We start from the raw sequence: 72,089 nt of genomic DNA, 5'->3' as shown, positions 1-72,089 counted from the left end.
TGTCTGCAGAGGATTTAATTCCTGTGTCAGGCCCAAATGTGTGTTTCTTTCATCCTCTGTCATAACCCACAATCACATTTAAAAAGAATGCTTTGCAACAAACTGATAATGAAAAGTCCAGCAGAAGCTAACTGTCATGCTACTGGATATATATATATATATATATATATATATATATATATATATATGTATGTATATGTGTCTGTGTGTGTATACCCTCAGCTAAATGTTTGGTTTCCATTATTGGCAGCCTATGCTATTATGCTCTATATATAAGACATTAGAAATAAGTAAAAGGTTAAGACACAAGAAGAATACAGTGCACAGTTTATCTGCTCTTACTGGTCAACTATTTCCTAAAATTCATTCTTCAAATGACACATTACTATAAACTTTCACCTCAAGCTGTTATTTCATTTTATACACTTATAATAGGGAGAAAATCTGAAGAGCCTACTCATTTAGGGCTGTACTTCCGAAAATAGGCGAAAATAATAAACTTCCCCTAAATATATAGGCACATAACTGTGGGCAAACACAGTTGTGGAGGCCAAGAAAAATCAAGGCCATTCCACCTAAAATTTAGCATTAGCACAAGTACAGCCATCTTAGGCCCCTGTGAATAAGAGCTGAACTTTACAGGAAAAACTGCAGAATGTCCTCGGCAGAGAATCCCATATCAGAAAGACAACAGAGCCCAAGCCAGTGGCAGAAAGTCCCATATTAGAATGAGAACAGAGCTCAATGCCCTTAAGCCCCATATCAGAATGTAAACAGAACTTGAGAAATTCCTCCACCCCTTCTGAAAATCCCCTAGACCAGCCCATAAAAAAACCCAGCTTAACCCACTTCGGGGTCCAAGTCCCTGCTGTGTTGGGTATACTTGGACCCAAGCTCGAGCTTGCTAATTAACCCTCGTGCCCTTGCATCGGTGTCGGCTCCTTGGTGGTTTCTCAGATTCGCAATCTTGGGCACAACACAGTAAATCAGAAAGATAGTATAGCACACTTGGATGCATAGACTCTACAGCAAACTGGAAAGAAGATATAAACCCAGCTTCGAAATCAAGATAAACATCTCAAGGATTTGAAACCCAACGTTGTGATCAGAGCTAGAGGTACTAATCTGATGAGTTCTAAAGGGCAGTGGGGACCAGGATTTCAGCTCCTCTAATCTACTGAGGAGGAAATGTGCTTCTCAAGAGAAAGGTGATTGGACCAGAAGACAAACTTTGGAAGACAAGCTGAAAAAAAAAAAAAAAAAAAAAAAAAAAAAAAGTTTGCTGCTTCATACAATTAAGAGTTTTGACCTAGAGCAGCTTCTGATTGAGGGAAGTGAGGGGATAAAAGATAGCCTGGAGAATGATATCTTAACTAAGAAATCTCTGTCAGGCTTATCCAGAGAAACAAAACCAGTAGGTGCAAAGACAGTTAAACCTAAAGTATGTGACAGTAGGAGCTGGCAAGTCCAAAGTTAGTAGAAGAGTCCAGAAAGCTTGAAATCTCAGGCAGGACCTGATGATATAGTCTCTTCTTCCCAGAGATACCTAAATTTTGTTCTTAAGATCTTTCAGCTGATTGGGTGATGTCCGCTGACATCAAGAATGATCTCCTTTATTTAAAAAGAATTTAATCACATCTATAAGATACCTCCACAGTGATATCTAGATTAGTGTTTGATTGAATAATGGGTTATGATAGCCTAATCAAGTAGATGCATAAAAGTAAGCATCATAGATATCCTCTGTTTCTTTGCTTAGATTTGTGCTATTCAAACTCTGATCTTGGACAAAGAACCACAAATTCTCAATTAAAAATACTGACTGAAAGATAAATAAAATAATTTAATGGTCTTATAACCATGAAATAAATTGACTAAATGGTGTTTACAAATATTTTAAATGTAAAGATTTCAGACTCAAATATTTATAAGGTAGTTGCATGTAACATTCAAACACATGATTTCAATCTAACACAAACCCATTCAGAGAATAAGAAATTAGAGAATATGGGCACCTGGTGGCTCAGTAAGTTGGGTGTCTGCTTTTGGCTTAGGTCATGATCCTGGAGTCCTGGGATCTAGAATCCCATTGGGCTCACTGCTCAGCAGGGGAGCCAGCTTCTCCCTCTGCTTTTCACACCGCTTGTGTTCTCTTTCTCTCATAAGTAAGTAAAATTAAAAAAAAAAAAAGGTTGACATAAGAAATAAACTTAATAATAGAATCCAAAAGAATTTATAATTAATCTGGGTTTATGCCAGAAAAACAAAATGCAAAGTTGATTTTATTTTATTTATTTTAAAAGATTTTAATTTATTTAATTTTTTGAGAGAAAGAGAGAGCGTGCATGCAATAAGGGATTGAAAGAGAGAGAACTGTGGAGGAGAAGAGAGGGAGGGAGAGAGAGGGAGAGAGAATATAGAGCTGACTCCATGCCCAGCATGGAGCCCACCATGAGGTTTACAACCTGAGCTGAAACAAGAGTCAGATGCTTAACCAAATGAGCCACCCAAGAGCTCCAAAGCAATTTTAAATTAGAAATGCTATCAATGATATTTTCCATACTAGCAAATTAAAAATGAGAGTGCCAAATCCTAACCACTAGACCATTAGGGAACAAATTAAAGTTGAAAAGCTGTATGATCGGGATCCCAGGGTGGATCAGTGGTTTAGTGCCTGCCTTCAGTCCAGGGCGTGATCCTGGAGTCCTGGGATGGAGTCCCACATCAGGCTCCCTGAATGGAGCCTGCTTCTCCCTCTGCCTGTGTCTTGCCCCCCCCCTTCTCTATTTCTCTCATGAATAAATAAATAAAATCTTAAAAAAAAAAGCTGTATGATCTTTCCAAAAATGAAATTAAAAAAGCACTTGAGAAAATTAACAACCCATTATTGATAAATTACCTTAGCTACCCAGGAATTGATGGAAACTATATTAACATTATAAAAGAAAAACATCTAGTAAACATCATATTTAATGTTAAAGTAGTAGAACAATTCCTTCTAAAATCAAGAAAGACACAATATTCTCTAGGTCACTATTTCTATTGAACACTAAACTAGAATCCTAGCTAGTGCTGTAAGACAAGAAAAAGAAATAAATGTAATGGAAAAGACTCATATCATTCAACTATTCCCAGATGATATGTTTCACTACATAAAGAACCCAAAGTGGTAACAAATATTATTCAAACTAAGGGTGTATTTTACAAAAATTTATAGAAATTAACTATATATTCATGTACCAGCAATAAAATGTAAAAAAGCTAATATAAAAAGATGTCATTTATATGCCAGCAAAATGTAAAGTATCTATGAATGGGTCTGGGAGAAACTGGACAAACATACTTTTTGAGAAAATAATAAAATATTTCTTTCTGCATTAAACCAGACATAAGCAAACTTAAGCATGTACCATGAACAGGAAAATTCAATATGGCAAAGATGTGAATGCTAGCAAATTGATCGGTATAGTTAATATAGTTTAACTCAAAATTCATAATAATGTAACTTGATAAGCTATTCTAAAATGTAAATAGAGGGCAGCCCGGATGGCTCAGCTGTTTAGCGTGGCCTTCAGCCCAGGGCCTGATCCTGGAGACCTGGGATCGAGTCCTGCATCAGGCTCCCTGCATGGAGCCTGCTTCTTCCTCTGCCTGTGTGTCTGCCTCTCTCTCTCTCTCTCATGAATAAATAAATAAAATCTTAAAAAAAAATAAAGAGTAAATAGGATAGTTAAAAAGGATAGTTAAGGAAAAAAGGAAAAGGAATAGACCTTGGCAGGGAAAGGTGCAGCTTTTCCAGTTAGATATGAATGCTTATTATAAAGTTCGAGAAATTAAATCTATATGAGAATGGCAAAAGGATAAAAAGTAGAAAAGTACATTGGAATAAAATTCCAGAAACAAAATCAAACATATATGGACACTTGATATATGACAGAGCATTGTAGTTCAAAGGAAAAATAGGTGACCTTTTCAATAATTGGTGCTAGTATAATTGGCTATCCAAAAGCAAATGAATGGAATCAGATGCTTATCATACACCAGACATAAAAACCAATTCCAGATGGTCAGAGGCCTTAAATCTGAAAAGCGAATCTTAAAAAAAAGAAAGAAATTATTCAAAATATTTTCACATATTTAGGGTACAGTTGAAAGTTTTAAACAAGAGACAATCAAAATAAACTATAAACTGTAAAGAAAAAAATATGAATTTGACTTCATTAAAACTGAGTACCGGTCATCAAAAGAAACTTAAAGCAAATTGCAGAATCATACCTATAAGGTGATATAACGTGATATGGTTTTATACAGTTACAACATGCAAATCTCTGCAGTATATTACTTAGGAACAAAGTTATAGGATTATAGATTTATACATATGCTAAAAATATATAAAAGGGAAATATCAACACATTTCAGTGTAATGTCCATTTTGGGGGATAGATGGCATAGTTAAGAACATGTGTAGAACTTGTTTTTTTTTTTTTTAATTTCATTTATTTATTCATGAGAGACACAGAGAGAAAGAGAGAAAAGGCAGAGACACAGGCAGAGGGAGAAGCACGCTCCATGCAGGGAGCCCAACGTGGGACTCGATCCCGGGACTCCAGGATCAGGCCCTGGGCCAGAGGCAGGTGCTAAACCGCTGAGCCACCCAGGCTGCCCTTTGTGTAGAACCTCTTAAATGTCATTGATTTTCAAACAAATATTTATAACTTTGGTGGTTATTATTCCAGGTATTTCATTTTAAAGTTTTTCTTGATAACATATATATGCATATATTGTTTTATTGAATTATAAAATATATGCAGTGAAATGCACACACCTTAAGGTTAGAGTCCTGTGAATTCTGGCCATTGCTTATACCTATAAAATGCAGAACTATATTCACATATAAGACATTTCCATAATTCTAAAAATATTTATTACTGACCCCTCCAGGCAACTGCTGTTCTGATTTCTTTCCTCATAAGTTAGTTATGCTTCTTCTAGAAATTGATATAAATGGAGACATATGATCTCTTTTTGATTCAGGCTTTTTAAATCCAGGATAATGTTTTGAAATTCATTAACGTTGCATATACCAATGGTTTCTTCCTTTTATTTCTGAGTAGCATTCTATTGAATGAATATCCAAACTGTTTATCTAATCTCTTGTTAATGGGTGTTTGGGTTGTTTCCATTTTGAGACTAATATGAGAAAAGCTAATATGAACATATTTAACTTTATAAAATTGCCAGAGCAACTTCCAAAAGAAACTTAAAGCAAATTGCATAATGTATATATATGTATATATACATTATGCAATTTGTCGGTGTAAATATATATGTGTGTGTGTGTGTGTGTGTGTGTGTGTATGAGGGAAAGGGAAAAATCAAAGATGAATTCAAGGTATTAGGTATAACTAAGTAGGAAGATGAAGTTGTCATCTACAACTATATAAGTATATCTGTACTATACTATATAAGTATATATAGTATCTATATATACTATATATATAAGTACTATATACTATATAAGTGTATATATATATATATATATATATATAAGTACATCTATACTATATATCTGTAGAATACTGGGGCAGGAAAGATTTGGAATATTATCTTGAAAATCTTTTTTTTTTTTTTTTTTTTTTTTTTTAATGATAGTCACAGAGAGAGAAAGAGAGAGAGGCAGAGACATAGGCAGAGGGAGAAGCAAGCTCCATGCACCGGGAGCCCGACGTGGGATTCGATCCCGGGTCTCCAGGATCGCGCCCTGGGCCAAAGGCAGGTGCCAAACCGCTGCGCCACCCAGGGATCCCTTAACTTGAAATTCTTAAAAGATATTATGGTAGAACTTTCCAAGGGGTAGTTGGATATGTACCTGGAGTTCAAAGGAGAGGTCAAGGCAGGAGTCTCAAAGTTATCAACATACTGATTAATATTCATTCATCCACAAAAATATATTTTACTAAGTTAGAACATATATGTGCCAAGCTCTTATACATACAAATGGACCATGTTAGTAAATACATACATACATACATACATACATACATAAATAAATAAGTAAATAAGTAAATAAATAAATAAATAAATAATAAATAGAAATCCCTGCTCTATGGAGTATATTTTATCTGATTATTTGTGGCCTCAGAAACTAGATGAGATAACTTTAAGGGTACCTAGAAAAGGGGTTCAAGAACTATGCCCAACAGCAATCCACTGATTAGAGATTTAGGAGATGAGAAAGAATAGCCAAGAATCTGAGGGGGAAAAATGTCCTGAAACACAACAAAAAATGTGGGAATTCTTTGTGTCCTGAAGCCAACTATGGTCAATTGCATCATTGGTCTGTTTCAAGAATCTCCCTGTATTCATAGACTTTTTTTTTTTTTTTTTAATTTTTATTTATTTATGATAGTCACAGAGAGAGAGAGAGAGGCAGAGACACAGGCAGAGGGAGAAGCAGGCTCCACGCACCGGGAGCCTGACGTGGGATTCGATCCCGGGTCTCCAGGATCGCGCCCTGGGCCAAAGGCAGGCGCTAAACCACTGCGCCACCCAGGGATCCCTGTATTCATAGACTTTTAAAAGGAACTTTGAAGTTACTCTGACTAAAGGGATGGGGCATAGTTTTTCCATGTCTTGGGTTTATTTTGGCCAGTAGAATAAAGAAGGAAAGTCAGTGGGTCAGGTCCATCTTTAGCCTTTGAGAAGATTTGCATATTTGTTTGCACTCTCCTAGTCTGCCTTTGCCAGAAGAACATGTTTAGGCTGGCCCGCTTATCCCTAGGTAAGAAAGACGTGAAGTAGGACTTCCTAGTCTCCATCTTTATATGACCTTTTTCTCTCTTTGTGTCTCTGTTTCTGCTCCCCTGTTTATACGGACATTAGTCATGGAATTCAGGACATACTCTAAAGCCAGAGATATCATCTTGAGATCATTAAATTGTTACTGTTGCAAAGACCCTATTTCCAAATAAAATCACATACACTAAAACTTGGATATATATATTTTGGGGGGGATACAACTTTGTCTACTACAATGTGCTAAGGCTATTTTGTTTCTGCCCACTTTAAGATATTTTCTTGAGGAAAGGAAACCATGTTTATCCATGTTTCAGTATCAAGTATCCAGCAAATTTCCTGGAAATCAATAAATTTTTGCTGAGATAATGTTCTAAAATGTTTTATTTAAGTGCATAGTAACTATTTCTCTTATGAGTCATAGTTTATAATTTCATAATCTGGAATGTTATTATTATATCGAATTGACTACTTAACTCCTTTGTCTTAAAATTACTTGGATGGTATCTTCCACCATCTTGTTCTGAAGCAGTTTCCCCCCCTGCCATCTCATCCTCAATCTTTTGAAGCGTGAGCACACACACACACAATCTCATCAAAGTCAGATATGGTCTTCAATATGAAAGGAAATAATAAATCAAAATAATTACCTAAAATTTCTGATAACGATTTGGCCTTTTATCCCAACCGTAATCATCAGTCCATTTAACAAAAAAACAACCATCATGGTGTCTCTTTCATTAAAGTTCCTTTGTCCTGATGCATATTGCTTCGTGTGCTCTGTTGATTTATTTCCTCTCTCTTCTGAAAAGTTCTATTTCTTTTCAGAAAAGATAATAGTGAGTTTTCAGTAACATATTGTTCCTGTTGTTAGGTAATTATTCTGTCTGGAAAAAAATATTATAATAGATTTTTACAAAAGAGCTATTCAACACAATGCATTTTACCATGGAAATCAACCATCTCAGAAAAATGGGAGAATTTGAGGCAGAAATGAACTCTCTCTAGCCACTTAGTTCTTTCTCTGCTACATTTGGGGGATCTAGCCCATAAAAGTAGTTAATAAAAAAAAAGGGACAAAAGTGTATAAGGAAAAATTTTTTTATAATAAATTTATTTTTTATTGGTGTTCAATTTGCCAACATACAGAATAACACCCAGTGCTCATCCCGTCAAGTGCCCCCCTCAGTGCCCCCCTCAGTGCCCGTCACCCATTCACCCCCACCCCCCGCCCTCTTCCCCTTCCACCACCACTAGTTCGTTTCCCAGAGTTAGGAATCTTTATGTTCTGTCTCCCTTTCTGATATTTCCCACACCCTTCTTCTCCCTTCCCTTATATTTCCTTTCACTATTATTTATATTCCCCAAATGAACGAGAACATATAATGTTTGTCCTTCTCCGATTGACTTACTTCACTCAGCATAATACCCTCCAGTTCCATCCCCGTTGAAGCAAATGGTGGGTATTTGTCGTTTCTAATGGCTGAGGAATATTCCATTGTATACATAAACCACAGCTTCTTTATCCATCATCTTTCGATGGACACCGAGGCTCCTTCCACAGTTTGGCTATTGTGGACATTGCTGCTAGAAACATCGGGGTGCAGGTGTCCTGGCGTTTCATTGCATTTGTATCTTTGGGGTAAATCCCCAGCAGTGCAATTGCTGGGTCGTAGGGCAGGTCTATTTTTAACTCTTTGAGGAACTTCCACACAGTTTTCCAGAGTGGCTGCACCAGTTCACATTCCCACCAACAGTGTAAGAGGGTTCCCTTTTCTCCACATCCTCTCCAACATTTGTGGTTTCCTGCCTTGTTAATTTTCCCCATTCTCACTGGTGTGAGGTGGTATCTCATTGTGGTTTTGATTTGTATTTCCCTGATGGCAAGTGATGCGGAGCATTTTCTCATGTGCGTGTTGACCATGTCTAGGTCTTCCTCTGTGAGATTTCTGTTCATGCCTTTTGCCCATTTCATGATTGGATTGTTTGTTTCTTTGGTATTGAGTTTAATAAGTTCTTTATAGATCTTGGAAACTAGCCCTTTATCTGATACGTCATTTGCAAATATCTTCTCCCATTCTGTAGGTTGTCTTTGAGTTTTGTTGACTGTATCCTTTGCTGTGGAAAAGCTTCTTATCTTGATGAAGTCCCAATAGTTCATTTTTGCTTTGGTTTCTTTTGCCTTCGTGGATGTATCTTGCAAGAAGTTACTGTGGCCGAGTTCAAAAAGGGTGTTGCCTGTGTTCTCCTCTAGGAGTTTGATGGAATCTTGTCTCACATTTAGATCTTTCATCCATTTTGAGAAAATTTTTCAGTCTTCTACACGTGAAGCAAAATGAGTAGTGTTTAAATTAATGAATTGCATCCGCTATTATAATGCATATCTTTTGTGGAAGATGAACCTATAGGACAAGAGTTAAGTAGAAATGTGTTTCATCAGCATAAAGTAAGGCAAATGTAAAATAATAATTTTAAAAAACAGTTATTTTTCCATTCTATACTTAATTTTCTTTCAACTCAGTCAAATACCCACTAAATTTCAAACTAAAAGTGTTTCCTAAAATGAGGACAATGGGGACATGAGGACAAAAGTAATATATATACTCATAGTAACTTTAAAGACTGTATATCACTTAAGTTAAAGACTTTTTTAACAGAGGAAAAAAATAAACATTTGGGACAACACTGGCCAGGTCCTCCCTGTTTTAAAAAATATTGTAGATAATAGCTTATAATTTATAATTTGAAGTGCTTAATGTATGAGTTGATAGTAAATAAATACTCTGATTTTAAGAATTATTTTTAAATAAATGTAGACCCATAAGATGTTGCAAAAAATAACACAGCAAGTTTCTGTGTACCCTTCATCTAGTTTCTTCCGATAATATCTCATATAACCACAGTACCTTGCCAAAACCAGGAGACTGGCATTTGTACAATACTACTGATTACACTACAGATCTTATTTTGATTTTACCAATTTTCAAATGAAAACTCACTTTGGTGTATAAATCAGAAATGTTATCATATGTGTGGATTTGCGTAACCACCACTTAATCAGGTTAGGAACCTGCTCCACTACCACAAAGAACTCCCTTCATGCCATTCCTGTATTCCTGTATGTATCTGTATAAGAACCCCCTCCTCTACCCAAACCCTATTAACCACTGATCTAGTCCCTATCACTAAAATTTTATTTTATTTTTTAAAAATTTTTATTTATTTATGATAGTCACACACACACACACACACACACACACACACACACACAGGCAGAGACATAGGCAGAGGGAGAAGCAGGCTCCATGCACCGGGAGCCTGACGTGGGATTCGATCCCGGGTCTCCAGGATCACGCCCTGGGCCAAAGGCAGGCACTAAACTGCTGCGCCACCCAGGGATCCCCCTATCACTAAAATTTTAATTCAAAATTGTCATACAAATGAAATCATGTAGTATGCAACCTTTTGTGAGTGTGTTTCACTCTGAAATTTCTTGAGATCCAATCAAGTCATGGGTATCAATAGCTTATTTCTTTTATTGGTGAGTTCTGTTCCATTGTATGAATGAAAACCCACTGAAGGACATCTGGCTTCTTTTCAGTTTGCAGATATTTATATTTATATTTATATTTATATTTATATTTATATTTATATATAAGATAGTGAAAAGGATTATAGGGGAAAGGAGAGAAAATGAGTGGAAAAAATCATAGAGGGAGACAGAACATGAGAGACTCCTAACTCTGGGAAATGAACAAGGGGTAGTGGAAGGGAGGTGGACAGGGGATGGGGTGACTGGGTGACCGGCACTGAGTGGGGCACGAGACAGGATGAGCACTGGGTGTCATACTATATGTTGGGAATTTGAACTCCAATAAGTAATATAGAAATAAAATATATTAAAGCTTAAAAAAGACATACATTGCCATTTTTCTAGAGTAAATACATACGAGTGTGATTGCTGAGTTGCATATTAGCTTTATGAGAAAACATCAAGCATTTTTCTTATTAAATTGCATGTTTAGCTTTTAAAAAGCTAACAAATAACAGTACCATTTTATATACCTGCTAGCCATGTATGAGATCACATATCCACAACTGCAGTCAATATTATCCATATTTTTAATTTTAGCCCAATAATATACACCTTGTGGTATCTCATCTTGTCTTTAATTTGTATTTCTAGAATGGTCAAAGATTGAAAACGTTGAAATATTTTCATGTGCTTGTTTTTCATTCATGTATCCTCTATGGGTCTTTTTAGGTCTTTTTTTCTTTCTTTTTTCCCCTTATTTTCTTACTGTTGACCCTTTTTATGTATTACAGATAGAAGTACTTTGTCAGATATATGATTTACGAATCTCTCCTCCCACTTTGTAGCTTATATTTTATTACTCTTAAAAATTGTTTGCAGAGCAAAATGTTATTAATTCCCAATTATTTCTACCAAATATATAGGACTCCAATGTAGATACTTGACCTAGAAAATATGTATTTTAGTTGATTGAATTTGCACGTATGTGTTTGTATGCGTGTGTCCATTCAGAAAATACAGATAGCCTAGAAAAACTAAAGAACATTCTTAGGATTTTTTAAATGTTTTGAAAAGTTATTGATTTTTTTTATACAGCATGCTTTCAAGGGATCTTAAGCATATTGGCTTATACTTTGTAGCAGTATCTTTGATGTATGAATGTGACATTTAGCCCTATAATTACTGACTTTTTCAGCTAGCTGGATTTAAGTATTAAAAACATTTAAACCAATTTTTCTCTAAAAGAAAAGGCAATTTTCTTTTGAGAAATTATTTTAAGATACTGCACCATATAACTAATTATAACATAAATCAGCACTGTTTAATTTATGCAGTGTCACCTAACAGAGAGATGTTTTTGAGGACTGAATGAGCAATATAAAAGGCTACCCTTGAAGGGAACATCATCAAACACATTTCACCTTGAGTCAGGCTTCGCTATTAAAACAGTGTACTTAAACAAACTATGCTCTACCTGAAAAAAACCCTCAAATTTTGTGAGGCACTATTATGTTGAAAGGGGGACAACTAAAAAAATAAAGCCAAAAAAAGTTATTGAAGGAAAGATTTAGAATGTGGTTGATTATAGCATGTCCTAATTACAGAAGCAGGACATTTCAAGAGCAATCAATAGCTTCAGAATAATGAAATCATTGTGCCTATATTCACAGTAAGGATTAAATGAGAACAAAATTCCTTCATTTTGTATGCAATCATTTAATTTTTAAAGTGAAAAAAAAAACAAACCTGTAAGAACTACGTAAAAATAACACATAATTATATTGTTGACAGTTAATGAGAAATATTTGAATGTGGTTTACAGCTGATATTTTCTTCTCCAACACTGTATAATTTTAGACATAGAAAGGACCCCAGAGATCTTCTAAATCAAAGCACAGGCAGAAACATTTCATTTATATGAGGATTGAAGATGGATGTCATAGTAAAATGATTAGTGCATCCATAGTAAAGAAGTGGTACAACATTGAGGTTATCAACACATCAGCTGGGCAAATTAGGTCATTTCCCTGTGCCTCAGTTTAGCCATTTGTAAAAACAGGAGAGTCCCGATATCTATTCTCTTAGATACATTGTGGGGATTACATATGTTAGCATTTAGAATAGTGTCTGGCATGAAGAAGTGCTACATAAGAATTAATGGCTATAATTATTATTTTGATCATCATATTAATGTGGCACAGTTATTTGCCAGAATGTTTCATGGTCCTGACCTCTCCTCCATGTCGTTTCTATCAAGAGGATCATAGATAGCATCGTTGGAATCTATTGCATTAGGATGCTTTCACAGAGAATGAGTTTGAGGACAGAAAAAGTATTTTACCAGGATTGCAGGGAAAAAAAGGATTTTAAGAGTAACCCTTTCTCCCTTTATATAATTTTGCATCTAGATCTTACCCAATATTCATGTGCCATGCTAACAAGAGTTAGAATAGACAAGAAAGGCTGGGGATGGAGGACCACAGAACCGGTGGTCAGAGGCCGTGGACCGATGCTGGCACTTGCCTTCATGCACTGCGTGACTTTGCTAAGTGAAGTATCTATAGTGTGCCTCCATGTCCATGTGTTTGCACTTGAAGGAATAATGGAGTGAGGCGGCAAAGAATATCAAAATGAGAATTGAGATCCAGCTCCACCACAGGGATGATATACACCTCCCTAAAGTTGGCTGTTTCTATATCTCTATAATAAATGATAATAAGTGGATCCATGTTTGTGGGGCAATAAACTTATGCAATTTTGGGGACTCTCTTTATAGACATGCAACACATAGACCAATAAATGTACAGATGGTGACGGACATTCAAGAAAAGGAGAGGGAAAAAGCAAAATAAGACTGGATCAGGACTAGGTATCCCAACTCAAAGGTACCTCAAACATTATTGACTATCCCTAACACCAAAAGGAAGACTGCTGGTACATAAAATTACCCAAAGTAGACTGAGTGACAGACTGCTCAGAAATTGTAGTCTTAGAAGATTTGGTAAAGCATAGAAGCTTTGGGCATAAAGAGGGATGCTTAGAGTTCAGAGTAGGAACACACTTCCTTGCATTCCCATCAACAGTGCAAGAATGTTCCCCTTTTACCACATCTTCGCCAATAGTTGTTGTTTCCTGTCTTGTTAATTTTAGCCATTCTCACCGCTGTGAATGGCATCTTATTGTGGTTTTGATTAGTATTTCCCAGATGACAAGTGATGTGGAGGATTTTTTTCATGTACCTGTTGGATGTTTGTAGGTTTTCTTTGGAGAAATGTCTGTTCATGTCTTCTGCCCATTTCCTGACTGGATTGTTTGTTTTTTTTTTTTTTTTTCAGTGTTGAGTTTGATAAGTTCTTTATAGATCTTGGATACTAGCCCTTTATCTGATATGTCATTTGCAAATATTTTCTCCCATTCTGTAGATTGCCTTTTAGTTTTGTTGACTGTTTCCTTTGGTGTGCAGAAGCTTTTTATCTTGATGAAGTCTTAATAAATTTTAAGAAGAGAAGCTACATTTTCATTTTGCACTGGTCTCTGGAAACTATTTAGCTTATTCCATCTTTAGATGTATGAGCTCCTAGACAGGGTTGAAATTTTCATTTATTTTTAGAGACATCCATTGCACCAATTGATGCAAATACAATGATTAAAAAAATCTTTTTTTTTTTAATTTGGCCTATGGTTTTTAATTTGGATACTCTGAGTAAATTTGCTAATTTTGCAATCAGCATAGTAGCCTTGTGTTAATATTTTAGACAACCTCAAATGCAAAACATAAAGTATGATGACAAAATAGGCTTTTTTTTTTTTTTTTTGGCTTCTAAGACATGCAAGTTCTCTACCAGTAACCTCAACTGAAATCCTTCAAGTCGCCCCATTTATTAATAACTTACTTGTAACACAAGCTGGATGGGGCTCGGTGGTGCCATCGTTTATTTCCCCAGTGCATGCTGAGCTTCTGGGATTTCTCTTCCAAGTCATTCATATGATCTCAAGAAAAATATATGTTGCAACTTGTGGATCTTTTAGTTTAATTCAGCCTAGATTGGGGGCAGGGGATGCACTTGCAATGACACTAAAATTTTTTTCAAATAAATCCTTCAGATTTTAAATCCTAGCTACAAACATTAAAGGCAAAACAGCAACATGAGGCAATTGGAAAAAAAAATGAAACACAACGCATGGAGCCTGTAGCCTTGCAGAAGTCACTGAGAGTCTCTGCATCTTGGTTTTTCACCATCTGTATGTTGAAAATGTCTCTGACCTTTGACAGGATTGTCATAAAACTCAGGGATAAATCAATAAAATGCTTGGTCCTTCGTGGTAGATCAATAAAACTTTTTTTTGTTTTGTTTTGTTTTGTTTTACTTTTCTACTGTCATATCAAAATCAGCTGAATTAGGTGTTCACTAATCCTTCCAATTTATTTAGTGATCCCAAATAATTTTATGCCTGCAAATGCCTAGTTAATAGGACAGAAAAGGTGTTGAGAAAATATTTGACACAACTAAGAATAGAAACAGTTTCATACAAATGACATTTTTTAAGTACAGAAAGGAAAATATATACACATTAGACGAGTGTGACAAACATACTTTAAAAATACTTTTCAAAGTGTGAAATATATTTTTCAAATAACTTTTTTGATCTATTCCTCCTTAAAATATTCATTTTTATCTTCCAAATAGATTATTTCCCTAGTTCAAAATTATTATGTTTTAAAATAATTGTACATTTTCCAGTGTTTTTCCTACTATCCTGTTTAATGACAAAACAACCTGATCCCATTACCATTTCCCTTCCTTTGTATGTAAATTATCCTCATGTTTTTCTTCAAGATTTCACTCTATGTAGCCTCAGTTTATAGAACTCCCTTTATGTGTAGGTCTGTCAGTATTCATTCTGTTTGTTCTTCGTTGGGTCCTTTGGATCGGAATATGTTTGCCTTATTTCAGCTCTGTAGCATTTTCTTTTAATATTTCCTTGATTATTTTCTTCCTTTTATTTTCTCCCCCTCACTTTTTTTTTGAAACTCCCTTTTCTAGGGTTTCAACTACCCCATCGTTCCTTTTACTTTCCAGAGAGTTCCTCAATTTCATTTCAGCACATCTATCATTTTCCTGTATTTCTGTCCATCAGAAAACGTTTTTTGTTTTTTTTTTAAGATTTTATTTATTTTTTCATGAGAGACACAGAGAGAGAGGCAGAGACACAGGCAGAGGGAGAAGCAGGCTCCACGCAGGGTGCCCAATGTGGGACTCGATCCCAGGTCTCCAGGATCACGCCCTGGGCTGAAGGCAGATGCTCAACCGCTGAGCCACCCGGGCTGCCCATCAGAAAACTTTTTAATCTCAAATTGCTTCTCTTTCTCATTTGTCAACTTTCTTTCTCTTTCTTTCCTTTTATTTAAAAAAAAATCATTTATTTATTCATGAGAGACACAGAGAGAGAGGCAGAGACACAGGCAGAGGGAGAAGCAGGCTCCCTGCAGGGAGCTTGATGCAGTGACTCAATCCCAGGACCCTGGGATCATGACCTAAACTGAAGGCAGATGCTCAACCACTGAGCCACTCAGATGTCCCTTATTTGCCAAATCTTGTTTTATTGCTTGAATATACTCCTCTGAAGATATTGATCAGAACAAATTTAGTTTTTCTAGCTTTTATTTGTCTTGTTTTCTTCTGTGTTCTGTGGTCCTCTGTGCTAGTTTTCATTTTTTCTTTTGTGCTCTGGATTTTCTTCAAATGGGTATTGCTCCCTGGATGTCCTTCTGTATGTATCTGTGACAGCCCTGGCTGTTTAAGCTGATGCTGGGTATGCTCTGCTACTACATAGTCAAGATCATTTATTTCTGCAGCTCGCCTTTCTCTTATGTGAGGGTTGGCTGCAACAGACCTTGTCCTGAGCAGAAGGTGGTGGCTCTTAAGTATCACTATAGATTGCAAGGTCTGGAAAGAGCTAGAGCCTCTTCGAAGTGCTAGTAGGAGGCAAAGAAACTGGAGAAATCCCAACTATTTCTGGAAAGATAAAATATTTTGATATTTTTATTGTTGTTCAGTCCCTTTCTCAGGTTCTAGGGGTTAAAAGCCAGGTGATCAAGATTCTCATTGTGGAGCAAAGACATACTCAGTATGAAGGAGTGATGTGAGAACTGAGCCATATACAGCTCCCTCAGGCATTGTCTCTGGCCTGTGTTCAGACACCTGCTCCCACTCTTAACAGCAGCCAGTGTTGCCACCAGTGCCTCCTTAAATCAGTGCTACAGAAACATGCCCAACATCCCATATGGATCTTTCCTCTCTTGCAGGGCTTCCTAAGCAATCCTTTATTGATGAATATTCCCCATCACACTTCTTATTTTGCAGAAACCCAGTAAATGCCTCTGACCACCAAAGAGCCCACCATTTCCATAACTGCTCAAAGCAAGCAAGGTTTCCTTACTGTTGCAAGTTATAGTACATAGTCAGCTATCTGACTGCAAACCAGTTGTTGAACTGTGACAATACATGGCTTATTTTCCCTGTTTAACCAGAAGCCTATAAATATTTTTTCCTCATATTCATTACCTTCAAAACCTATAAGTAGACATTATCAGACTATTATTTCACATTTACTGACCTACAATAAAATATACACAAAAATAAATAATTGAATTAAGTATGATATATAGGATCATAGCAGTCAAGAGGTTGAGAAAGTAATGTTCAAGGCATATTTCTTAAAAAAGGAGATGCTTCAACTGTATCTGGAAAGATAGGCTTCTAAAACATACGAGGTGACGGTTGAGGTAAAGGAAGGGAGGTAAACAATATTTGCCAGAGTGGTGGGCTGTTGAAGTATTATAAAATGTCATGGAAATGGTAACAATATACCAAAGTGTTAAGCTTCATCTTTAGTATTTGGCAAAAATCTACTGTGCAATAATTGGCTTCAGGCTTTGGACCAAGAGACTGTCAGATATCTGCATCAATGTCATCCTTGTCATACTTGAACTTGCATTTGATCAATAATGCTATAACTGCATTTTTAAGTTCAAGATAACCAGTCCAAAAACATAAGCAATATAATTTTAGAAATATTTTTGGGTTTAGAATTAACATCCAGAGTCACACCCAAATACATATTAGTATTCTAGATATAATTGGGAGGACACTCTCTTCGGGCATATTTTTACCAAAATGATAACACTTGAAATATGAATGTGTGTTTGTCAATGCAAAAATTAATTGCCCCAACAATGCAAAAATTAATTGCCCCAGCAACTGAAGATTCTTGATTAACTATACAAGTAGTTAAAGAGATACATAGGTTGGTGAATACTATACCAGAAGTTACTCCAATGCAATACATTTTAGATTAGAAACATATCCTTTTGGAGTTAAATACATTTAAATAATTTTAAATTAAAGCAAAGATTGATGGAGATTATGCTATATCAAAATTCTATTCTCCATACAAGTGTTTATTGTTCTAAATTTTGTAACATTAAACATAACCTTTAAATGTTTGGTGATTTAATACCATTGACTCCAAGATTTTTAGGGAAAAAAAAATTGTATTTGAGAATTCCTTCTTTGTTGAGAGGATGAATGAATCAACATTGTATCAATATTGTCACCTAAAAATTTCACGAAGAAGAACTCCAATATCCAAGAGAAATCATTTTTTAGCCAGACATAAAGCATACATAATATAAAAGCTATGAGATAGCATTAGAAATGGATATAATAGAGAATGAGAGAGAAAAAGAAAGAAGTGGTTAGCATGAGTGTGTTACAAAATAATCCAAAATGTGTGGTAACACTCCAAATTGCAATTAAAGTTTATTTCTTGCTCCTGTACTGTTCACAGAGGGTGTTCTTAGCAGATGGCTCACCTCCATATGGTGGTTCAGCTGCCCAGATTTTCCATATTTTGGCTTCCCTGTTTCCCTAGGGGCATGCCATTACCTGCCTCCAGTCAGGGAAAGGAGGAGAACATGGTTAGGGGTGAGGAGATACACTCATTTCTGAAATGCTTGACTTGGAAACGATATACATTGCTCCTGATACATTTTCCCTGTTGTGCATGAAATTGCGTTATTTTAAAATATCCTACCTCTTTATAGCATATGTCAAATATTGATACGTGTTTAGAAAAGAAAACTTTCTTTAGCTTCACAGTTTGGTGGCTTATCAATGGTTTGGACTGCTTGTTTATGGCCTCTCCAAAATTCATAGATTGAAATCCTAACCCCTAATGGGGTGATATTAGGAAGTGGGTCTTTTAGGAAGAATTAGTCTTTGGTGACGTTGTGTGGTGCAGCCTCTTAATGGAATCAGTATTCTTATAGGAAGAGAAATAGATTAGAACTTGCTATCTCCACCATGTAATGAAAAGATGGTAGTCTGCAAACCAGGGGCCAGGGCTCTTACCAGGAACACAAAAACCTGATCTTGACCTTTCTAGCCTTTAGAACTGTGAGAAATAAATTTCTGTTGTTCAAACCACCTACCCTATAGTATTTTGATAGAGCAGCCAGAGCTAAGACAGAAACTGTATTAAGTCAGCCACTGCTACAACAAACGCCATCCATGTGGAAGCAGCTTTGGAATTGGCTAATGGCTTGAAGCTTGTAAGAGTTTTGAAGAGCATGCTAGAAGTGGCTGACATTCAAAAGGGAATTTAAAAGCGATTTCTGGTGAGGATTCAGAAAGCAAAGAGAAGAGCTATAGAAAAAAGTTTCCACCTTTTTAGGGAATATGTAATATAAATAATCACGTATGGAATATTGGTAGAAATAGGGTGGTAAAGGCCATTCTGATGAGGTTTCAGACAGAACTGAGGGACATATTTTTGGACAATGGAATAAAGACAATCTTTGTTCTAAAGTGGCAAGAGCTGAGCTATGTTGTGTTTGTGTTGCAGTGTTTTGTGAAAGGTAGAACTCATGAGCAAAGGCATCGGATATGTTTTTTTGTTGGTTTTGTTGCATTTGTCTTTATTGCATTTTATACGAATTGAAGGTTTGTGGCAACCCTGTGTGTATTGAGCAAATCTATGTGCTTTTCTAACAGCATTTGCTCACTTTGTGTCTCTGGGTTATATTTTGGTAATTCTCACAATATTTCAATTATTTCTATTATTATTATATTTGTTATGGTGATCCGTGATCAGTGATCTTTGATGTTACTATTATTAATTGGTTTGGGTCATTGTGACCATGCCCATATAAGACAGTAAACTCAATGCATAAATGTTGTATTATGTGTCTTCTGACTATTCCATTGACCAGCCATTTCCCCATCTCTCTTACTCTTCCCAGGCCTCCCGAATCTCTGAGGCACAACAATGTTGATTAGGTCAATTAATAACCCTACAATGGCCTCTAAGTGTAGAGGTGAAAAGAAGACTCACTTGTCTTTCACTTTAATTCAAATGCTAGAAATAATTAATCCTAGTGACAAGGCAGGTTAAAAGCTGAGATAGGCCAAAGTTAGGCTTCTTGCACCAAACAGTTACAGCCAAGTTGTGAATGCAAAGGAGAAGTTCTCAAAGAAAATGTAAGTGCTACTTGTAAACACATGGATGATAATAAAACAAAACCGACTTATTGCTAACATGGAGAAAATTCTAGAGGTCTGGATAGGTGATCAAAAGAGCCACACCGTTCCCTCAAACTAAAGTCTAATCCATAGCAAAGCCTTAAACTCTTTTCAATTCTATGAGGCTGAGAGAGGTAAGAAAGCTGCAGAATAGAAGTTTGAAATCAGCAGATTTGAGTCATGAGGTTTAAAGAAAGAAGCCATCTTTATACCTGAAAAGCATACCGTGAACCTGCACATGTGGATGTAAAAGTTGCAGCAAGTTATCCAGAAGATCTAGCTAAGATCATTAATAAAGGTGGCTACACTAAATAGCCAATGTTCAATGTAGATGAAACAGTCTTATATTGGAAAAAATATGCCATCTAGATTATCATATTAGAGAAGAAAAATCAATGCCTGATATCAAAGCTTCATGGACAGGCGTGCTCTCTTGTTAGGGGTTAATGCAGCTGGTGACTTTAAGTTGAAGCCATTGCTCCTTGACCATTCTGAAAATCCTAGAGTCCTTAGATATTTTGCTAAATCTATTCTGTCTGTGTTCTATAAATGGAATAACAAATTTTATGATTTCACATCTGTTTACAGCACGTTTTACTGAATATGTTAAGGCTATTGTTGAGACCTACTGCTCGGGAGAAAAAAAAAAGACTTCTTTCATATTATTGCTAATTGACAATGCACCTGGTTACCCAAGAGCTCTCATGGAGGTGTACGATGAAATTAATATTGTCTTGAAGCCTACTAGCACAATATTTATTCTGTGGCCCATGGATCAAGGAGAAATTTTGACTTTCAAGTCTGATTATTGAAGAAGTACATTTCAAAGGCTATATAGCTGGAGACTTTGGAGGTAATTAGGTTTACATGTAGTCAAGAGGATGCAGTCCCCATGATAGAATTACTGTTTATAAGTAGAGAAAGGACTTACAGTCTCTGCCATGTGAGAATAAAATGAGAAGACAGCTATCTGCAAACCAGGAAGAGGGTTCTCATCAGGAATTGAACAAGCAGGTACCTTGATCTTAGACTTCCAAACTCCAGAAATGTAAGAAATAAATTTCTGTGTTTAAGCCACCCCATCTGTCATTTGTTACAGTAGTCTTAATTTACTAAGTAAATGATGAATTCAGATTTCCTTCTACTTTATTTCCCTGCTGAGAGATAACTGCCTATTGCATCTCCCAGAACTAACAAGAGAGTGAATTAGAGGCAAGGAGCATTTAAATAATAGAAAATCAATACAAAAAGTGTCCTGTAATTGTTATTGGCTATGAATGATTTAGTGATCACTAGTATGTAAAGTTATGTGCATATTTTTCTGTTGAATTTTTACAAAATAATTATAGAACAGCTTATATATAACAGAATTAATGGCCACAAGTAAAAAATGGGTGGCTACTTTCAATTTTTGTTTTTGTTTTGTTTTGTTTCTATAGCCAAAGAACTGTGTGACATTCAGAAAAGGTTAGATCACACTTGTTCTTATTCTATTCTTATATAAGCTTTTTTTAAAAAAAAAGAAGGAAGAGTATTTTTGCTTTTGTTCTTTTGTTGAAGAGGATTCTTGAACAAAAGAAAGGAATAAAATTATACATTGTAAATCTATTTCCCACTCTTGATATTGTTCAATACTAATGTTTACCTGAAAATAATGCAGTTCCTTTCACGTAACCAGAACTGATGTGACCAGGCTGTATATCTTCCTTGATTTCTCTCTAAAGGTGCTGCTATTAATCTGTTACAAAGATGTAAGTGTATGAATTCTGAGGCTGGTAAACATTAATACACTGTTTTGTTACTTTAAAACCAACTACTTCTGAGCCTGAATATTAGGACTATTTTTCTTCAACTTCCATATGGATCAGTGAGATTCATAAAAAACAAACTAACATGAGAAATTAAAACAAGATAACACAAGATGTTGAATGGAGACAATTACATTAGGTGTGCACTTGAAAAATATGTATAAGCATTTTTTCACATAGTGTGTAAAGCTTCATTTTGAGGATCACATTGATAAAAGACATGAGCATCATGAATCATATTTTCCAGTCTAATAGATGAGTGAATAATAAATCTATACCTCAGTTAGTCATCTCAGAGAGAAAGATGACATAATGAGTTTGCCATGTCCATCACTATTATTCCACAGCGGGGAAGCCAGAAAAAATTAAAAATATTTACTCTTACTCCAGCCTCAGAGGAAAGCAAATATCTATGAAACACTGCCAGCAGCCAAAAGTGTTAGGAAATTATTGGTGCTGTATGATAATGTGAAGTATTAAAATTTATCTGCTTTTTTAAAAAAAGATTTTATTTATTTTTCATGAGAGACAGAGAGAGAGAGAGAGAAGCAGAGACACAGGCAGAGGGAGAAGCAGGCTCCCCGTGGGGAGCCTGATGTAGGACTGGATCCCAGGCTCCCCATCTGCAGTGTTTAATAGATATTTGTTTTCCTTTAATATTTTTTCAAGTGCATACCTAATATGCCTAAACAATGGACCCCCAGGATCACATCTTGAGCCAAAGGCAGATGCTCAACCACTCAGCCACTCAGGCATCTCTATCTATTAACTTTTTTGATAAAATTGCTATAATTAATTTTGATAAAATTCCTATTTTATTTTGGTAAACTAGAAATTAATTCTACTTATTATTGTGGTATTTGGTTTCTTTCTTGGTTCTGCCTGAATATGCATATGAATACCTAGGCTTTCATATTTAGCCAAAATGCATGTTGGTTGCATCTCTCTTTACTAAGGAGGGTCTGGTTATAGGAAGAAAGAAAAAGGAGATATTAAGAAAATAGCTTGGAAAAAAAAATTTAAAAAAGAAAATAGCTTGGAGCCAAAATAAGAGGTTCTTACAGGTCATACAAGGAGTTTGGAATTCATATTCTGAATAATAGTGAAGACAAATAAAGAGTTTAAGCATAAAAGAAGAATGGATATACATTTGGAAAACACACATTTTCATTCTTTTGACAATAAGAAACATCAGGTTTTAATTGTGTTGCTTAGAATTTGAATACTTTTGTAAAGACATCTCAGACTCTAGGATTTTGGTCAAAATCCTGTGATAGAATGCAATAAATTGAAATATTATATGTTGGGGCTCAAAAATATTTTGTGTTATTGTATTCTAGATTCACAACTTACTCTAGATCCTTCTGTATTTTCTAATCAATACCAGTGAAGAGCAATAGTCGAACTAGATATTCAAAGGCAGAAATTCTTTTAGGGAAGTCTCTCCCTTATAAGATTTATGCTTTAAAATCCATTGTTTAAAAAAAAAATCCATTGTTTAGCTACACAAATGGGTTTTGCAGAAAGAGAAATACATCTCATATAGTAGTTTGTTCACATGCTCATCATAAACACAAATTTATTATACTATTTAAAAAGACATCAGTTTTGAGGAACTTATAATTACAGAGTTGAGAAGATCATTTTCTTACTTAAAATCCAAGGATTTCTGTGATGTGAATGGGTACGATGTTAGAAGTAGAAAAGGAAAACAGGAAAAAAAGAAAAGGTAGAAAGGTAGAAGAAAACAGCAGCCTTGCAGCAAAGATGAGAAGAAGCAATTTAATGATTAATCATGTTCTCATTTACCTATTTTAATTCTCTAATACTTTGTTTAGCATGTCTCCAAGTCTCCCCACAGCCTCACAAAATTTTCTGACTTCATTTTTTTTTCACAAAAGTGGACTCCTGGGTCTGTGTCTCAGTGTTGTCATTTGCCAAGCTGTTCAGCATTCACACCTCTGTCTATTTCCTTGGTTGCAGAGTAGCTCTGTGAGTGATGGGCACTCCTGCTACCTCTAACTGGATTTGCCACCTACCATGCCAATAGTTAGAAATTAAATTGTCCTTTGTCAGGATTTTCTGCATCTTTAGATGATTTCTTGTCTGCTCTTTTCCTGTAATAGAATATTTATATGATGAGAGATTTGTTTTGGTGTATGTACAGGCAAAACTGGGAATATTCTCCCCAAATCTGGTATTTCCTTGGATATAATCATCAAGCACCAGTTTCATAAAGTATCAGGACTAAATAAAAGATATTCATGAATAGAACTGTTTAAGCAAAATACAGTGACTAGTAAAACCAGATTATGCTTTTTAATTAGGCTACGTCGGCGCCAGTTGGAATTTAAAAGTATGGCTTCAGATATGACTTGAAAACACTAATAATAATATCCTCAAACTTTACATACTTTACCATCCAAAAATATATGATACCCACATGAAACTTATAAAATAGTTTTCATAATATTAAATAAAGCTTAATGTGATCTAATCTAGACTATTTGCCAATCTGATAAGAGCTAAAAATATACTAATAGATCGAGTAATTATTCATGTTGCACCCCAAATATAAGTTTAAATAGTCTTTGTAATTTTGAGATTTAAATAAACCACTTATAATATAACCCTGCAGAAAATAGTCCATGTCTCCAAATCGAGATATCAGAGCAACCGTATGGTTGCCAAAAAATGACAGTTTTGGACATTCCATATGTCTGAGTGATGGCTTCATCCAACTTCACAACATCTGCTTTTGGTAAAGTTCTTGTAGTCTTGTAGCACATTGCAGATATTTCAGAGAAGAAAGAGAATTCTGGTCAAAACAGAATTATCTGTAATTTTTTTTTGTAAATTATGTTTAGGATCCCAACCCTTTTGTGTATATAATTATTAAGAGATTAATTATTTACTCAAAAATAATATCTATGTGCTAGTCTCCAAGGCATCGATCTCAGTGAACTCATGGGTTAAGAGTTGCATTTTGTAAGTAAACAGATAATTGGAATACTGTGTTGCCATAGATACGGTAGAGCTACACACAAGATATCTCGAGAGCAGAGAGGCATCCCTAGTCTAGATTTGGAGATTTAATAGTTAAAAAAAATATATATAAAACCAGGGTATCTTGGTGGCTCAATCAGTTAAGCATCTGCCTTTGGCTCAGGTCATGATCCCGGGGCCCTGGGGTAGAGCCCCACAACAGGTTCCTTGCTGGGTGGGAAGTTGCTTCTCCCTCTCCCTCTACCCCTCCCCTCCATGTGTACTCTCTCTTGTGTGTGTTCTGTGTGTTCTCTATCTCTCTCTCAAATACATACAATCTTTTTAAAAAATAATCTAAAACCGAGAAACATAAGCAAAAATGGACTCATACAAACTCAAGCAAGGGGCCTTTCACAGTATCTAATGCAGTCCCATTTTATATACTAGAACATGGAAGTTTAGAAAGATAACACATCATATAACTTAATATAGAGATTGATGATGAAAATCGAACATTATTACCAACTTCGTTTTCCTTGTGCCTCAAAGTACTTAGTGGTCAGTTAGCTGAGATTGCTGTGCCCAGGCTTAATTTCTGGACAGACACCCCCATATTGTGTTTATGACTGGTCTAATAATCAGGGATCAGGTGAGAATGTAATAATGTCTTAGAAAAGCTACGGGAGCCTACTATGTAGTTAGTAGGTATACTTGGAAAGAGAATTTAATGAACACATAGCACTGTCTCAGCCACAAAAAGGATCTTAGTACTGTACCTGTACTTGCCATAAGAACTATTAATTGCCAAGTCAGAAGTTTCTCTGTCACACACCAAGAGGGCAAAAGTCAAGATTACCTTCAGACAGAATAGTAGGACTTGACAAAAGAGGGATAGAAACTCTTGATGGCCAACTTTACCAAGGGGCAAAAAAAAACTATTCATGGTAATATATTACTTCATGGGTGTCAGAGAAGAAAGCTTTTGCAGAAGCACATGGCGAAGTGTCAGAGGAAAATTCAAGTCTTGCTTTATGAAGTTTGACTCATATTACTTCACATTGCAGAAGTGCAAAGAAGATTGCAAACAAGGAAGAAAGAAAGAAAAAGAGAAAGAAGGAAGGAAGGTTGGAAGGAAAGAAGAAAGGAAGGTAGGGAGGGAGATAGATAAGACCAGAATGGCATTATAAGGCTCTAATATAATAAGCCACTGAAGCAGTAGAAATGGTTAAAACAGGTGAAAGATTATCAGAGACCAAGTAGTGGGGAATAGTATCAATAATGAACCTCTGTAGCTAGGGATTCCAATTGTTTTACAGACCTCAAGAAAGCACCTGAAATAATTTATTACCCAGACTCCTGACTTCATTATATATCATATGGAGAGCATAGTTTGTTTGAATGAAGGTTGTATAAGAATTAATGAAGTCCTTTCTTTTGTAAATGAAATATCAATGAATATATATGATCTAACAAAAAAGTAGATGTCATTCCTTGTAACAATTACAGGGGAAAACAAGCAACATGAACCCGTTTGTATATTTTGCTGTGCTATGAATGAAAAGATAACATTAGAGGCTTATTGTAAGATTCACGCTTGGGATAGTTCTGGAAAAAAACGTAGGTTGAAGTTCAGTACTCCTGGACTTGAACAAAATTAGTAATTAAGCCACAGAGCGTGTTTTTTCTTGAATTTATTAGCATACTCTGCTCTCAGCTATGGAGTGTTATATCAAAAGAATATACATTTCACGTCGTAAACTTTACTATTTTTGCTGACTAACATATAAACATGATAATGATTTCAGGATTGATTATAAGATCTTATTTGCAAACTTGATTGGCTAGCTCTAAGTCATTTTATTAACAATAATGTTAATCACTATGCCTTCATGTGATTTTATATATAGTGTATAATACACATAATAACGTTATTATGTATATTATACATATATTTAAAGACTTTATTTATTTATTTATGAGAGACACAAAGAGAGAGAGGCAGAGACACAGGCAGAGGGAGAAGTAGGCTCCATGCAGAAAGCCTAATGCGGGACTCCAGGACACCAGAATCATGCTCTGAGCCAAAGGCAGACACTCAACCACTGAGCCACCCAGGAGTCCCTATATATTATATATTATGTATAAAATGTCAATGTTACAAATAAAAATGGACAAATGTCTAATAACATAATGAAAAACAGACTTTGGAGAAATGACCATGTTTTGGAGCTCTCATGAAAATGTAGACCACTTGGAGCATTAAAATTGCCATAATTGTGGAAGCTGAATGCAAAAGAATTAAACTAGACCATTTTCGTACATCATACACAAAAATAAACTCAAAATGGAATAAAGACCTAAATGTGAGACCTGAAACCATAAAACTCCTAGAAGAAAACATGGCAGTAATTTCTTTGACATCGGCCATAGAAACATTTTTCTAGATATGTCTCATCAAACAATAGAAACAAAACACAATTAAACAATTGGGACTACACTAGAATAAAAAAAGTTTTGCACAGTGAAGGAAGTCACCAAAAAATAAATAAATAAATAAATAAATAAATAAATAAATAAATAAATAAATAAAATGACAAGGCAACCTACCAAAATGGAAGAAGATATTTGAAAATGATATATTTGATGAAGGGTTAATATTCAAAATATATAATGTATATAACTTGACATCAAAAAAATAAATAGTCCAATTTAAAAAAGGGCAGAGGATCTAAATAGACATTTTCTAAAAATGATATACTGGGGCAGCCTGCGTGTCTCAGTGGTTTAGCGCCACCTTCAGCCCAAGGCGTGATCCTGGGGTCACAGGATCAAGTCCACCTCCGGCTCCCTGCATGGAGCCTGCTTCTCCCTCTGCCTGTCCTCTGCCTGTCTCTCTCTCTCTCTCTCTCTCATAAATAAATAAAATCTTTATAAAAAATAAAAATAAAAATGATATACAAATGGCTAACAGACACATGAAAAAATGCTCATCATCAGGGAAATATAAATCAAAACTACAATGAGATGTCTTCTCACACTAGTTAGAATGGCTAAAATAAAAAAGATAAGAAATAACAAGCATTGGAGGGATGTGGAGAAAACGGAATCCTTGTGTACTATCGGTGGGAATGCAGATTGGATGTGGAAAACAGCATGGAGTTTCCTCAAAAATTTAAAAGTAGAATTATCATTTTACAGTGATTCTACTATTGAGTATTTTCCCAAAGAAAAGCAAAACACTTATTTGAAAAGTTATATGCACACCGATGTTTACTGCAGCATTATTTACAATAAACATGATGTTGAAGCAGCCCAACCCAATCTATCATCAGATGAATGGATAAAGGAATCTGACTCAATTGTAAAAGACTGAGATCTTGCCATTTGCAACAACATGAATGGACCTAGAGGGCATAACACCAAGTGAAAGAAGTCAGACAAGGAAAGACAAATACTGTAAGATTTCACTCATACGTGAATTTTAAGAAACAAAACAAAGAGGGGTGCCGGGGTAGCTTAGTCCGTCAGGCCTCCGACTCTTGGTTTCCATTCAGGTTATGATCTCATGGGTCTTGGGATCAAGCCCTTCCATGGACTCAGAGCTCAATGCTCAGTCTATTTGAGATTCCCTCCTCTGGCCTTCCCCCATTCATGCTCTCTCTCTCTCTCTAAAATAAACAAATACATCTTAAAAATTAGAAACAAAACAGAAACCAAAAAAAAAAAAAAAAAGAGAAAAAAAACCTAGACTCTTAAATACAGATAACATATTGATGGTTGCCAGAGGGGAAGTGGGTGGAGGATGAGTGAAATAGATAAAGGGGATTAAGAATGCACTTACTGTGATGAGCACTGAGTGGTGTATAGAATTGCTGACTATATTGTACACCTGAAGCTAATATAAGAGTATATTAATTATACTTCAATAAATTTTATTAAATTTCAATAAAGTTTCACTATAGGGAATTCCTGGGTGGCTCAATGGTTTGGCGCCTGCCTTTGGCCCCGGGTGTGATCTGGAGACCTGGGATGGAGTCCCGCATCGGGCTCCCTGCATGGAGCCTGCTTCTCCCTCTGCCTGTGTCTCTGCCTCTCTCTCTGTGTGTGCCTCATGAATAAATAAATAAAATCTTAAAAAAAAAAAGTTTCACTATAATTTAGTGGCTCTGAACTCAGTCTCCCTTTGTACAAAATCTGTACCATAACTTTTCCCAGTTCTGAGGATTTAGGCAGAATATTTCATCGCATATTCTTTAGTTTATTCTGCTATAGAAGAAAGAGACTACAATAACCTACTTTACAGATCTGTGTGCCGATTAAATGAGATATTCCTTATAAAATACCTAGCAAAATACCTGTCTCATAGAAAAATAAAGAAATAAGAAATCTTGGCTATCAGTATAAAATTAAATGTTAGAACACAGAAGTTTCTAAGTCCTGGCTTAATATTTACTGACTAGGAAATTCCACATATAGCAGGAGTGCTGTGAGCTTCGAAGGTAAACTGAAAATTGTTAGATGAATTGTAATTATTTTCAAATAATTCTGGGTTCACAGGTTGGAAGAAATAAGCTTTCAAAAAATGTCTTCTGAATATTCAAAGAAGCAAAACACCATACAAGTACTGTTTCACTGATGTATTGGGGTTGGGGAAAATATTGTTAATTGAATATATGGATAATTCAAATTTATCACAAATATACTTTATTTTTTCTTTTCCATTCATACAGTGAGGAAAAAAAATAGTCTTTGATTATTTCAATAGAGTCAGCCAACTAAATGCTACTAGAGATGCCTGAATGATCTGTGATCTTATAAGGTACCTATAGGTTTCCCTTAGAAGCTTTCACAAGGGAGATACAGGCACTGCAACTAGAGATCTCAATTATTACATTGATGCACAATTAAAATAAAGATCAATACACTTGAAGTGACAGAACTGTTAAGAATACCGAAGAGATCTCACTGAGAACATTAATATATTCACAGAAGGGATGCCTGGGTTGCTCAGTGGTTGAGTATCTGCCTTTGGCTCAGGGAGTGATCCCAGGACCGGGATCGAGTCCTACATCAGGGTCCCTGCGAGGAGCCTGCTTCTCCCTCTGCCTGTGTCTCTGCCTTTCTCTCTCTTCTCTGCCTCTCATGAATAAATAAATAAAATCTTTAATATATATAAATTTATATAATATTATATATAATATATTAATACATTATAATTATTATATATTATATATAATATATACTATTAATCATATAATATATTAATTAATTTATATAATATATATTATACAAATATATATATTCAGAGAAAATAATTTGTCATTCAGAAAAAATTAAAAAAAGGATTGGTCAGGAAAGGGAGCCTTCAAGCATGATTTGTAGAGGCAAATATCTATAACATCCATTCAAGCACAATTCAGAGGTTCTTCAAGAAAGAAAACCTTCACCAAAGTCTGTATGGTGCTATTGATAAATCCTTCCTGGAGAGGGGTAGAATGATCAAGATCACTCTGTTAACATAAGGAACACATTCCTCTCAGTGTAGGAAATTCTAATTATAATAGGATTGGCATCAGAACAAGAATTTTTGAAGGATTAGCATAAAAAGGATCTTAAGCAAAATTTGGTTTCATCTGTAGAAATTCCTACTGTGAAAATAAAAGATGCTTTCACTTAAAAATTATCTGGTCTGTATACTAATTAATAAATTATGATTTGGCTTCATAATTCAATTTCATGAACTATTGGTTTGTGTTTCCCTGAGAAAAGAATTGATTCTCAATACTTAGACATATCAAGTTTCTGACCATGAAAATCTGATCACCAGGTCTTGCCTGAGTTAAATTCCCCAACATAGGTGTACTGGCTTCTTCTGGAAACATCCAGACCCAGCTAAGTTTCCATTATACCGTTCATATTAGTCTTGTCTTTATGAAAAATCTATTACCAGACGTTAGTTATTATCGTTCTCATTCTCTTTCTTTTTCTTTAAAAGCTTCTTAATCAGCTATTATTCCCAAACTTCTACCAGCAGCTCAAAACTCCTTATTCCTGATTTATCCATCTGTACTGGGATATCTAACAGGAAAATCTAGATTAATCAGTTTAGAACAGAACTCTTGATCCAACCTTCAAAGGCAGTCATGTTCTGACTCTCCAGTACTCTTCCCCATTAAGGTAAGTGGCACCATTTCATTTAACTGTTCAAGCTTAAAAGCTGGGAGTCTCTCTTCACTTTCTTCTTCACCCCTAAACCAAATCATCAGAGAAATTTCTGTCAATTCCCCATTGCAAACATGGATTGAGTTGAATCCGTTTACTTCAATACCAGCCTGATCAGCTCTCTCTTTTATCCTAATAGTTTATTAACTGGTCTAATAGTCTCTTACAGATGAATGTTTGTGCCCCTCCTATGCCACATTTATATGTTGAAATTCTAACCCCCAGTGTAATGTTGAGACATGGAAAATTTGCCAGGTAATTGGGTCAAGGAGACCTGGTAAATGGAATTAGTGTCTTTATAAGACATTGGAGAGTTTTCGTTCTTGCTCTCTGAGGAGGCAGCAGAAAGAGGGCCATTTACAAGGCAGAAAGAGGGCCCTTGCCATAACCCCATCTGGCCAGCACAATGATCTCAGAATTTTCAGCCTACAGAATGGTGAGAAATACATTTTTGTTGTTTAAGCCATCTAGTTTATAGTATTCTGTTTTATTTTATTTTATTTTGTTTTATTTTATTTTATTTATTTGTAGTATTCTGTTTTAATACCCTAATCTAAGACGTTCTCCTGATGATTTTTTTTTCACCCTGGAGTCAGGTTATCTTTTAAAATGATGAAGCCCTTCATACCCTTACCAAGTATTTAAGATTAAAATCTGCACATTGAATGCTGATTTGTAAGGCAGTCCAAGATCTGGCTTCTGTACCCTTAGCATCTCCTCTTGTTCACTGGGTTTCAGGGTCACCATGATGTCTTCTCCTTTCTAATACTCATTTCTTGCACTTTTTTTATTTTTTATTTTTTATTTTTTTTAAGTAGGCTCTATGTCCAGCATGGGGCTTGACTCATGATCCCAAGATCAAGAATCGCATGCCCTACTGACTGAGCCAGCCAGGTACTCCAAGCACCACACTTTGTCTTCTTCATGATACACACCATTTTCTCATAGAATCTTGTTTTTTTTTTTCCATCTATGAAAACAGAGATGCTGTTGGATGGATTCATGGTCATTTTCCTCACACCAAGAAGGACATGTGGCCTAAACCTAAGAGTTTGTTAAAGTAATAGATTGTGCAAGGAACACAGATCAGAGGATACAGGGAGAAAAATATTTTTGAGATGACATAGCCCAATTTCCTTTTCTTCCCCCCAAAGGACAGAACTGTGTCAGTGATTAAATTTGCCTATGGGCTTTTAACCGATTAACAATAAAATAAGAACTCAAACAAAAGCTTTCTGACTTCTAGTTCACAGCACATTTAAGACATCATGCTGCTTGTTCAATAGTTATATACCTCTAGAGACACACAGAAGTTATAGTTTTCTCTAACTTTACTTTGCATTCATATCCTATCTATTCCTATATACCATAGGGTTTTGAGATAGTTGACAAAATTTCAGTGTAATACAAACTTGTGTTAAGACATACGCATACCTTTTTTGTGTAATGAAGGGCGGTGTTATATTGTGTCATTTATCAAAGAATATAGAGTAATAATGGTTCTAAACAGTGCTTCTCCAAAAGACTAATATTATTTAAATCACACATTTACTCACACAAATTTTATCCTGATTTCTTTAATATGTTATTTTTATTCTGTAATGGATTAAAATATATTTGAGGAGAAAAACCTGCATTTAAGTCACTTTCTCACAAATGATTTGGCATTATCCTTGATAAAATGTTCAACATACGGTAGAGTCTAACTGCCATGTTCCAGAGTTCATTTCATTTTTCAAGATTTAACCTCTGAGACCAGAAATACCTTCTCAAGAGACCTGGGAAGGGCCTTTAAAGGGATATTGTTTATGCCCAGATTTCATCAGTGCATTGCACCTAAACAGTCAAATATGAGAGTAAGATTTGGCCGGGAGAAGATTAAAACATGGTCAAAATAACATTCTTGTTCCACTAAATCTATGAAAAAGATTTAGAGGAACCCTAAAACCAACATCCGCTCTAGGCATCCACAGTTCTAATTTTGCTATTTTTCTCTTTAGTGGTCCAAACTATAGTTCATAGATAAATGATAATTTTTCTTTGCACTTTTATTTTCTACTTTTAAGAATTCCTTATCAGAACCTGGGTTAAAATTAAGCTACAGAGCCCAGTTTAAAAGTCTAGCTGTAGACAAAGACAGAATTAGCTACAGGAAAATGATCATCTCTCAGACAGAGTCTAGGCTCATTGGGGGAAATCCCATAGTGCTGCAAATACTCTGTATGATTTTCACTGTGGTCACTGGTATTTTGATCTATAGATTAGACCACTATCTACATTTTCATTGTTCTGTGGCTAATCAATTGTCTTCAGTTTAAAAGTCCTCAAGTCTGTGAATTGCTCAGCTTATAATTCCCTTGCTCATTGAACCAAATTCAATACAGCAGAGTTGGTACAGTGCAGAGCAAAAAATGAGGTTAACCACATTTGACTATATCAGGTGTACATGTTTTGTCTGCATAATGCCTAAATTGGTGCCAAGGAGAGACAAGAAGAATCTTTATTTGATTCCCTCTATCATTGTGCTAACTAAAGTTATTAGCTCCTTACCCCCCTCTCCAATCACATCCCTATTAAATCCGGGGCTCATGAAGCCATAAAGGGCAATTCATTATAGCAGAAATAACAGGCATCTCTGTAAATGATGTATTTTACCCTCTCCCCAGGTTGTTTTTGAGGGAAATCGTGAGAAATTAATTGCAGCCTTGCAAAATGTCCAGATAATAAATGTCTCTCTTTATACACGTATGTGATATTCCTTGTAAAAAAATAATGGTACACTTTTTTCAGATCATCTATTAAGTTTGCTCAAGTTATATTTTCTTCTTTATGAATAGATAGTTCACAGTGGTAAGAACATAAAAAACCAAACCAACTCGAGAGAAGGCTTCTGCAGTCACTCTGCATATGTTACCTCTGTCATAACAAATTTTGTTTAAATTCTTTAAGAACTAAAAAGAAGTTCAGTTGGAAAGCAAAAAAAAGAAAACATTTTTGTTCCATATTTATGCAAGTGTATTTGGAGAATCTGGATGACACCTTATTGCATCCATCAATGTTCCCACTTCTCATTATCATTGTTAATGGGAAAAAATCTGTTCTGATAATTCATAACTTTTAACTGTCCCTACTTTCTGAAGCCTTTTAGCACCTTGAACTGTGCGTGCAGCACCTTATTTTGTGCTATTAATTTTGGGGATAGGTCATATCATGCACATAAGGGTCATAAAGGATGTTTAATGCATGTTTAATTCATCCTTGTGCCAAATCCCAACCACATTGTCTGGCTTAATATAATCTTAATGTATAAACATGTGAAATCAATGCACATAGGAGGGTTACATAGTTGAAAGGGGCAGGTGAGGGATGCCTGGTGGCTCAGGGGTTGGGTGCCTGCCTTCAGCCCAGGTCATAATTCCAGGATTCAGAATTTAGTTCCGCACCAGGCTCTCTGTGGGGAGCTTGCTTCTCCCTCTGCCTGTGTCTCTGCCTCTCTCTGTCTCTCTCTGTGTGTCTCTCACGAATAAATAAATACATCTTAAAAAAAAAAAAAGAAAGGGGCAGGTGAATAAGCTGTACATACAGACTCATTCTATCTGCATCTTTTTTTTTAACTCCATTTGCTTTACAGCATTTGGGTTTCAGAACATATTTTGAGATTTCCCATCTTCCAAGCCATAAGCAATTTTCCGAATGATATTTTCAGCTTTTTTAGGGACAAAGAAACCAAAAAAATGAGTTCCATGGGGAAGATAATGGTGGGTAGTTATTCAGAGCCATGTCGGCACAGCTCCCTTTTATTGTGGGGGAATGCATTTCAATGATTCATTTCTTCTGAATCATGTTTATGCAAGTGTATTTCCTGGGATGGATTAAATTGACCAATAACTAATGTAAGCAGAGTGAAGAATTAACAGGGTTTTAAAATCATTTTATTTATTGGTAACAGGTAATAAATTCAGAAGTCAATTTTCTATCCATAAATCAGGACAGGACTTTATTTTTTTGCTCTGAATTTTATGAGTCTATAGTGTGAGAGGCATGTATTAATATACTTAGTAAAGATGTAGTTACATTAAGTAACAGTCAGATTATCTCTAATGATAATTTATTTCTTTGACATCAACTAATGGTCATCCCAAAGTAGATGATGCCAAGAAGGTAGCTTTTACTGAATGACTTTAAATGATAACACATTCACACATATACACAATGTGTATATTACATTATTATAATACATTACATGTATTATACATATACCTACATATATATGTATATGTATATACTCACACACATATGTATAATATATATATATCTTATATAACATATAAGATGCACAATATGAGATAAAAAATTGTAAGTGCTTATAGTAGTAAATAGAGAACACTGTCACAATCTCTTAAAGCAGGGAAATATTCTTTAGTCATTGATTATGGAGGGTGAGGAGGAAGAAAAATATCCTGTAATTAAAGAGATTCTGTTTTGGCCAACATGATCCATACAAAAGGTAGGTTGTGGGTGGGGCGCCTGGGTGGCTCTGTCAGTTGACCATTGGACTCTTGATTTCAGCTCAGGTCATGATCTCAGGGTTGTGATATCTAGCCCTGCATCTGGCTCCACACCAAGTGTAGAACCTGCTTAAGATTTTCTTTCTCCTTCTCCCTCTGCCCCTCCTTGGTCCCTCCATCTCCCTCAATCTCTCTCTCTCAAAAAAAAAAAAAAAAAAATTAAAATAAGTGATTTGTGGGTGACTGTGCATCTTACAATTTTAATTAGAAAGAATAGTGTGTGATATAATACCAATCAAGGCTATATGTACAAAATCCACCAAATTAATATAAAAGCATATCTGTCTATCTTATGATATGCTGTGCTAATAACAGGTAGTGATAGTGGCTATGTTGGGTATTAGGCTGTGCTGAAAACCTACCAAATCTTGTTCTGAAAGTCTTGTTGATACTACAGGAGATTCTAGATTATTAGGATATTGCCATTGCATGGCAGAATTTTTCAGTAGGCTGTAAAAGGAAACGTGTGGACTCAGAAGCATAATCTCTTACAATGTTGTCTGCAGCAATGAGATATAAAGACAGAAAAAGGCAAGGCATTTATTAGTATAACACAGGAAAGCAAAGTAGAGCAAACCTATATCAGAACTGTCTAACAAAAATCTAATGTGAGCCAGAAGTATGACCACATAAGTAATTAAAAAAATTTTTAGTAGTCATTAAAAAGTAAAAAAAAAAAAAAAAAAAAAAAAGTGAATTTTATTAATATATTCTATCAACTACATAGATCCAGCACATTTTGAGATGTAATCATTATATAATTATTTGGGTAGGGTATTCACATTGTTTTGCATACCAAGTCTTACAAATTTAATACATATTTTATACTTAGATGACATTTCAATTTTGACTAGATAGTCAAGTTCAATAGACAGTTGGGGTTAATAGCTTTACAAATGGGGCTACTCGGGGTAGACAGAACTTCCTCTAGTTAGCAAGCACTTAAAGGAAGGAGAGCCAAAAGAAATTCACTAAATTCACTTACAAAATATCATCCTGTTTGAGGAAACATATATAGTTAGGTAATACAGGGAACGGCCTCGTGTTCGTGCAAGCTTCATCTCACTTGGGAAGGATTTCAAATTGAAGAAGGAGATATGGGGAGAGAAGTAAGCATATATCCCTGAGAATGCAAACTGAATTGAGGTCAGGGACTTGTAAGGAACCTCAAAGCAGGAGGATATATTTAAAGAATCTGTCTCTGTGCCACTGAATTGCTTTTGAGTCCAATGTTTTCTGTAAACTTCACATTTTGGTGACCACCTGACTTGTCTCCTGGGATCCAGAGGGTTTTATAAGGAAAGACCCCGCCTCACTTCCCATTGCCCACACTCATGCTCTGGCACTAGAGATAAACAACTGTGTGTGTACAGCAATGATCCTCCATGATTCAGGATACAGGGGTCAAGCAGAGGGTAAGCAGATGTTCCAATTTGCCCAGGGAAGTTCTCCTTTATGCTTATTTTCCCAGTGCAATTATTCAAAGTTCTGTCATTCTCAAGTGTGTTTGGATGTAGAAGATAAATTATATTTTCATTCCATGAGGTGGACCCAAAAGTAAGGTCTCAGGGATACTCAAGGAATCTCATACCCACACCCAAAGATAATGGTGCATTCCCAAGGCCCACGTAGATGGAGAAATTTGAACATTAAGATCCTAACCCATTAAGAATGAGTTGATAAAAAGAAGGAACTAAGCTGACTTCTTTATATTTAAGTAGATTTATTTCAAAATGAGAATGTATTTTCCCTCTCTGTGGCTTTCCTTTTCTATGTAATTTTGTGTCCATTTGAATCCCAACGATGCTATCTCCATTAATAAAACTGAGTAGTTTAAAGCCACATATTTATTAAGCACCTGGCTGTTTCTTGCTCTATCTACAGGTTTTCTTAAATTATCAGACTTGTTTATTCTGAACTTAGAATTTTAAGATATATTTGTAATAAAACAGCTCTAAATAAAGTGGTTTATTAAGATCTTCACCTTGTATCCTATTTTTAAAAAATAATTATTACCTCTTTACTGACCTTTATATGGTATGAGCTTTAGGGGAAATTTCAAGTTTCCAATTAACTTTGAATGTGACTAGAGTTTTATAAATGAGGAATGATTTAGGTGCAAATTTATGGCATGTAAAAGATTATAGTTTACTATGCGCTACAGTAAAAAACCTAGCTATCTGGAAAGTATTTGTTTATAGAGGAACATAAACAACTTGCATTAGAGAAATTTACAAGAATGTGGGGAATGATCAGAATGTATCTAATGTGTTTATATGTGGATATAAAATATGTAATTTATTATATTGATTTTCAGCTATCAAAGATGCAGCAATCATAGTAACTTTACCTTCTTTTCCAAGATACCTTATCAAAATGCTTTTATTTTACTGTGTATCTATAATGATCATGACTACATGAGTCAGTATGCCTTGACTTTTTTATTTTCTTCTACCACTTTTGTTCAAGCCATTAATAGATGAGGAAAAAAAAATCCTCATTATCTATATTAAGAAAAAGCAATAATTTAATGAAAAAGGTACCTACTATGCAATAAGAATTGGTAGATATCAATACAAAGCTTTGTTTTTTTTTTTTAATTTTTATTTATTTATGGTAGTCACGAGAGAAAAAGAGGCAGAGACACAGAGGCAGAGGGAGAAGCAGGCTCCATTCACCGGGAGCTCGACGTGGGATTCGATCCCAGGTCTCCCAATCGCACCTTGGGCCAAAGGCAGGCGCCAAACCACTGTGCCACCCAGGGATCCCTATCTTTTTTGTTTTTTTAAAGTGATTTCTAGGCACGCCTGGATGGCTCCCGTCTGTCTTACACTCAGGGCGTGATCCCCAATATCAGGATCAAGTCCCAGATCGGGCTCCCTGCGGGAAGTGTGCTTCTCCCTCTGTGTCTCTGTCTCTGTCTCTCTCTGTCTGTCTGTCTCTCTCTCTCTGAGTCTCTCATGAATAAATAAACAAAATCTTAATTTTTTTTTAAGTGATTTCTTACTCTTGGTTCTTTATTAAGGTCGATCTTTAACTGTTCAAAATTGTTACGAAGTTGAGTGAATTAAATTGGATGGCATTGAAAAAATCATACCTTTTTATAACTTTCAAAAAATGCACATATTCTCATCAAAGTTAATAGCAAAATATTTCCTAGTAAATTTAGTGCCGAATCAGTTTGAACAAATATTTAGTAACTTTTAATAAATATTAATGATCTGGCTGTTACTGATAGTAAATCTGCTAAGGTATTTTATTAATATTATTTTATTTATTTATTTATTTATTTATTTATTTATTTATTTATTTATTATTTTCTTAGAGCATGGAAGCACATAAGTGGGGGGTGGGGCAGAGAGAGAGAGGGAGAATGTTAAGTAGGCTTTACTCCCAACAACAAGCTTGATGCAGGGATGGATCTCACCACCCTGAGATCATGACCTGGGCTGAAATCAAGAGTCAGGTGCTCAACTGACTGAGCCACCTGAGCACCTAAGTATTATTACTTTTATACCAAAGCTTTTTAAATATGTGTTTCAAATATTCATAACTATAGATAAAATAACATCATGAACCTCAACAAATATTAAAGAATTATCAATGTTTTGTCATATTTGCTTTTTAAAAATATATTTTGCTCAAATATTATTTAAAAGCAATTCCTAGATAATTCATTACTAAATAGCTCAGTATACATTTCTGAAAAATAGCATTTTCTTAAATGACCACAATATTATGATTATATCCATTGGGTATTACATGTTAGAAAATTACATGCAAAATATATTCTTATATTATCTTAATACTATCAAAACATCTACCAAAATAAAATCAGCTTTTTAGAATATCATCATGGAATGTATACTTAATCATATTAGAAACTGTGCATTACCTAGTTATTTAATCTACTTTCCTATTATTTTATTTTTAAAGGGAATACAGAAATTTGTAAACACTGAACACAGAAATAAATAATATACATATGCATTATGTAAGCATGTATTCACATGTGTGTATGCCAGCATGCATGTACTATTTACATAATTGCAATTTGTTTTCCAAATAGTGTTATGCATTTCAATGAAATCTCTTTTGAGCAGAGCTCTGTAAATACAAATGTTAGACTTTAGCTTTTTCTTTTTTTTTTTTTCTGCATTTTTTTTTTTTTTTTTTGGTAGATGAAGCCAAGGTGTTTTCCCTGTAGAGTTACCCAATCTGAATACTGCTAAATGCATACATTTGATGTCTCTCATCATCATTATCTGTTGCGTGTATTTTCTATAAATTGGAAGCTAGATCTAGAGTCTTAGATTGAGGTTTGAATTTATTTTTGTAAAACTATTTCACATGTAGTCACCATGAGATATGTAAGGTGGTTATCGCATACTATATTTTCTATGAATTTGTGTGTGTAATAACTTGTTTTCAGATGATGTCAGCCCCTGATCAACTTTGGATAGGCACACAAATCCATCAAAGGCTTGGAAAATATTGATGTCCTAACTCTTTGTGTCTTTTGTTTATTAGAGTGTTTCTTTCAAGATGAATTTCCTCACCTCGATTATTTGTTTACATGAGATATAGTTCATATAGAAAAGACAATTTAAATGTTTTATCCCTGTTTAATTTATTTATTTCTATTATTTATTATTTATTATTTATTATTATGTATTTTTATTGGAGTTTGATTTGCCGACATATATCATAATACCCAGTGTTCATCCCATCAAGTGCCCCCCTCAGTGCTCGTCACCCAGTCACCCATCCCCTTGCCCACCTCCCCAGAGTTAGGGTCTTTCATATTCTGTCTCCCTTACTGATATTTCCCACTCATTTTCTCTCCTTTCCCCCATAATCCCTTTCACTATTTTTTATATTCCCCACATGAGTGAAACCGTATAATGATTGTCCCTTCTCTGATTGACCTACTCCACTCAGCATAATACCCTCCAGTTCCATCCATGTCGAAGCAAATGGTGGGTATTCGTCATTTCTAATGGCTGAGTAATATTCATTTTTTTTACAATGTACCAACTCATCTATTTCTTTTTTTCTATTTATTGTTTTCATTAAATTTCAGTTAGCTAATATACAGTATAATATTAGTTTCAGGTGTACAATATAGTGATTCAACACTTCCAAATATCACCCAGTGTTCATCACAAGTACACTCCTATATCTCCATCACCTATTTAACCCATTCTCCTATCTGCCTCCTCTCTGATAACCAGTAGTTTGTTCACTGTAGTTAAGAGTCTCTTTCTTGGTTTATCTCTCTCTCTCTCTTTTATTTTTCTTTTTGCTCACCTGTTTTTTAAATTCCACATATGAGTGAAATCATTTGGTATTTGTCTTTCTCTGACTATTTTGCTTAGTAAATACCTATTTCATTTTTAAAAGAATAATGTTCCAAAATTATAATTTTATATCTCCAAAATTTATCAGTGGTTTTGAATTCACATATAATGGATTTTAATCCATTAAAATTGTTATGCTCTTTGGTGGTTTAATTGTCCCATCTCAATATATAATTGGCTAAGACATCATAAACATGTAGAAATTATCCCCAAAATGCAAAGATGGTTTAACATAAAAAAATTGGGAAATTACATGATCATCTAAATAGATGCAGAAAAATTACTGGGTCAAATTTAATACACTTTGATGAAAAAAAAGTTCTCAGCAAGCTAGGAATAGAAAGACATTTTTGCCTTTCTACTGAAGGTCATCTATGAAGAGCCTTCAACTAACAACATTCACTGGTAAAACATTGAACATACCTCCCTAAGTTTGAGAAGACAAGAATCTCTTCTTCACCATTTTATACAGTCTTGTATAAGAAAACATATCAGATGTCATAAAGCAAAAAGGGAAACAAAACAACAGCAAAAGTATAAACATCAGAAAGGAAACGTCCAAACTCTTCATACAGAGTTGGCATGATTATTTACATTAAAATTCAATGATATATGAAAAAATCTATTATATCATATATGACTTTTTAATTAGGTTACAGGTATTGAGTAAATATCTTTCTAGGTACCAATAATGAGCAATTGGAAAATTTTTTGAAATTACCATTCATAATTAACATCAAAAGCACAAGATAATCAGGGATAATTTTATTAAAAGAATACAAGACTGTTATATTTAAAATCTTACAAAAACTGTGTAGAGAAAACTTAAATAAGACCTAAATACCAATTCTTAATTCATATTGTTCAGATGATAGTTTTCTCAAATTTGATATGTAGGTTGAACACAACTTCATTTGAAATCATAAGCATCTTTTTTTGTGTGTGTAGAAATTGAAGAGTGAATTGTCTACTGGAAATAAAAGGAAACTAGAATAGCAACACAATCACTAAAAAAGAGTAGCAGGACATAAATTCAGTTTATTTTAAACTATAATAATTAAAACCATGTAGCATTGGCATTATACCAATGAAACAGAATACAGAGTCCAGAAATTGATGTACACTTATCTGGTAAATTGATCTTTGGGAGGGTCTAAAAAATGAAGTGGAGTAAAGAAATTATTTTTTTAAGATTTATTTATTCATGAGAGACACACAGAGAGAGGCAAAGACATAGGCATAGGGAGAAGCAGGCTCCCTGCAGGAGCTCGATGTGGTACTTGATCCCAGAACTCCAGGATCACGCCCAGAGTCGAAGGCAGACGCTCAACCACTAAGCCACCTAGGCTTCCCAAGAAATGATTTTTAACAAAGTTTTGAAACAACTACATAATGATTTTAATATAAAAAAGAATCTCATGCCTTACCTTCCACCATACATGAATGTCAAATTGAGATTGAACATGAACTAAGTATAAAGCCTAAAACTGAAGAAATTTTAGAAGGAAACTGTAGGAGAATATATTTATGTTAATGTAAAACTTTCTTACAACTCAAAAAAGGGAAATCATTTAAAAAATGATGTTAGTTCATTAAATTAACATTTCTATTCACACACACAAAACAAAACAGAAAAAACATACTGAAGAGGTAAATAGAATGAAGCATACTCTGGAAAAAAAAATGTTTCCAATACACATTCAGACACAACTTATATTCAAATTAAAAAAAGAATGTTCAATAAAAATAAATAGGCAGAAGGCAGCCCTGGTGGCGCAGCGGTCTGGCGCCGCCTGCAGCCTGGGGTGTGATCCTGGAGACCCTGAATCGAGTCCCACATCGGGCTCCCTGCGTGGAGCCTGCTTCTCCCTCTGCCTGTGTCTCTGCCTCTCTCTCTGTCTCTCTCTCTCTCTCTGTCTATGAATAAATAAATAAAATCTTTAAAAAAATAGGCAGAAATATGAAAAGACACTTCACAAATGAGATAAGTCTTATGTACAAAATAAGATAGCTCTTACGCACTTTAAAAGATGCTCAGCCTCATTAGCCGTAAGGAAATTGTAATTAAAACAATAATGAAACACCATTTTCCACCCCCTAAAATGGATAAATTAAAAAGATTAATGTCAAGTTTTAATGAAGATATGGAACAAATGGGGATTTCATAAATCACTGGGAAAATAGAATATTATACAAAAATTTAGAATAAATGTTTGGCAATTTTTTTAAGCAACAAAAAAACCATATATTTATATATATACCCTTCCTATGTCCCAGAAATTCCACTTCTAGGTATTTACCCAGTAGAAATTCAACAAATATTCACAAAAAGATTGTATAAGAATGCTCAGAGAAGCTTTGTTTATAATGGCCCCAAACTGGAAATAATCCAAATGCTCATAAACACAAAAATGGATAGGCAAATTGTGATACACTTATTAAGTGGGATATAACAAAAAAGGGAATGTAATACTTCTACATTGACAATATGGGTAAACCTCAATTAACGTAATATTGATGAAAGAAGCTTTTCTGCTATATACAAAACAAAATGTTCCTTTAGAAAATAATCATGATATTTTTTTTCTCTGCTGACACACAGTAATATTAAATTCTAGGTTTGCTTCATAATTGGACTGAAGTCTTAACAAGTTTCAGATTTTTAAAATTATGACATAAAAATCCAAATAGCACACAATGTTATACTTAAAAAAATATTTTGTGTTTTTACTTTGAAATTTTGCTGTTAATTTTTTCCCAATTAATATTTTCCTGATTTTTAAAAAAAGATTTTATGTATTTGTTCATGAGAAATGGAGAAAAAGGCAGAGACATAGGTAGAGGGAGAAGCAGGGTTCCTATGGGGAGCCTGATGCAGGACTTGATCCCAGGACCCTGGTATCATGACCTGAGTCAAAGGCAGATGCTCAACCACCAAGCCACACAGGTGCTCAGTATTTTCCTAATAAAAAAGAAAATAACATGCTTTAGGTCTTCTAATGTAGATCTTAAAAGAAGTCTAAATAGATTGAAGTTATTAATAAATGTTTCCTTAAACAGTCTATTTTGGGTATGCCATCAGAAGATAAGTCTCAGCTATGTATTCCAGACTGACAGAAGTTTCTGGCAGCTTTTTTGACTGAAGATCCACATAAGTCATTTAATTTCCACCATTTATTTACGTAGCTATTCATTTACCGAATACCTGTCCAGCTGCCTTTATCTAGGTATATGTGTGCTTTTAATTCTAATTAACCATAATTTTCCTTATATTATGTATATATACTTCAACTTTACCCAGAATGATACAGCATCATGCTTTCCTGTCTTAAAAGTAACCTGTACTTTAAATACTAATTTTTCCTTCTTATGCCATCTATCAAGATATAGCCACCTTGACATTTTCATAGAGTAATTTTGTCTTGTCTCTTAATAATTCATTGCATCTTAAAGATGTATACATCTTATGGGTTGGGTTGGGACTTTGGCAAGAATTCTGCGCATAAGATTTTTGCAGTGAATTGTTTTCACATATACTATAAAAATTCAAAGCCTGATTACTAATTTATTACTTTATGGAAGACACGGCATCTTTAAAAATATTTTTGAAATATTTTTAATCTTCCCTGTGAATATCTTTTCCAATATGGAAGGCATTTTATCTTCTAAAAAGCTGTGGATTGGGATCCCTGGGTGGCGCAGCGGTTTGGCGCCTGCCTTTGGCCCAGGGTGCGATCCTGGAGACCCGGGATCGAATCCCACGTCGGGCTCCCGGTGCATGGAGCCTGCTTCTCCCTCTGCCTGTGTCTCTGCCTCTCTCTCTCTCTCTCTCTCTGTGACTATCATAAATACATAAAAAAATAAAAAATAAAAAAAATAAAAAGCTGTGAATTATTTTGGGATGGAAGAATGTTCTCAATGAAGATCACTAAACTAATAAGTTAGGTATGATGACTGACATACATATATTTTATAGATAAATAAAGAATGTAAGCATAGTAGGTTAAAGAATTTGCCACAGTAAATAGAAAATGTTGAGGACAGGATTTGAACCAAATGTTTCCTGAGTCCAAAGCTCTGATCTTAGTATCACACTAATATACCTCCCACATCAAGTGGTGCATTGTAATGAATTGCAAGTAAAGTAATGGAATGACATTTCACATGAAGTATCAAGATGTTGTTATTCCATATTTTTTATATTTAATTTCTATCCTTTTTTTTATTTGAAAGGACTTAAACAATTAAAATGGCTCATCACTCTTCAAAATTCTAATTGAACAAACAGTGTCCTTCAATTTGATACTTTCATTGCCTGCAATGTATTTATAAAACTAAACACTTCTGTAATTTTGCACTGAGTATTTGAAAACACCTCTGATTGCTAATAACTCTATTCAATATATACCAGACAAGGGGGAATTTCAACTTTTAAGCTTCAGCTATTTCTGAATTGCCTTTGTGCCAGAGAACTCCACCTTAAATTGCTTTTAAAGTAGAAAATATACACTGTCTCCTCTCACATAATTCAAAAGAAAAAGAGAAAAATGACAAAGGAGCTGTGATCAGGTCTTTGTAGTCTGTCCAAAGGAACATGATTTGAAAAAAAAAAAAAAAAATTTTTTTCCTGGAGGGGAAGGATCTATGGTACAAGTGTTTGGAGAAAGTTAGCTACAGTCTCTGCTGTCATAAATATAATGTTTGTGTGGTATTTGGAGATCCTGTAAAGGGCAACACTAAATTATAGTGTGAGGTGAAATATAATAGCTGGAGAAGAGCTCCATCTTGAATGGCTGGGATCCAAGTTTCCAAGGTTACTATTACCTACAAAATGTTATCCTTTCAAGCTGTTTTTTTAGTTCAAGAGGCAAATTAGATCACAATTTCATTACCTCCATGCATTCACACCTTATTCATGGAAATATTGTCACTGTAGTGGCTTAATGTATTGCCTAAATGAGGTGTTTGTCATTAGTTCAGTTTCAGCAGAGGCCACTTAGTTTTACTGTGTCCTCTGGTCATAGACTTGATCTATGACTCAGAGACCCAAAACACAAGCAAAAGTCTTGGGGACAAGATGTAAACTTCAATTTTTTGTGGCAAGATAGGAAGCAGGTTAAAGTTGTATTTCCACCAAGTAGAAGAATGAATGCAAACTAGCACATGATATGTGGCCAAAAATATTTGTTTAATGAACATAAAACACATACCAAACAATAGAGATTTCGTATGTACATGGAGCATCTACTGAACACCTCAAATTTGCAGAGATAGTTGAGATATAATAATGCTTGTTTAATGGTTTCAAATTGTGCTTTTGTTAAATTATCTTTGGAGGTCAGAATCTTGAGGCTAAAAAAAGATAGATGCAAACTGTTACCATATATCTTTTTGAAAAATAAATATTTTGGAAGCCTAGATAGACAGCAATCAATTCAACCTGCAGAGAGTCACCAGGAACACCAATAAAAAATAAATTAAAAAAAAAAAAAGAATGTAGGGGCGTTCCAGATAGGAGAGAGAATATTTCTAAAGGCATAGAAGGTGTAGGAAAGCAAGTCTCAACGGGGCCTTTGGGGAAATTCAAAGTTTAAAGTCTGAACTATGTTTAAAGTGAGGAGGGGAAGGGAGAAAACAAAACAAAACAAAAAAAGAAACAGAGATTTAACCTTCTGTTGTAGATTAGAATATAATTAATGAGTTGGAGGATTATCAATTGTTTTTAAGCTAAGGCTTGGCACGGTCATATTTCTGTCAAGAGAAGCCTGGCAGTGAATGAAAGATGGGATAGAAAAATAAAATGGAGTCAGCTGGGACAGAGAGGAGGTATCATCTATTATCCAATGGATTCTATGTTGTGAGTTCCATATAATGTCCCTTTTAAATTTTTTTTTGGAAAGATTTAATTTATTTATTCATGAGAGACACACACACAGAGGCAGAAAGATAGGCAAAGGGAGAAGCAGGCTCCATGCAGGGAGCCCAATGTGGGACTCTAACCGAGGACTCCAGGATCACACCCTGAGCTGAAGGCAGATGCTCAGCCACTGAGCCACCCAGTGTCCCTATAATGTCCCTTCAAGCGGGAGTCCTAATTTTCCTGCAGTAAACTGCCAGTGATACATGGAAGATTAATATGTAAAACTTGGATTCACATGTGGAGACCCTTTTCTGCATCTTTTTTTCTAACGTAGGACTACTAGAATAGACACCTTAAGGCAATTTAATTTTAGGCTCTATCATTTTCTAGATGTGCATCAGGCAAAGAGACACGAAGTTGCCAGTGAGCCTTCTGACACTGAATTATAGAAAAAGTGTAGAGAAAGGCTTGCATGAAGGCTTGAGCTGTGCTGGCAGGTGGAAGGATATCATCATCAGGGGAAATGTGTACAGTACATTGGAACTTTCCAAATGAATGAGATTAGAAATTTTTAGTCTACTATTTAACATTAGATGACAGATGTTATTAGGTACCTGTGTTGTCTACATTTTTGAATAAAGGCATTGACTCTGGGGATAGAAAAATTCAAATGAATGCACAATATAAAGCATCGTATGCATGCTTTTTCTTAATTCTATAAATGATACTCCTTGTATCAGCTTTACAAATTGATGATGGTCATAATAAGCTCATTGAGAAGGATTGGCACAAAAGCACTGATTGGAAGGAAACAGCTTCAGGGTGAATCTGGCTTAAAAGGATTTGCCTTACGGAGGAAACATAGGACCAGACTCAAGTTTTGAAAATGCTTTTAGTTTTGTAAGATTATTTTAAATTTTTTTTTTTTTTTTTTTTTTTTTTATTTATGATGGTCACACAGAGAGAGAGAGAGAGAGGCAGAGACACAGGCAGAGGGAGAAGCAGGCTCCATGCACCGGGAGCCCGACGTGGGATTCGATCCCGGGTCTCCAGGATCGCGCCCTGGGCCAAAGGCAGGCGCCAAACCGCTGCGCCACCCAGGGATCCCAGATTATTTTATTTTAAATTATCAAGTACCTTTTCCCACCCAATAAGAGCTGGTGAGATATTTTGAGTGGTTTGTTTTAATCTGAGAAAAAAAAAGTTCATGGTTTGAGGTAGGTAACAACAAAGATACACAAATCTTATCATCAACCATCATGCTCAGTAGGTTAAGCATCTGCCTTTGGCTCAAGTCATGATTCCAGAGTCCTGGGATGGAGTCATCATTGGGCTCTCTGTTTAGGGAAACTGCTTCTCCCTTTTCCTGTGCCTGCCACTTCTCCTGCTTGTGCTTTGTTTGGTCTCTCTCTCTCTCTCTCTCTCTCCCTCCCCTGCCCCCCATGTCAAATAAAAAAATAAAAAAATAAATAAATAAATACATAAATAAATGAAGTCTCTGAATTTTTTAAAAATTCTGAGTAAATACTCTAGAAGAATGTTCAACCATTAATAGCATGTTTGCATCAAATGTGCAATTGTAAATTACATAAATATGCATCATTTGGAAAATAAATGAATTATGTGATAGTCATATAATAAAATTCTAAAATGTTAACTAGATCCGTGTGTGTGTGTGTGTGTGTGTGTGTATGTGCATGAATGTATTCATAAAAACTGAACTTTTAGTGAAAAAAGCAATGGACAAAATGATAAATACACTATTAAACCAATTACAAGTATATCCCAACAGCAAAAATATAGATTGTTAGAAATACCTACCTCTAAAAATATGAATGATAGAGACACTCACCAACTTGAGGGTAATAGCTCTTGGGAGAAAGAGACACAATTGGGATAAGTTTAATAATGGGTATTAAATAATGTCTGTTTAACGAAAATTATATGAAACAAATCCAGCAACAAGATGAAACATGTTAAACCTTTGTGGTGGGTAGATGTCAGTGTACTACTCATATATTTTCCATGTTTCAGGTATATTGTAATAGCATGAATGAATCACTGAGAGTATTTCAAATGATAAAACACAAATTCTACTCATTAATTTTTAATGTGTTCAAAGTGGCCAAAGTGGATGCTCTGTTATAAAAAAAACACCAGAGTAATCTATATTTTAGCATATTTGATCCGATACTTGCATCATAATTATTTCAGAGTTTACTGATTCTCCCCTTTACTTTATAGAACAGCCATGGGAATTTCTTTTTTTTTTTTTTTGGGAATTTCAAGAGTCCAATTAAATCCCAAGGGTAAAAAAAAAATGCATATACATGAAAAGAAGCATGGCAGATATTTCTGGCTCTGATTTTAACGCACTAACTTGGCTACTTACAAATTCAGGGAGGGGGTAAGGCAGTTAAAAAATCTGACAAACAACTTGTAAATGGATAATATTAAAAATCCACAAATACACCAAAAATTCCATCACATTTAGACTGCTCTATTTTTGTTTTTTGTATTTTGTTTTTGTGTTTGTTTGTTTTGTTCCAAGTAGCAAAATCTAGTCTGCATCAAATTAGTCAACTTCTTATTCCTGACAACCACAGCAACAAAAAATGCTAATGCATGATATTCAAATAACTCTTCTACTTGTCTAAGTGTACAATCTAGTTTCTGATGGAAATAAACAGATGTTTAAGTAGTTAGACAATCGAATCTTTTACTGACTTAACTTTGCTCAAAAATTAGCTCACCAATAGAAAGGTTGACCCATGTGGGAGAGACCCACAGACCTAAATAATTGCTTTTTGTAGTAGTTAATAAGAATGCAAACATCTATTGATTTACTGATAATTGGGTATTAGTAACTATTCCATGTATGGGGAAGCAGTAAGCAACCAGCCCAAGTTTCTTAAAAAGTTCATGGTCTATATTTTATGAATAATATCAGATGCAATGTCTTTTTTTTTTTTTTCTCTTTGAACAGTTTATTGGAAGATTGGTATTTCCTCTACATTGATCATGTGACAGAATTTTACAATTACAATGTCTGGTTCTGATAGTCTCTTTGTGGGGTTGTTTTTGTTTTTTTGTTTTTGTTTTTTTTTTGTTGTTGTTTTTTTTACTACTTTCATAGTATTTTTATTTTTTATTTTTTAAGGTCATATTTGTGGGCCAATTTATTATTTTTTTAATAAATTAATTTTTTATTGGTGTTCTGTTTACCAATATACAGAATAACACCCAGTGCTCATCCCGTCCCCCTCAGTGCCTGTCACCTACTCACCTCCACTCCCCGCCCTCCTCCCCTTCCACCACCCCTAGTTCGTTTCCCGAGTTAGGAGTCTTTTTCTTCTCCCTTCCCTTATATTCCCTTTCACTGTTATTTATATTCCCCAAATGAATGAGAACATACACTGTTTGTCCTTCTCCGATTGACTTACTTCACTCAGCATAATACCCTCCAGTTCCATCCCTGTTGAAGCAAATGGTATTTGTCGTTTCTAATGGCTGAGTAATATTCCATTGTATACATAAACCACATCTTTTTTATCCATTCAGATGCAATGTTTTAAGTTACTTTACATCTTGAAATAGAGTATCTGTAGCAGAAAGTGGAGAACTTCTTATTCCCTTTTTATTATCAAAGTAAAAAATATTTTTTTAATAATAAAATGTGCAAAATGGTAAATCCCCTATGAGCTAGGGGAGAAGTTAGTAAATAAGTACTAGCTAAAATTAAGAACAGGATCGAGATCACAATCTAGAACAGGAATGTTAAATGTAAAAAAAATGAAAATCTATAACCAGAAATTGAAATTATTGATGGGAATTATATAAGTACGTTAGTTCAGTCAGGAAGGGTAGCATGGAAAATAGCATTAGTTTATATGCAAGCAGTTCTATAGCAACAGCAACTTTTGTGCATTTGAAAAAAGTGTAATGTAGATGCATATACACACCCACAGGCATATGTAAGTGTATAGACAAAAAACAGCAACTATGGTATTCACTATCACAAGATCAGTTCAATTTTGAAATTAAATTTAAGGACATAAAACCAAACATTTCAAACCAAGCTACAAAAAAGCTTTAACTTTACATAAATTTAAAAAAAAATGAACACTTACATAAAGTAAGTATACATTATTCAATTGTACTCAAGTGAACATGTTCTGGAAAGTGAAAAAAAGACCACTATATAATAATTCGGTGATTTTCTTCCACTTGAACTAGTCTTATGAAAGTTCTACAGAAAAGTTTCTTTTATTGTGGTTCATAGAAAAGAAGAATTAGTGTGTGCTTCATGCAGAAAAAACAAACCAATAATGTTTTAGAAAAGAGGTAAAAAGAACCTGAAGTTGGTTGGTTGTGCTCACATTAAGAAATATATGCTAAACCTCACAAATGTTTTCATTTTACATCAATTAATTTTATGGCCCAGAAAACATGTCATATTATTTTATAGATTATGCAATTACTAGTATTGGATTGATAATGTTCGCCCATAAATATCAGGGTAACTAATTAAACTGAGTAGAGAAGGAGTGGGAATAAAGATATATGTATGTATATAATATGTAATAAACTATGTACTGAAAAATTCATCACTGATTTATAACAAGTAGAGTTTTGATAAAGCACTATAAAATATAGTTTTACTTTGCAATCAGAAACACTTTTCATTTCTTGCAGTTTTGCTCTTCACATTAACTTTCCCCTGAGGCTTAAATATTTCTTTATACATTTTTTATTTATGCACAAAAATCAAATTCACACCTCATGGAGGTATTTCATTTTTAAGTGAAAGTGTTTACATAAATCGAAAAGGTAGAAAGTTTATAAAATAAACATCATATCGGATGATTGAGATTGAAGTGCTTCAGGTAGGAATCACAGAGAAAAAAAAATTAAATTTTATCCACAAATTGTTACAACAAACACTGTTTCTAGGATAAGCTGCCTCTGGTCCTGTGTCCTACCTGAAAGACAAACCAGTTTAACTATGGCCAGGCTGCTGTCCAGATGGATTTGAAAAAGAGAAAATATCAAAACTTTTCCAAATTTGTGACTAAAATTGTTTGTGATAATCTTGGGAAGGTGTCAACATGAGTAGAGTCAGTAATATTACTTAGGAAGCAACTCATTCTATTTATCTAGAACTTTTTCCTTTTGTTTTCAGCTGGAGAAGTTGGTGTGTAGTGTCCTGAAAAAATAGCTGGACTGAGTCACTGAACTAGTTTTAGTAGCAGCTCTGAGTTTACTATGTGACTTCAAATAAGTTCCAAAGCTGTCTCTGAGCTGTCTCCTCATGTCTCAAGAAGTGACTAGTAGGCTTCTCTCTGATCAAAAATTCTCTTATTCTAAGTCTGTGGAAAAGATGTGATCTAGTTGCACGTATGGACCGCTCTTTATGGTGTTAATTTCAGGAGGAGTATCATGGCACACACCAGAGGTGAGAACATATCAAGATAGATTACTGTGTTTTTTAATCTAAGTTTATGTACACATTTCACAACCACCATACATTGTGCTCAATTCCATCATATCAGAGTTTCAAGACAGAAAAGTCAATAGACTTAATTAAAATGGGTTCTCATTTGCATGGAACCAACTATGACCTAGGTAAGGCCACTTAACCACATTTCATCCATCCTTTCTTAAAACAAGCAAACAATAAACAAGCTCTGTTTAATTGTATATAAAATAGGGCAAATAGTGCATGTGAAAATATTCTGAAAAACATAAGGTACAATAGCTATGATGAAATCACAATGTTACAGTTTCTTGGTCAATGTTCCCAAGGAATAATGATCAGGATTAATCCATCAGTGTCAACAGTTGTACATGATGCCAAAATATGAGGTTGTTCCTACATGTATTTACAAATATCCAGATGTTTAGAGTTATTCAGGCATGTTATTGATTTTTTTAAACAAAATAATCTGGATATGTTGGCAATATTGGCAATTTTATTCCATGCTGAGCCTGTACTTTATCCCTTAATGTGGTTCAGATGTTTCCAAGTGTTAACACATTCACTGAATTACACACACATAGTTAATGAAAATATTATGATCCCATAAATATAGCAAGTCAAACTAGCACCTTCTTCTCTGAGTCCCTTTTTTTCAAATCAAGAGTGGTGAAGCACAACCAGTTAATCTAACATGTGTACGAATGTGGCGTGGTAGAGTCTAGCATTGGCCAATTCAGGGCATAGCAAGCAGCTCTTGGTTTAATTGCCCCCAGCCTGAATAGATTTCTTGATTTGGATCACTAGAGATAGCATGAAAAGTCCCTTTGTTGAGTTTTAGTTTTTCTTGGCTTTCAGTAGCACAGCATGAGAGGGATAAGATTTGGCACTCTGTGTCTAAGCTGTCATTTGGAAATTTCGGATTTGGATTCTCTTCCCAGCATTTAGACTTCTTAATTCAAACCATTCTATACTCCCTGAGCACTGATGCCATATCCTCCTGCAGAGAAGGAAAAAGTGACTCCAATATGTCACCTGGCTCACCATGTCACCCCAATATTCTTGATGATATTAATGGGGTTTTCAGTGACAGTATTATGGAGTTTTTCAAAGTGCCAATGAGTCCTATTAATATTCTATGACTAAAAATTGTACTGCTCTCTATTATTTAAAATGAATCAAAATTAATGATTAAAATATTTCAGACATATTAAGCCCTCTCTGACTGTTGGATTTCCACAATAGGTAGGACTGTTCACCAGAAAAAATCATTAAAGTTCTAAAGAATATGGTTCTTTGTGCACTGGAAAGTATAATCAGTATGTAGTATGTTAAAATAACAACAAATTCAAAAACAAAAAAAAAGAAACAACACCATATAATTTTAGTCAAGAGAATGTCTCTGCCTCTAAAGTTTTCTTCTGCCAATGACAACCTCTTCTTTCTCAATATTACAATATTGTAATGGTGTTCAAGTATGCAGGCTCCACAGTTTTTTTTTATTTTACTTTAATTATTATATAAGATACCTGCAGAAAAATGTACAAATCATAAATGTATGGCTTGCATAATTTCTTAAAGTGAACACTTTCATAAAGCCAGCACTAAAATTAAAAACAAAATACAACATGCATAGCTCTACAGAACATTTTATGCCCCGTCCAGATACTACCAACCTGCAAATGTAACTATTATCTTCACTTCTATCATACATTAGTTTTAACTATTTTTTAAGATTTATTTATTTATGTGAGGGAGAGAGAGGGAGCAAGAGAAAGTGTGTGAGTAGGAGGAGATGCAGAGCCAGATGCAGAGCCAGAAGGAGAAGGAAAAAATCTCAAGCAGACTCTCCACTGAGCATGTAGCCCGATGTAGGGCTTGACCTCATGACCCCGAGATCATGAAGTAAACCAAAATCAAGAATCAGACCCACCATTTGCTTCAACGTGGATGGAACTGAAGGGTATTATGCTGAGTGAAGTAAGTCAATCGGAGAAGGACAAACATTATATGGTCTCATTCATTGGGGGAATATAAATAATAGTGAAAGGGAATATAAGGGAAGGGAGAAGAAATGTGTGGGAAATATCAGAAAGGGAGACAGAACATAAAGACTCCTAACTCCGGGAAACGAACTAGGGGTGGTGGAAGGGGAGGAGGGCAGGGGGTGGGGGTGAATGGGTGACGGGCACTGAGGGGGGCACTTGACGGGATGAGCACTGGGTGTTATTCTGTATGTTGATAAATTGAACACCAATAAAAAATAAATTTATTAAAAAAAAAAGAATCAGATACTTAACCAACTGAGCAACCCAGGTGCCCCTAGTTTTAACTATTTTTAACCTTGACAGAATGTACACTTTTGCAACTGGCTTCTTTATTTTTATTATTTTTTTTTTGCAACTGGCTTCTTTAGCTCAATATTGTTTGTGACATATCTGTAAGTTTATAAGTATAGTTCATTTTCATTATTACAGAGTATTCTCACTATGGGCATGCAGCTGCTGGTGGATATTTAAGTGGTTTCCAGGTTATTGCTATTGTAAAGGCTGCTATGACTATTTGTGCATGCATCTCTGGTAAGCATGGATACATATATAAACATGACTATGCTTAGATGTGGCATTCGGAAGGTTTAGGATATGTACATATTCAGCTTTAGCAGGTAGGCCAAATGGTTTTCCAAAGTGGTTATACCAGTTGTACCCACACCAGCAAAATATAAGAGTTGTAGTTGATCTAGTTGATCCTACATTCAATTGGAATATATCTATGTGATTTGATTTGCTTTTCTTTAATAACTAATGAATGTGATTACTTTTCTATGTATTTCCTGTCCTCTTGATCACCTTCCTTTAAGAAAGTCCTGTTAAAGTTTTTTCCCCTTTTAATATTTTTTTAACTAAATGTGATTTGTATCCACAGATAAGCATTTAAATAAAAAGAGTACATACAGCTCAAATCACTCTTAAAGATAAGTTTAGCTTATTTATTCAACCATCACCATTTATAAGTCAAGAAGCAGAATATTATCAGCACCTCTTTCATCATCTCCTAGTCACTACCAACCATCAACAATAATTGCTATTCTGACTGCTAGTAAAAATTACTTTTGCTTTTAAGAAAATTTATGTAAGTAGAATTATACCATATGTATTCTTTTGTGTCTGGCTTCTTTGATCAACATTATATGTGATGGTTTTAAAATAAATCCAGTCTTTGTTAATCCTCCCTTGAGAAGGTGTAGCATAAATTCCCTACCTTTGAGTGTAAGAGTGTAGGGTACACTTAGTGACTTCTAATAATAGAATAGAGAAGTTATAGTTTTAGCCATCAGAAAAACACTATGTATATGTTCACATACTTACCACTTTTAAATCTGTTTATTTATAAACAACTCTATGTAACCTACAAGGTGGTGCCCCTCTCTTGCCTTGCCAGAGTTGTGTCTGAAAAGGCCAGCTAAAACAGAAGGTGCAAGAAAATTCAAACTTGTATAATATACTATTCAAAATGCCAGGTTTTGGGAAGCCTGGGTGGCTCAGAAGTTGAGCAACTGCCTTCAGCTCAGGGTGTGATCCTGGGGTCCTGGGATGGAGTCCTTCATTGGGCTCCCGGCAGGGAGTCTGCTTCTCCTTCTGCCTGTGTCTCCGCCTTTCTCTCCCTGTGTCTCTCGTAAATAAATAAATAAAGTCTAAACAAACAAAAAACAAAGACAAAAAAACCCCACAAAATATCCGGTTCTTGATTAAAAAAAAACAACAACAAAAAACAAAAAACTGTCTCATCGTACCAAGACTCTGTAAGATCTCAAACTGGAAAAAAAGACAATAAATACATGTCAACATTGAGATGACACAGATATCTGAACCACTTGACAAAGATTTTAAAACAGCCATCATAAAAATGTGTTAACATGTAATTACATACTTGAAAAATTGAAAAATAGAAAGGATCAGCAAATAAATAGAAAGTCTCATCTAAAAAATAAAAGATATGGGAATCCCTGGTAGCGCAGTGGTTTGGCGCCTGCCTTTGGCCCAGGGCGCGATCCTGGAGACCCGGGATCGAATCCCATGTCGGGCTCCCGGGGCATGGAGCCTGCTTCTCCCTCTGCCTATGTCTCTGCCTCTCTCTCTGTGTATGACTAGCATAAATAAAATAAAAATTAAAAAATAAGAATAAAAAAATAAAAAATAAAAGATAGACAAAGTGCCAAATGGATATGTTAGAACTAAAAACTACAACTAAAATAAACTTTAAAAAATCTCAAGAAATGTCTCAATAGGAGCATTGAGGTGACAGAGGAAATGATCTGTGAACTTCAGAGTGAGACAACAGAAATTTCTCAATATCAACACTAGAAAGAAAATAGTCTGAAAAAATAATGAACAGAGCCTTAGTTACCTGTTAGACTATAACAAAAGATCTAACATCTGTGTCATCATAGGGCCAGAAGAGAAGAAAAAATGATTGAAACCTTCTCAAATTTGGCAAAAGACATAAACCTACAGATTCAAGAAGTTAAAGAACCCAAACCGGACAAACCACCAAAACCTCACATCAAGACACATTATAGTTAAGCTTGTGAAACTAAAGAAAAAACCTTGAAGGCAGTGAGAAAGATATTTTATCTATAAGGGAAACAATAAATTCAAAATGACAGTGGATTTCTCATCAGAAATCATGGCAACCAGAGAAAAATGATACAATGTTTTTCAATTGTTGAAAGAAAGAAAAAAAAAACTATCAACTCATAATCCCCTATCACACAAAAATATCCTCAGAAATGAAGAGGAAACAATAATATTCTTAGAAAAAGAAAAATAAGAGATTCGTCACAAGTAGATGAACCTATAAGGAATGCTTAAAGACAGTTCTCTAAACAGAAAGGAAATAATTAAAAGAATCCTAGAATACCAGAAAGCAAAGAAGAACATAGTAAGCAAACATATGGGTGAATATAAGAGATTTTCCTTTTCTTCCCAGTTTTTCTTTTCTTTCTTTCTTTCTTTTTTAATATTTTATTTATTTATTCATGTGAGACGCAGAGAGAGAGAGAGAGAGGCACAGACACAGGCAGAGGGAGAAGCAGACCCCATGCTGGGAGCCCGACGTGGGACTCAACCCTGGGTCTCCAGGATCACGCCCTGGGCTGAAGGTGGCACTAAACCACTGAGCCACCCGGGCTGCCATTCTTCCCAGTTTTTCAAATTATCATCGAGGATTGAAACAAAAATCATAACTCTGAAAAGGTTCTAAGAAATAGTCAAAAAAAAAAAAAAAAAGAAATAGTCAAGGCAATTATATTATTAATGGAGAAGAGTAAAGGTATATAAAGTGAGGGAAGGTGTCTACACTTTACTTGAAATGCTATAATAATGGTACCACAAACTGTTATGTGTTATGTGTATTATATATATGTGATATATATATAACAGGTTATATTATATATGTTATTTATTAACATATATATTATTTATATATTTTTATATTATTATATATAATTAATAATATATTATATATAATATATATGTATTGTATGTATGTTATATTATATGTATGTTATATATATTTATAAATTTATAAATAACATCTAAATATAACGTATAATGTTATTTGTAAATATATAATATAGTAATATATATGTAATACTCAGAGGTTTCACTGAAAAATCTATACAAAGTGATTGTTAATGGGTAGAATTGTATTCTCTTCAAAAAGATATTTTGGTGTTCTAACCTGCTGTACCTCAAAACATCTTGCAGAGATAATCAAGTTAAAATAGGGCCATTAGTGTGATCCCTAATTGAATATGACTGATGTTCTTAAAAAAGGGGGAGAATTTGGCCACAAGCACCCATAGAGGGGAGATAATGGAAGGAACAGAGGGAGAGGATGACCTTACAAGCCAAGGAGAAAGGCCTAGAACAAATTCTTGCCACTCTGTCCCTAGAAGGAACCAACTGTGCATACAGCTTGAATTTGGACTTCTAGCCTCCAGAACAATGAAAAATCATTTTTTCTGCTTTCTTAAGTTTCTTAGTTTGTGGTTTCTCATTGCAGCAGCCCGTGAAAATTCAGTGCCATACTAAAACATACTAAAGATATAAAAAGAAAATTCTAAAAAAAATAAATGTTCAATTATTGTAATCCATCATATGAACAAGTTAAGGAGGAAAAAATCACATGAGCCTGTAAGTTTTGTGGGGAAAAGATTTCACAAAATTCAGCACCCATTCATGAGAAAAATGTTCTCTGTTGATTCTTTCCTTTTTTCAGTATAGTGCTGAAAATCCCAGCCAAAGCAATTAAGAAAAAAGAGAGAGAGAGAGAGAGAGAAAAGAAAAAAGATATCCAAATTGAAAGAATGCTGCAAAATTCTTTCTGTTTGCAGATGACATCATCTCGTATATAGAGAACCCTAAAGACTCCTATAATGTCAAAAGCACAAGCGACAAACGCCAAAAAAAAAAAAAAAAAAAAAAAAAGACAGTGGGACTCCATCAAACTAAGAAGTTTATGCTCAGGAAGCAATCAACAGAGATGAAAGACAGCCATTTTTTTTCTAAAGAAATTTTATTATGTTAATTCTTAATATTTGGGATATATGTATCTCTCGATAGATATATATGAATCTACAGTTTAGATATAGATATATGAATCTATAATTTCATTATATTTTCATAGAAAATGTCATTTATCTAAGTTCTCATGTTGTTTTAAAAAAATACTTATTTTTTCTTCATATAAGAAGGGAATTCTCAAAGACTACAGAGTAATATATCCATGTGTCTTAAGTCAGAATTCCCAGAACCAGAGTTTGAGGCTGGGATTCTTGCTATATGATTGATTCAGGGGTTGCTCATAGACTCAACTTTGACAGGAGCAAAAGCAGCTGGGCAGGATACAGAGAATTCACAGAGGAATGTGGTTTCAGCTGAAGTCAGCCTTGAGCCTGATCCTGAAGGGAGATATGGAGCAAAAAGTTTGTAGTAGAATTGGTCCTGTTTTGAGGAAAGGAAAGAGGTAAATACATGAACAGCTCATAGATTGGCATAATCTCTTCATGTCTAAGCTAAATTTAAGGTGTGAGAAAACTATTTTTACTAGATCACTTGCACATTGATTTAGGTTGTTATGGAGATTATGAAGCTCTATCAAAGTTTCTAGTCTCTTTGTCCCCAGTCTTTTCCATCATTATTTATGGAAGCAGATTGGAAACAAATAACTAGTAACTCATCATTTTTAAGAGCTATGTGCCTAACTAAAACTTATGCTTTTGGGTTTTCTATGCATAAAGTCTCAAGAGGCCCCATAAAACTTTTTCCATCCATTAGCTTTTCTCCATTAATCTAAGAGTATGAATTTCTCCTAAACAATTGTCAGATAAAGAGGGATGTAACACTAGAGGATTCTGGTATAGTGAAACTACAAAAATTTGTTTCTAATGACATGGTGTCATTCTCCTCAGCATGCCCCTAGAGAGAATCAAGGAGTCTAAAAAAAAAAAAAAAAATAGAACTGGAATAAAATTAGAGGTAATAAAACTAGAACTAGAATAAAATTAAAACATGTCCCCAGTATTTCAAACTCTCTTCCAAGGCAAAACTAACTTGAAGGACATTCCAAATGGATGACCATTTAATTTCTGTTTAAATAAAATATGGGGGGATGCCTGGGTGGCTCAGTGGTTGAGTGTCTTGCCTTTGGCTCAGGTCAGGATCTCAGGGTCCTGGGATCGAGCCCTGCATGGGGTTCCCCACAGGAAGACTGCATTTCCCTCTTCCTATATCTCTGCCTCTCTCTCTCTGTGTCTCTCATGAATAAATAAAAATAAAATCTTTAAAAAATAGAATATGGAAATTATCTACCTCAAAATGCAATGGCTTATGTTATAGTTAGCAAGTTGTAATTGTTACAAATGATTATCATCGAAATGTCGCTTTGGATCACTTTCAAATGTTATTTCAGTGTTGAGGCTGAAATGAGGTTCCTCAAAGAATTTAGGCCTCCATCCTGTAGTCTCCAGTAAAATACACTGGCTTATTATTAGTCTTCAGGTAAACTTTTTGTCCTTCATCTCTCTCTGTGGTTTGAGCCCTGTCCAAGCTTCTTCTCCTTCCCTCTAGTTTTCTTTCTTCACTGATCTTCTTTCAGTTCCCTGAGGGTGGCACGCTCTCTTCTCAGCTGAAAGACCTTACCCATCTCATCCCTTTCACCCAACACCCCACTCACTGTGAAACCAACCTTGAGTCCACCTTCAGCTGTACTCTCCAGCCCTCACAGAAATGGTCTTAGTCTTCCGTCATAACTCCGTATTTAGTATTTTCCTTCATCATTCTTGTTACTGTTATGCTCCATTGAGTTAAACTGCTATTTGGCTAATCTCTATCCCCCTCACTCAAGAGTAAATGCCATGAAAGCAAAATATTAAATTTTGTTACTCATTGATACAAAAAAAACTGAACATGGTGCTTTGAATCATATAATATAAAAGTTACTATCTAAGCATTTATTGACTATGTGAATGAAGGAGAAAAAAAGACAGAGTGAGAGAATAAAAAATTAAGACTCGTACACTATCTGACTTGCCCAAAGATTGAGAAACCGGGAACAAATCCAGAGTTTTCTCACTCCATATTCATCAAACTTTGATGTTTCTCTTACAAGCTAAACTGAAACATGCCTCTCTTCATTTCTTTCCTTTAGAACAACTGAACACAAAGACTACATAATATTTTCCTTTTCTTAAGAGCAACTGCCCCTAGTTCTTTCAACTATTTCTGATGAAATCCTAAAACCCTTACTTCATTGGCTTATTAGTGTTTTTGTTCTCTTCCTTTTTCACGTGATGTAACTCCAAATATAATTAAATCTGTAGCAGTTACACTTTAAAGATGTTTATATGAATCTTTTCTTTCCTTATTTTCTCATTTTACTTTTCATTCAAGCAGGGGTAAGTTTTTACACTTTCTTTCCCTAGAAGAGATTTGTATCAATGCAGAAAGCAGAAGTTGTCCACAGACAATTCCCCTGAAGGCCTCTGTCTTTCTCAAAACCTCAAGGAATTGAAGAGATTAAGCTGAATGTCCTAAGGAGCTAAGAAGTAGCAAAATTTTCCAGAGAAGTTTCTGAATCAACAAATGCCAGTGGATACTCCTTGTCCCGTTATCTTTCTGTTTTTGTCCTGGGAGGAGGAACACATTTGCTTGGGTCCAAGTTTGTCAATGATTCCTGGGCTCTATGTAAGGTACAGAAACAGAAAGCCAGCACCCTGAGGGAACACTGGAATGTTTGGGTCTCTGTGATAACTGGAAAAGAAAGGTGACTAAAGACAGACGTGAACTCCCAGGTACCTCCGCCCTATCAGGTCATTGAATATTTGCACTATCCTGGGTTGAAAAGGGAACTTTAGGAAAAATAAAGTTACCTTTCATGGCTGAAAGGCAGGTTGGGAATCAAGAGTCAAAAATTAAGCTCAGTTAAGACCAGGAAGTAATATGTGATACTCTGCATCTCTGGATTCATGGACTGGTATTCATTTTTCCTATAGTCTATTCCCCATAAAAAGATGACCTGAGGACTTAACTTACCTTTCTCTTTCACAAATGTTGTATTTAGTTCTTCTGAGGATGCTTTTCAAATGAGTAGAAACATGACAGAGACATCAGTGAATAGTGAATCAGTAAGTAGGCTAGACTGATGGTTGGGTCCAAAAAGGCTGGTAATGACACATAAATGCTTGTAATTAGGCTCCAATGCTGACAATCTGTGCAGAAACTAATTAAAGTTCAGTTTTCCTTAAATAATCATATTTTAGTCTTTCTGAAAACTAGGAAACATAACAGTATTTGGCATATTCTTGATCAGATGTTACTGTGATCATCATTTATATGTAATATTTACAGAACACTTAATGTAAGTTTTGGAGTTAGAAATCAGAAACAGGGATCCCTGGGTGGCGCAGCGGTTTGGCGCCTGCCTTTGGCCCAGGGCGCGATCCTGGAGACCCGGGATCGAATCCCACATCGGGCTCCCTGCATGGAGCCCGCTTCTCCCTCTGCCTGTGTCTCTGCCTCTCTCTCTCTCTCTCTCTCTCTCTCTCTCTCTCTCTCTGTGACTATCATGAATAAATAAATAAAATCTTAAAAAAAAAAAAAAGAAATCAGAAACAATCTATCTTCATCAACACTAATAAAGAGCACTGTCTAGCCTATAGAAAACAATAATATCTCTAGAATATCTGAATAATACCTCAAATATTAAGAATCCGCATATTTTGTCACAGCTGGGTATGATTGCAAACTTTCTATTTTATCTAGGTTATGAAAAAATAGGTTGTTTTCAAATTCTAGTGGGTATATATGTTGTTGGTCTGGTAGAAGATGAGATATAAAATAAATGAATCATTAAAATATAAAAGATTTTCCTCAAGCCCATTGGGAGAAAGGAAAACAAGAAAGGAAGTAGACCATGGGAGGTCTGTTATCTATTGTTTGGAGGTCCTAGAAAAGGGGATATTTGGGCCAAGGTCAGAAGAAGGTTAAGGAATAAATCATGAGAATGCCTGGGGGAAGGGCATTCCAGGGCAGAAGGAAGTGCAAGTGAAATGTCCTTGAGATAGAAACATACCTGATATTGGTAGAAGAAAAGCCATGAGGCCTGTGAGGCAAGAGGGGAGTCAGTGAATGGTGTAGTCACATATGAATAAGTCAAAGAGGTAGTGGTGGTGTGGGTGCCAGTTATGTGGGAATCCAATCATTTAATGATCCATGAGATGTTTTATTGTGGTTTTTACCCTAAATGAGATAGAAAGCTACTAGAAATCTTTGAGTTCAAGAGCCAAATCATCTGATTTAGTTTTTAAAGTTGATCACTCTGGCTTATCTATCATGGAAAGACTATAGGTGGTTAGAAGTAGAACATAGGCTTATTGGCAGAAAATCTTCAATTGCTTTATTTAATAACATTTACTAAACTCAACAAAGGGGCAAGCACTGTGAAGAAACAAGAGATATAGTAATAAGTTATGGTTCTTGTCTTAAGGCTAGTCCAGTTTGGGAAGAGGACTAAACTAACATGATGATGATGAATATATTCTTAGAGAGTCATATGGTCATATGGAAGTTTGCTTAAAAGATGGAAATGCATTATTTATTAACCCAGTTTATTGTTTAAAAGCTATTGTGTGACTAGTATTAAAAGGGATTCCAGAAATATAAATATAATAGCAAGTGATGATGATGATGATGATAACAGTAACTACAACAGTGGTTAAACTTTACTTTGAAAGCAGCAACAATGGAGAGGCTAGGTAGAGAAAAGGTGAGCTTCAGTATGTTGAATTTGAAGTATTTATGGGATATAAATAAGGGAAGAAGGCAAAATAGTGGATGAGAAAGCTAGATTTCAAGGGAATAACCAGCACTCAATCTTCAGATAAGGTCTTCCTGATAACATATTTAGAATAAAACATAGTGGATCCAATGAGAGAACTCTGGATAAGACCTACCTTCAGGAATTTCATAGAGAAGACCTTTGAAGAAAGGTAAAAAAGAATGCAAGAGAGCTTTAATGATGGTTAAGAAATCAAAAAGAAACATTAGAGAACCAGCCCAAATGTCCAGTAAGATAAGGACTGAAATTTATCAATTGAATTTGGCAGTAAGAACATTATAGGCAATATCTGCCAAAACAATTTCAATAGAGGAGAGGCAGAAACTATTATGCAATGAACTGGAAAAGGAAATGAGAAGCAAAGAATTAGGGAGTGTTAGTAAGGATTAACTTTTTAAAAGCCCATCCAGCAAGGAAGGAGGGTGATGAAGCACTATGGTACTATAGCGAGGCATGGGTGGTGACTCTTCTTCAAGTTTGAGAACATATTTAAGTGAAGGAAAGAAGTTTCTGGCAAGGAGACATGATATTATGGGGAAGTACTGCAGGGAATGGACTAGAAACAGTGACAATAATTACAAATGTAATAATGATCAAAGACTACATCTCAACCTGTTACACTAAAAGGCGGGAAGAGACATTTAGAAAACTTCAAACTTGAGGTTGGTTAGAAATAAAAAGAATTCAAACTTTATAAGTCCTTAAAGTAATCTAAGTTGGTTGCAAACATTTGCTGAGAATAAGGAAGCTAGAATAAAATGTGTGTGTTTGTGTGTATATATATACATATATACATAATATACATATATGTTACCCAGGAGCTCATACATCTAGAAAAATTAGGATATAAGCATAAAAGAGAGAGACAGTGTTTTGATGAGATAATTTAACACCTGAACTGAGCCATATTTAAACTCAGTTGAACACTTAAATCCTATCATTTGGAGTCAATACATTTTTGTACTTTGTGGCCCAAGATTGACAAGTAAACTTTTGCTTGAATAATTTGAGACTGGTTTCTCTTCTGACAACTAAAAGTGTCACTATTTGTTCAAAGTTGAGTAAGAATATATGTTAGGGCAAGAAAGGGATGACAGATGAAAGAGAAAGGGATCAAGGAATGGAGAAGTTCTATGGAAGCTTTCAACCAGTGAGGTGAGGGTAAGAGTGTGATAGTGTCAGAATGATAAAGCACTATGGTAGAGATGTAGTACTGGAATTCTAATGTGAAACATTTCTAAGAGATAATGCCCAGTTCTGGAGTGGAGAACTGGCATGGAGAAATTCAAGGAATTGTAAGGTTGAAGCACTGAGTGGGTTACTCTCATGTAAGATAGGTTTCTGCAGAATATGACAATATTAAGACCAGTTATAAGCTCCCAGGTCTGACTTTAAATCTTGTCTCTTTTACTAGCTATGCTACTTATCTGATCCTTAGTTTCTTCATACATAAAATGAGGATAAATAGAATACCCACTTCATAAAGTTCTATAAGGATGAACAAAATCACTCCAACACACAGAATATCGTGGTCACAGTTAACTTATCTATCATTCAACATTTTAAAATGCTAGCTTAGAGAATTCAGAGTTAGGCAACTAAATGTGTAATGGATAAATATTGGAGAGTCCATTAAATTTCACCATTGGGCATTTGGCAGTGGTCACTGTGCAGACCTCAGACCAGACTTGGCTTGCTCATCCACTTTGCTCCCACCATCTCCTCAACCATGTTTGAGAAATCCGACGTGGCTGAGATTGAGAAATCTGATAAGTCAAAATTGAAGAAGACAGAAACACAAGAGAAAAATACAGCGCCTTCAAAAGAAGCAATTTGAACAGGTGAAGTGAGCAGGGGAATTGTAATGAGGTGGGTGCCGCCAATATGCACCGTATAGTCCACACGCCGGTGCCTTATTTCACTTCTTTTAGCTGTTTGACTTTGTAACATTCAAAGAGGCTGGATCATCTTTAAATGACTGTGCTGCCCCTTCCCACATCAAAGAATCCAAAACTACTGACAAGGAAGGCAGTCCCTGCCTCTCCCATCTGCCTGTCTGGCTGGCAGGGAAGGAAAAGAGCTTGCATGTTGATGAGGGAGGAAGCTGAGTGGGACGACAGTGAAATCTAGAGTAAGAGCCAAGTTGGTCCAAGGTATTCTGCAGGCTGTAAAGTGTAGTTTAACCAGACCCATTTTCTGTTCAAATTATATTAATTACTGGAATGCACAGTTGTTTAAATATGCAAATAAAAAGATATGCCTTTGGAAGTTGGTAATACTACCAATATTAATAGTATCAAAATAATAAGAAAAACAAAAATAATTTCTGTATTTAGAGAGTAGCTATTTATGGGTCCATTCAAAATGGTAATACATTCATTAACTTATTCATTCATTAACCAAATATTATTTAAAAATCTACCAAGTGTCAATCACTATTCTGGAACTGCTCAGAGAGGGCTATAAAAGAGTTAAGCCAGATAGAAGGGTTGGAGAAAAGAAAAGAAAAAAAAAAAAACAGAGACAGAGATGTAGCTTTAGAGAAAAATGACATTCCAGACTTTGGAAATGATTGAGTTCTTTCCATTTTGTCAAAGAGGTCATTGCTGGAAAGTAACATTTATTCCTTCATTCAGAAAACATTATGAACATTTTGACTACCCAGAACTGCACACAGCACCTAAAATACAAAAATGGATAGTCTAAAGTAGAATGGCAGGGAGTCCATGCATCTTTGTGCTGTCTGAGGTTCAGAGTCCTTAGTACAAACTCTCCTGTAGCCTGCTCATTCATGTTCTCCAGCAGAAGGCCCTTTGGTGTATAGGAAGATAAAACACTTGGTCGCTAAGTAGTTCCTTCTACAGCTAGGTCAAAGACTGACTCCGTCAAGGAACTTAGATATAGAATACACGGGTGACAAAATCAGCATGCAAAAAATGCCAAGTGGTATTTGTCACTTAACCTACATATCTTCAAATGCCCTTCTGGTATTTTGTTTAGAAATAAAAAAAAATGGGATATTTTCGAGGCAAGTTATTTTATGGACATGTTTTTTCTCTCCTCTTTTTCTCTAATTGACTGTTTTTGCTGCTGAATACTATGAAGCGAAAGGCAGAAAAATTAAATAGCTACCTTTTAGAAGTATGTTGCTTTCTGTTTTTATTTCTAACTGTGGAGTTGGTTTTGTTATAATCATTTCATAACCTGCCCTCTATTTTTCTTTAAGTGTTAACATATATAAAATTATTCTGACATTTCCAGAAAACTTATAGAGTCTGACATGTATTTAAAAAAATAATCTAGGGGATATCTGGGTGGCGCAGCGGTTTGGCGCCTGCCTTTGGCCCAGGGCGCGATCCTAGAGACCCTGGATCGAATCCCACGTCGCCGGGCTCCCGGTGCATGGAGCCTGCTTCTCCCTCTGCCTGTGTCTCTGCCTCTCTCTCTCTCTCTCTCTCTCTCTCTCTGTGTGACTATCATAAATAAACAAAAATTAAAAAAAATAATAATCTAGGCACTCAGTCAGTTAAGTGTCAGACTCTTAATTTCAACTCAGGTCATGATCTCAGGGTTGTGGTATCAAGCCCCATGTCGGGGTGTGTACGCAGAAGGGAAATCTGCTTGGGATTCCCTCTCTCCCACCCCCCCCTTACCCTTCAGCCTATCAAATAAATAAATAAATCTTTAAAAAATGTAAAAAATAAAATAACCTAAAATGTCTGGTACAGAACAAAATAACGCAAATAGTTGTTTGATAATAAAATGATATTCTGCAAAACATTCTAGAGAAACATTGACAAGTCACTAAGACTTATATTTGTTGCTCTTTCTATATAAGTTTTTGGGTAACTAGTTTTTTTCTCCCTCATATATGAGGATGGCTACAAAATTCATTACTCCACTCTATAATCCCCCTACCAAACTGCATGCTTACAATTGTAATGATCTGCTGGTTATTTCTATCTGAAGGCTGTATATATCATTTAATCAAAAAATGAAATTAAAAAAATAAAGTTGTAATTTCATAACTAAAACTGTTTTTCGGGGATCCCTGGGTGGCTCAGTGGTTTAGCGCCTGCCTTTGGCCCAGGGCGCGATCCTGGAGTCCCGGGATCGAGTTCCACGTCGGGCTCCCGGCATGGAGCCTGCTTCTCCCTCCTCCTGTCTCTCTCTCTCTCTCTCTCTCTCTCTGTCTATCATGAATAAATAAATCTTTAAAAAAATAAATAAAAAAACTGTTTTTCTTTTTGATTCCACTTTCTATATTACTCACACTAGAAACTTGAATGACAGCTTGATTTCTGTTCCCTACTCTTCTCCATGAAACCATTCACTAAACCATGATATTAACTGCTACATATTTTTTTTTCAGATTGGTTCTTTCATCTCCAAACACCAATCCAAGTGATCATTATTATGTGACTTCTAGTATTCCCCAACAACCACCTGATATTCCATACTTGAATTTCTCTAACCTACAATTTATTCACCCTGCTGTCACTAAAGGTGTTTTGAGAAAGGTTTTATGACAGGTTCTTGCCAAAATATCTGGACAGTGTCAAATTCCCACAAAACTACAAAAATTTGTTTCATCACTTTCATTAATTCAATTTTATTTTCAGTAGCAGGTCTTGAAGACAATTTCAAAAGAATGGGAAATTGGAGTGGAAGGTTATTTGTGAAAATTTGAAAATACACATCCAAGTGAAGTATTATCCTAGAAGCATCGTGAAAATGTTTTTTGTCACCTCAAAATAGTCACAATAGGAGTAGAAAACAATAAGGTGGTGAGAGAGTAAAATAAGTGATGTGTACAGAGGAAACAAAGTATTGACAAACCAATAATGATGAAGTTGAGAAAAATGAGGTGTCCCAAAGGCCAGTTCACATCATCAAGGCTGAGAAGAGGACAGCAAGAGTGAAAAGCCCCAGAGAGAGTAGAATCATTGACTAGAGAGAACAAATTGAATGATTCTAAGAAATTATAAATCATCATAACCAGGATGGAATGAGACAAGCTTTGAGAGAGATTAAGCAAAAGAATGAGAGGCTAGTGAGGATTTGGGCACCCATATCTTCAAAGATTATGGGTATCACTTTGTTTATTACCTTCCAAGCAGTAATGTCAAAGATATTGATGGACATGTGAAGGGAAAATGGATATAATATTCATTACTGTGAGTTTGTATCCAGATAATAGGAAAATGCAAGAGTCACAGAAAGCTATATTTCATAATGATAGGATCAATAAATTTACTATGATCATGACTACAAAAGACTTCAAATAAATATATATTATCTGTCTACCAACAATTGCAGTTGGTAATACTGGCGATCATAATGAAACCACATGGGCAAAAATGAACCTATGCATATATGGTCAATTGATCTTTGACAAGAGTACTAATAACACACAATGGGGAATGTACAGTCTCTTCAACAAATGGTATTGGGTAAACTACTGGATACAAAAAAATAAAATTGGACCCCATCCTACACAAAACTCAACTGTAAATGGATTAAAGACTTAATGTAAGATCTACAACTGTAAAACTCCTAGAAGAAAACAGGAAACATTTTTCTTGACATTGGCGTTGGCAATGATTTCTTGGATATGACACCAAAAGCATAGGCAACAAACACAACATTGACAAGTGGGAGTACATCAAAAGAAAATTTTTTTCACAGCAAAGGAAACAATCCACAGAATGGAAAGGAAACCTGCAAAATGGGAGAAAATATTTCTAAACCATATATATTAAAAATAAACATATATATTGATAAGAAGTTTATTTCCTGGGATGCCTGGCTGAGCGTATGCCTTTGGCTCAGGACATGATCCCAGAGTCCTGGGATCGAGTTCCACATCGGGCTCCCTGCACGGAACCTGCTTCTCCCTCTACCTGTGTCTCTGCTTCTTCTCTCTCTGTGTCTCTCATGAATAAATAAAATATTTTTTAAAAAAGAAGTTTATTTCCAAAATATATAAAAATCTCCTACAATTCAAAAGCTAAGTTATATTAATAATAGTAAAACAATTTAAAAAGGGGCAAAGGAAATAAAAATTTCTTTATAAAAGCCTACAAATGGCCCACAGGTTTAAGAAATGGTGATCAACATAATTTATTATTGTGGAAATTCAAATCTAAAGTGTAATGAGATATTACCTCACATCACACAATTTAGGATGGCTATTATTAAAATAATAATAACAATGATAACAAATATTTGTCAGGTTATGGAAAAACTGGAACCCTTATAATTAGTGAGAATGTAAAATGGTGCAACTGCTTTGGAAAGAAATATGTAGTGTTCTCAAAGAAAAGTTTCATGTTTCATTAATACAACCTGTTCAACCCATTTCTGGATTCTTTTGGATCCCATTTCAAAAGAACTGGAATCAGGATATTCAAGAGATATAAGCATTCTTATGTTCACTGGTGCATTATTTATAATCACCAAGACATAGGAACAAACTAAATACCCACTGATGGGTGAATGGATAAAGGAAATTCAGTATATACATACAACATCATTCTGCCTTTTTAAAAAAGGAAAATCCTTTAATTTTTGAACATATGGATGAACCTGAGAATATATGTTAAGTAAAATGAGCCAGTCACAAAGGACACATACTGCAAGATTCCAGCTACACAAAATCTCTAAAATTGTGAAGCTCACAAGCAGAGAATTTAAGTTATTGTCAGGGACTAGGGAGAGTAATGAAGTGTTGCTCATTGTGTTTAAAGTTTTAGTTATGCTAGATGAGTAAGTTTTAGATATTTTCTGTACAACATGGTGCTTATAGTTGACAACATCATATTGTGCACTTCAAAATTTAGTGAGGGAAAATCTCATGTTAAGTGTTCTTGCCACAAAAAAAGACAAAAAAAGAAAAAAGAAAAAGAAAAAAAGACAAAAGAAAAAAATAAAAACAAAACAAAAAAAAAACAAAATAAAGGGAAACAAAGAAACTCATGGAGATGTTGGATGTGTTTATTACCTTAATTGTGGTGGTGGTTTCATAAATGTTTGCATATGTCCAAACTCATCAAATTGTAGCCACTAAATACATGCAGTTATACTCAATTGTACATTAATTATATCAGTTTGTATATCAATTGTACCTCAATAAAGCTATTTAAACAGTAAAATATTCTATTAAAATAAAAATGTTTAACTGGGATGCATTTTTCTTTTTTTTCAGTATCTACTACATGTACAGCTATAAATCCACAGGTCCTCAACCCTCAATGTTAAAATAAAGGTGCTGAGATCATCAATAGCTTCACTGATCTATTTTTAACAAGTCTTAAAGTCACTTTGACTTGTCAAAATTTTTAACGACAAAAACTATAATTCCCAATAAATAAAGTGTTATTTATTTATTTTTTAGTAGTCTACGTACAAAAGGATCCCAACTTTGGTGTAAAATATAAGCTAAATAGTAAGATATATATAAAATGTAAAAGAGAAAGAATGAAAGAAGAAAGAAAGAAGAAAGAAATAGAAAGAAAGGAAAGAAAGAAGAAAGAAAGAAAGAAAGAAAGAAAGAAAGAAAGAAAGAAAGAAAGAAAGAAAGAAAGAAAGAGCAAAGAGGGAGAAGGGAAGGAAAGAAAGAAAAACAGACTAAATTGAGTGGTGATACGAATTTGCATCAGATAAGTGTTCAAAATTTGTAAAAAGAGAAAAATCACCTTGTCCCAGAGGAGTTAAAAATAGTTTAAAAAAAGACTGGCCTAAGGTTGAACTTTTGAAGGTAGAGATAACAACTACAATCCAAAACCCCCCCAAATTTCATCTTTTTAGGAAATATATTTCTTTGATAACATTTTTATATTTCAAATACAGGTGTAAATGGAAAATTTAGAAACAACATTCCAAATATTGGTGACTTATTCTTACCAATAATGGAGGTCAGAAGATAATAAAATGAGATATTTAAAGTACTGACAAGATACTTGATAAAGCAAATAAAAAAGAGATGAAAAAAATATCAACAAGAAGCAATGGCTGACTTTGCGTCTACAATAAGAGATAGCAATAAGATATAGTCGTATCAGTTGAGAATTTAGTATCCAGCTAGAATATAATTCTAAAATGGAAGTAAAATTAACACAATGTTCATACCTAAAAAGATGAGTGTATGGCTCATAAAATTTTGTTGAAAAAAGTTCACAGGAGACTATGGAAATGTAACAAAGAAAAAGAGCTGGATGTAGGTAACAGTGAGGGTGTCATTTCTAGGTAATAGTACACTAGAAAATTCAGAAAAACATTACTATTGATGTAACTATAGATCTTTCTTGACTTACTGTGGGGCTATGTCCCAATAAAGGTGTCATAGATTGAAAATATCAGCAAGTGGAAAACGTTTTTAATACTACTAACCTACTGAACATCACAACTTAGCCTCGCCCACCTTAAGCATGCTCAGAACACTTAGGTGAGCCAATAGTTAAGCAAATTCATCTAACACAAAGCCTATTTTATAAT

This window comes from Canis lupus, chromosome 8, assembly GCF_011100685.1.
Source record: "Canis lupus familiaris isolate Mischka breed German Shepherd chromosome 8, alternate assembly UU_Cfam_GSD_1.0, whole genome shotgun sequence".
Lineage (NCBI taxonomy): Eukaryota > Metazoa > Chordata > Mammalia > Carnivora > Canidae > Canis > Canis lupus.
This window is presented reverse-complemented; position numbering follows the sequence as displayed.